The sequence below is a fragment of the Oncorhynchus mykiss genome, chromosome 1 (genome assembly GCF_013265735.2).
Source record: "Oncorhynchus mykiss isolate Arlee chromosome 1, USDA_OmykA_1.1, whole genome shotgun sequence".
Taxonomy (NCBI): domain Eukaryota; kingdom Metazoa; phylum Chordata; class Actinopteri; order Salmoniformes; family Salmonidae; genus Oncorhynchus; species Oncorhynchus mykiss.
The window spans coordinates 48,439,918-48,511,543 of NC_048565.1; the positions used below are offsets into that span (position 1 = coordinate 48,439,918).

Sequence of the window (71,626 nt, forward strand, 5' to 3'; positions counted from 1 at the left end):
AAATACTGTTGCGAAATGACAACACATGTAACAGTGTAAACCATATACAAGACCGGATGAGTGAAAGAGTTGATTTCCGAAAGTGGCCATTTCACTAAATGGGCCGCAACTCACTGTGTAGTTTCCTTCCTGGGCCAGATAGACCGTGCACAATTCAATATGTTGGAAAGTAAGCAAAATATTGTATTAAATAAACAGTCACCCAAATTGAAATATCATTGATATTTGAGGAAAAATAACATTGACATCTTGTTTTTGCCAAAACGGTGAAAGGAAGTGTTACACGACAGTGCATGAGTAAAAGTTACACATTACACTCCAATACTGAGTACATCATTAAAGGCTTTATTTTTAAATTTTTATTCAGGGAGATGTTTGAGCTTTCTTCTTCACATTTTCAATTTGAAAAGGGTATTATTGTGACAGAGCATTAAGACAAAACATTTTACAGCACTTTTGTCATTTACTACCAAATTGATATCTGGCTTGATCTTGATAAAAGTAATTGTTTGTTTTTAAAACATAAATCAATCAAACAAACAATTAATACTTGTGTCCGTGATTCAGGAAAAGGTTATAGCTGAAATAAAAACAGCATATTATTACTTTACAAATTAAACTCACCTTGCCAGTCTTTACAAAAAAAACCTTAGCAAGGAGGAATGACTTATTTAAATGAAAGACAATATGGTACAAGAAATTACAAAAATAATAACTTTAAATCCTTTTTACATTATTTTCTCTTCATATAAGGGCTTTGATAAGCTTGCTTCAGTTAACAAATTATCCAATAACTGAATCCAAAATACTCATTCTGGTATGTGGACATCGCAAAGTCTCTGTGTGAATGATATTGTTCACTATGATATGAAAGTGACCTTGCAGCCGTTTTGAAGGGGTTCTCTGTAATGTCCATTGTGACCATTAGAGAAGACCTCCTGTCTCTGTGTGGGTCTGGGGGACTGAGGAGAATCAAGAGTCCCAAACTCCCGCCCTTCTAATCTGGGAAGTTCGCTTTCTGTGTTGAATCCCAGGATCTCAATTATTGAATGAGGCAAATCCTGAAAGGAAAGAAAATAAAGAAATATGTAGATTATATACAACCAAGACGTAACCAATATGTAAATCTGGACCTGCATAGTTTATTTCAATTGACTCTTATGGACTTTCAATTGAATGTACAAATTACATCCTTGACCATACCTTACAACTTCTGATCTGCATACAAATAGCCTCTGATTTGTGAAGGATTTCTTCAATGTCCAGTTTCATTGAGAGTTCATTGATGTGCTGGATTAACATACAAAACAATGACATTTAAAACTAATTCACCTGGAAAACACTACCAACAACCATTCTTGAATGTTTTTCAACTGACAAATCAGTCCATCTGCAAATGACTGCTGTTACCTTGAGTATCTCATTGAAGCCAAAGTTTTCCTCCATTATTTTCCGTTTCTCTGAGTCTAGGATGGCACAGCACACCAGCAAATGGAAGTTTTGGCAAGGCAAGCCAGTCCACATGACCTAAGCAGAACCAGGAAGTCTTATTAACAAGACCTATCAGAATACGAAGACAAATCATGAACTCAAAAAGAAAAAGTGATAAAATCATCAACTTGAATCATTAATCAAATCTCATAGGCGAAAGGCTGACATTGATTTCCCCCTAAATGATGAGACACTTACGCTAACCGGTCAATGGTTTATGGAGAGAACAGAACTCACCTCCCACATACGAAGAACATCTGGATAACTGAGCTCCCTCTTGAAGCGGATCAGTAACCACCGGAAACAGAAATACATGTAACCTGAATCCTGCGACTCTGGAGGAACCAAAACACACAAGGAGAATTCAGAGGAAACCAAGGATGAAAGGAACATTGTTGAACTTGAATTTACAGTGCCTTCAGAAAGTATTCACACATTTTTCACATTTTGTGTTACAGCCTGAATTTAAAATGGAATAAATTTAGATTTTTTTTGACACAGGCCTAAACAATGTCAAAGTGGAATTATGTTCATCAACATTTTTACAAATTCATTAAAAGTGAAAAGCTGAAATGTTTTGAGTCAATAAGTATTCAACCCCTTTTTTTATGGCAAGCCTAAATAAGTTCAGAAGTAAAAATGTGCTTAACAAGTCACATAAGTTGCGTAGACTCACTGTACAATAATGTTTAACATAATTCTGAATGACTACCTCATCTCTGTACCCCACACAAAATGATCTGTAAGGTCCCTCAGTTGAGCAGTGGATTTCAAACACAGATGAAACCACAAAGACCAGGGAGGTTTTCTAATTCCTTGCAAAGAAGGCCACCTATTGGTAGATGGGTACATTTGTAAAATAAAAGCAGACATTGAATATCCCTTTGAACACCCAGTCACTACAAAGATACAGGTGTCCTTCCTAGCTCAGTTGCCGGTTAGGAAGGAAACCACTCAGGGATTTCACCATGAGGCCAATGGTGACTTTAAAATAGTTACAGAGTTTAATGGTTGTGATAGGAGAAAACTGAGGATGGATCAACAACATTGTAGTTACTCCACAATACTAACCTAATTGACAGAGTGAAAAGGAAGCCTGTACAGAATACAAATACTCCAAAACATGCATCCTGTTCAGCGCCAAAAATGGACTTTTTGATCCATCAGCCACTGTGGCAGGTAGATTACAAAATCTATCATCCACGCAGAATTTTACCAGCCAAAATATTCTCACTAAAATAAAAAAAAAACAGATCAGCATGCTTTGTATAATGTTTCTAAAACAACACATGTATTACTCGTAAGCAGTAATACATGTTTAATTAAATTATTTTGTGACCCAAGTCTTTTAAGCAAAATATCACAGATGAGACACATTTTCTCCTGCCCCTTTAAGGGTGGGATGTTGCCGTGGTAACATGACTTTAGTCATGTTTGTGCCTGTGAGATTGAGTCGGAATTCTCTTCCATAGCAGTTGAAACTCAAACATTGAAAACAACCTAGCTTGTGAACAAAACAAAATAAATAGCCGAGAAACAAGGAAAAAGTCTAACTTCAGTAGACTTTAGTTTCAAGTTAATTAGACCAACTTTTATGCCTGTGTGCAGCACTTCTAACAATTAATCTTTCACTCAGCTCTTCACGTGCGCACGGCCCCCAGCCAGGCAGCACGAGATGGGATAGGCTATATAGGAAATGTAGTTCTTTTGACTTTGTGTAAATATTTTTACAGCTATGAAACCAAAACAGCAGAAATACTTTGAAAACATCCACAGCAACATTTATTTGACTATACAATGTGCTCATACTTGACTATTTCTAGTCACAAATGCGAGTGAAATACTCACACTGTGGAGTCCTGACCACCCACCAACGTGGCTGGTGAAATAGACATCTTACCCATCAATGCCAAAATCGACCCGCAGGTGACAGGTGTTAATTTTAGACCCTGATCCTGTTTGCAACAAAGCACTAAAGTAATACTTTGGGGTAAATCCAATACAACACATTACTAAGTACCACTCTCCACATTTTCAAGCATAGTGGTGGCTGCATCATGTTATGGGTATGCTTGTAATTGTCAAGTACTGGGGAGTTTCGGATAAAAAGAAAAAAAGAAAAAGGGAGCTAAGCACAAGCACAATCCTAGAGGAGAACCTGGTTCAGTCTGCTATCCATCAGACACTGGGAAACAAATTCAACTTTCAGCAGGACAACCTTTCACAAGGCCAAACCTACATTGGAGTTTCTTAACAAGAAGAGAGTGAATGTTCCTGAGTGGCCGAGTTACAGTTTTGACTTAAATCTACTTGAAAATCTATGCCGCCGAGACCTGAAAATGGTTGTCTAACAATGATCAACAACCAATTGGACAGAGCTTGAAGAATGTAAAAAAAATTAATGGGTAAATGTTGCACAATCCAGGTGTGGAAAGCTCTGACACTTACTCAGAAAGACTCACAGCTGTAATCACTGCCAAAGGTGCTTCTACAAAGTACTGACTCAGGGGTGTGAATAGTTACGTAAATTAGATTTCTGTATTTCATATTATATATCTTTATATTTTATTTGCCCCCTTTTTTGTGATTACGATCTTGTCTCATCTCTCCCAACATGCTCGGGAGAGGCGAAGGTCGAGTCATGCATCCTCTGAAACATGACCCGCAAAACCATGCATCTTATCACCTGCTCGCTTAACCCGGAAGCCAGCCGCACCAATGTGTCCAAGGAAACACCGTTCAACTGATGACCGAAGTCCTCCTGCTGGTGCCCGGCCCACCACAAGGAGTCGCAAGAGCCAAGTAAAGCCCCCCCAGCCAAACCTTCCCCTAACCTGCTGGGCCAATTATGTTCCACCCTATGGGACTCCCGGTCACGGCCAGTAATGACACAGCCTGGGATCGAGCCCAAGGCTGTAGCGATGCCGCAACACTGAGATGTAGTGAATCTATTTTGAATTCAGGCTGTAACAAATTGTGGAAAAAGGGGTATGAATACTTTCTGAAGGCACTGTATACGCAAGACTGCTGTATTGATTGATAATCTGTTTAACATGACATTTAATTTACTTCTCAGGACTTGCCTCAATCTTTACAGCTTAGTACGCAACTGATAATGATGGGGGAAAAAAGTATGCTTTTTCGAAGCTGAACATGAAGAGGTGAATGATAGAGGGACGGCAGGTGGTGTTGCGTACCAAGGTAGTTCCAGAAGGCCAGGTCCAGCAGCCTCAACAGAGTACTGAGCTGGATCAGTTGTGTCTTCATGCCCTGCATCTGCTCCTCAAAGTTCTGGTGCTGCACACGCGCAAAACACCACATACACACGGAGACAGACGCACAAGTTGGGTCATTAAAATAGCACACTCGGGCATATCAAAGTAAACAAGTGAAAACACACACAAAAACAGCACTAGACAGAACAATGCTACATTTCTTACCATATGATCCATGAAGGAGACAAAACACCAGAAGGCATCCACCTCATTCTCCATCACATAGAGGATCGGGGAGAGGAGGTCACTCATTCCCTGGACATACCCTGGAGACGAGTACAATTCCCATAACATGAATTAAAGGTGAACATTACAAATCCCACTGATATGCAGTTTTCAGCCGTGATTGCTGAATTAGCTATGTTACTACGGGTGAACAGCAACAATTTATTAATTATCATCATCAATAAGAAACTTCAATAGAATCTATGCCAATCAGCTATAAATGAGGATATCTCCTGTACGACTTGGCAATAATGCTATCACTTACCCAGATCAAAATCATACATGCAATACGTCATCAGGATGTCGTGGAGTAACACCAGGCCTGGGTTGTCTATGCCCTCATAAAACCTGTTGGTTCGGTCTGTTCTGTTCACATCCTTCTCTGAGAAGACAAGCACATTCATAGATGATAAATAAACAACCATATATAGCCTAGTTCAGAAAGGATACACCATACTAATGGAGGCATTTCAGATGCTTCTTCAAAGCGGAATTCTCAAATCATACTACAGTAAATCCAATGCAATAAGAGTTAAAACAAACATACGGCAATACATAAATCACCATTATTGTTAAAACAGGATTAACATGTAATCAGGGTTCTAAATTAACTATTTTCATTGGTAGCACATGTTCTCAGATCTTAAAGGATGACCAGAAAAAAAAAGTGTTCATTTTTTACTGTAAATGACTGTCCTAGCGTTCTTAACTTCATTGGTGTAGGGGGCAGCATTTTAACTTTTGGATGAAAAGCGTGCCCAGAGTAAACTGCCTGTTACTCAGTCCCAGATGCAAATATATGCATATTATTAGTACTATTGGATAGAAAACACTCTGAAGTTTCTAAAACTGTTTGAATGATGTCTGAGTATAACAGAACTCATATGGCAGGCAAAGACCTGAGAAAAAAATCCAACAAGGAAGTGGGAAATCTGAGGTTTGTTGTTTTTCAACTCAGCCCCTATTGAAGATAGTGGGATATTGGTCATTTTGCACTTCCTAAGGCTTCCACTAGATGTCAACCATCTTCAGAAACTTGTTTGAGGCTTCTACTGTAAAGGAGGGGCTCATAAGGGCGGTTTGAGTCAGTGGTCTGGCAGAGTGCCACTAGCATATTATTAGTACTATTGGATAGAAAACTTCCATTGCTTTTCTACAGACAAAGGAATTCTCCGGTTGGGACATTAGAAGATTTCTGATAAAAACATCCTAAAGATTGATTCTATACTTTGTTTGATATTTTTCTACGACCAGTAATATAACTTTTTTGAATTTTTATCCGGCCTTTCCGCTGGACTTGCACGCGTGTTTAGATTTGTTTACCACACCCTAACAAAAGGAGGTATATGGACATAAATGATCAACTATCGAACAAATCAAACATTTATTGTGGAACTGGGATTCCTGGGAATGCATTCTGATGAAGATCAAAAGGTAGGTGAATATTTATAATGCCATTTCTGACTATTGCTGATTACACAATATCTTTTTGGCTGCTTTGGTCTCTGAGCGCTGTACTCAGATTATTGCATGGTGTGCTTTTTCCATAAAGTTTTATTGAAATCTGACACAGCGGTTGCATTAAGGAGAAGTTTATCTAAAGTTCCATGTATAACAGTTGTATCTATTATCAATGTTTATTATGTGCATTTCTGTAAATTGATGTGGCTCTCTGCATAATCACTGCATGTTTTGGAACTACTGAACATAACACGCCAATGTAAAATGCGATTTTTGGATATAAATATGCACTTTATCGAACAAAACATACCATGAAGTCCTATGAGTGTCAACTGATGAAGATCAAAGGTTAGTGATTAATTTTCTCTATTTGTGCTTTTTGTGACTCTGCTCTTTGGCTGGAAAAATGGCTGTGTTTTTCTGTGACTTGGTGGTGACCTAACAATCGTTTGTGGAGCTTTCGCTGTAAAGCCTTTTTGAAATCAGACACTGTGGCTGGATTAACGAGAATTGTATCTTTAAAATGGTGCCTAATACTTGTGTGTTTGAGAAATTTGATTTAAGAGATTTGTTTGAATTTGGCGCCCTGCAATTTCACTGGCTGTTGGCAAGGGGTTCAGCTATTGTCATCAGTTGTTACCTTGATGATGTAGAATGCATCACTAGAGAGTGGGCAAGACATAATGAAACAACTTTTAAAAATTGTATTCAAAGTGAAACTGCAAACATATCAAGGCATCATGCTGTGAAGATGTTTCTCAGCAGCAGGGACAGGGAGAACAGTCAGGATTGAAGGAAGATGAACAGAGCAAAGTACAAAGAGATCCTTTATGAAAACTTGCTCCAGAGCGCTCAGGACCTGACTGGGGTGAAGGTTCACCTTCCAACAGGACAACAACCCTAAGCACACAGCCAAGACAAAGGCTTTGGCACAAGTCTCTGAATGTCCTCTGCCCAGCCAGAGCCCGGACTTGAACCCGATCTAACATCTCTGGAGAGACTTGAAAATAGCTATGTAGCGACGCTCACCATCCAACCCGACAGAGCTTGAGAGGATCTGCAGAGAAGAATGGGAGAAACACCCCAAAACCAGGTGTGCCAAGCTTCTAGCGTCATACCCAAAAAGACTCAAAGCTGAAATTGCTGCAAAAGGTGCTTCAACAAAGTACTGAGTTAAGGGTCTGAATACTTGTGTAAATGTGATATTCCGGAATTTGCTAAAATGTATAAAAACCTGTTTTTGCTTTGTTGTTATGTTATTGTGTAAATTGATGAGGGGGGAAAAAAGTTTAATCTATTTTAAAATAAGCCTGTAATTTAACAAAATGTGGGAAAAAGTCAAGGGGTCTGAATGCTTTTCGACTGCACTGTATGTGATTCGTTTTGGACAAACAAATGTAATATACAAAACAGAAAACGTATTGTATTCAAAAATGCAACAGGTAGGTGATCAACAACCTTCATTGTATTTAAGTGCAACTGCAAACTAAACTGTTATCCATTACAGTATTCAGCTAACAGATAGCTTTTTAAAAATTATGTAGGTAATATTGTTTTAACAAGGCAACATGCTGACTATGAACTTATACTTGGATATTTAAATAAATGTTTAGTCTCCTCTCACAATATCTAGTCAATTTCTTTGCTCTAGAATCTAGCTAATAAAATCAACTTGCTGTTAAGGTTTAGGGTAGGAACTCCGGATAGCTTCTGCAATGGTGCCAATAATGATTGCGCAGGACACTGTTTCCATATGTCAGGTTGATTTGTAATCCATTATTTTTCTGGGTACGAAGCATGGTCTGGATTTGGTAAAAACATGGTAGTAGACGTAGTGATGTTGCTCCTGCCATGATGCCCTTATCCCGGGCAATTGATGTGCTTTTGGCTTGTTTTTTTCAGGCTGGTGGACCCAGGAGCAAAATAAGTCTTCCCTGCTGCTATTACTCCACACTTTCGACAGTACTCAGAACATTTTGCTGCTAGTTTTCTCCATAAAATCACTTGAAATCGTGAAGAAACCCCTCAAACATGAACACTGAACAAAAAATATAAATGCAACCTGAGTCAAGATCACTTTGAGTCAAAATGCAAGCTGGGATCCATCGCTCAGATTTTTTATTTTTTACTTAACTATACAAAATATAAGCCTACGCAACATTAACTAATTAAAAACCATTCTGTAGCAATGAGGTTTGTGCAGTAGGCTACAAGCCCAATACATCATCACTGCATATTGGCATTGCTTATATTGCCGTGCCAATGTAGCTCTTCAGATCATTTGAAATTATATTTAACATTTAGGTTTCTGATCCCACTGGTAACAGATACTTTGCTGTATTACTTGTGAGGCACAGCTAAGTGAGCATAATATTTTTTACTTTATTTTTTTTTATTGGACCGATGTCCTGCATCTGATGGTCAGTCTGGGGGGAGGGAGGGAGCAGCAGTGAGGCTTTCCCTCATCCGACTAACCGTGATTCACCCTCCGCTGAGAAAAAAGTACAGTCTTCCAGCTTATGGAGAAACTCAAGTCACCCTGCATTATTTCTGCCTCATGCACTAATTAATGTTGTTACTCCTATGACCTGAGAAAGTGAGATATTATGAAAAAAAGACGAGCCGCTAATAATAACAACTCAAACTTATCAGAACACTTTGCTATATTCATTCATTGCAGCTGCAGTGCTGGTTGCTAATATGGCTTGTGAAGGTGTTGAACAAAGTGTTGACAGTTGTGAATTACCACTTAAACATGAACTTGCACATAAAAACGGAAGCTTTTTTCTGTAGTTGTTGAGACTAGTTATGGTTTTAAAAGTTTCGCAATCTCACAGTATCAACTTCGCTGTGTGTTCGATGCTTCTTCTTACAGCCTATAGCTCAAGGAAACGGTTCTCCCTTCAGAAACATGAAATTGTTCAAAATGGGAGGGGGGAGAAGAAAAAAAAGCCTTCCCAGCGCTAGTTCTGCTGAAACACGTGTACATCCCACCAACAGCGAAAACATGTATAGGAACAAGGCTTAATCGTTGTTGTGTTGAAAAAAATAATAATTTTACAGTCAAAAGTTTGGACACCTACTCATTCAATGTTTTTTCACAATCTACATCGAATTGCTGCAAAGAAACCACTACTAAAGGACACCAATAATAAGAGACTTGCTTGGGCCAAGAAACACCAGAAATGGATATTAGACCAGAGGAAATCTCTCCTTTGGTTTGACTAATCCAAATTTGAGATATTTGGTTCCAACCGGTGTCTTTGTGAGACGCAGAGTGGGTGAACGGATGATCTCCGCATGCCTGGTTCCCACCGTGAAGCGAGGAGGTGGTGTGATGGTGCTTAGCTAATGACACTGTGATTTATTTCAAATTCAAGGCACATTTAACCAGCATGGCTACCACAGCATTCCGCAGCAATATGCCATACCATCTGGTTCTCTGCTTAGTGGGAGTATCATTTGTATTTCAACAGGACAATGACCCAACACACCTCCAGGCTGTGTAAGGGCTATTTGACCAAGAAGGAGTGCAAAATCAGATCTAGCCTCCACAATCATCCGACCCAAACCCAATTGAGATGGTTTGGACCGCAGAGTGAAGGAAAAGCAGCCAACAGGTGCTCAGCAAATGTGGGAACTCCTTCAAGACGGTTGGCAAATCATTCCAGGTGAAGCTGGTTGAGAGAATGCCAAGAGTGTGCAAAGCTGTCAAGGCAAAGGTTGACTACTTTGAAGAATATATCTTGAATTGTTTAAACACTTTTTTGGTTACTACATGATTCCATATGTGTTATTTCAGTGTTGATGTCTACAGTATTATTCTACAATGTAGAAAATATTTTAAAAAATCTATAAAAACCCAGAATGAGTTGGTGTATCGAAACCTTTGACTGGTACTGTAAATGTTTGGTGATGGACAAGATTGACCAGTGGATTGGTTGGTGACCACTTACATAAAGTGTTGGTTCAATGTTTCATGAGCTGAAATAAATATACCTAAAAGCGCTCTCCCCAATTTTGTGCACAAATTTGTTTACATCCCTGTTAGTGAGCATTTCTCTTTTTCTAAGACAATCCATCCACCTGACAAGTGTGGCATATGAAAAAGCTGATTAAACAGCATGATCATTACACAAGTTCACCTTGTGCTGGGGACAATAAAAGGCCACAAAAATGTGCAGTTGTGTTACAACACAATGCCACAGATGTCACAAGTTGAGGGAGTGTGCAATTGGCATGCTGACTTCAGGAATGTCCACCTCAGCTGTTAACAGAAAATTGAATGTTCATTTCTCTACCATAAGCCGCTTCGTGTTGTTTTATATAATTTTGCAGTAAGTCCAACCCGGCATCAACTGCAAACCATGTGCAACCACACCAGCACAGGACTTCCACATCCGGCTTCTTCACCTGCGGGATCGTCTGAGACCAGTCACCCAGACAGCTGATGAAACTGTTGGTTTGCACAACCGAAAAGTTATTCACAAACTGTCAGAAAGCATCTGTGTGCTCTTCACGGATAGCCACTTGTGCTCTTCACGGATTAATCCCGGTTTCAACAGTAGCGGGCAGATGGCAGACAGCGTGTATGGCGTCGTGTGGGCGAGCGGTTTGCTGATGTCAAACAGAGTGCCCCAAGGAGGCGGTGGGGTTTTGGTATGGGCAGGCATAAGCTACGGACAACGAACACAATTGCATTTTATCGATGGCAATTTGAATGCACAGAGATACCGTGGCGAGATCCTGAGGCCCATTGTTGTACCATTAATCTGCCGACATCACCTCATGCTTCTGCATGATAATGCAGAGCCCCATGTCACAAGGATCTGTACACAATTCCTGGATGCTGAAAATGTCCCAGTTCTTCCATTGCCTGCATACTCATCCAGCATTGTTGCACAGCCATTGAAGAGTGCGACAACATTCCACAGGCCACAATCAATATCCTGATCAACTCTATGCTAAGGAGATTTGTCGCACGGCATGAGGCAAATGGTGGTCACACCAGATAGTGACTGGTTTTCTGGTCAGATTCATATCTGTATTCCCAGTCATGTGAATTCCATAGATTAGGGCCTAATGAATTTATTTAAATTGACTGATTTCCTTACATGAACTGTAACAACTTGAAATGGTTGCATTTAGATTTTTGTTCAGTGTGGATCTTTTTCAGAGGTCGATCGGTAGCAGCATCTCTTATAGCATCTTCTTCCGGTTGGTAATTTTCATTCGTTTTTTGTTAGAGAAAGCTTAAAATTCCACTGCGTTTCATTGTTGTTGCAAAGCTTGCTAGCCAATGCCATTATTTAGCTGACAAAAGGGGCGGCACAGTTTTGGAGGGAAAGTTTGCGTAAAAAAGGATTGGTTGTGCCTGGCTTGTGATTGGTTTAATTAGCTAAGTTTTAAGAATTTGTAGCATTATGATTGGTCATGATTTGTAAACAATGTATCAGCCTGTCTTGTTTGAGCAGTGAAGAGAATTGTGGCGAAATATTGTTATGAATTGAGTTTTTTTTATTAGATAATTATTTTGTGGTACAGTGCTACCAAAATAAAAGTACTGGTCACACAGCAAAAATGTTTAGTCAAGTGCAACCAATTTGGTAATGTGTGTACTGTTGTCTCCAGCTGGAACAGCCTGATAAGACAGCAGGGTGAATGGGATCGACATTTACCTATCAGGCTCCTGAAGTCTCTTAACCTGGAGTTCTTCCTCTCCTGCTCCTCACTCACCGACTTCCACTGGAGCTTCATCCTGAAGTACTCATCCCTTATTCACCAGGGAGAAAACAAAAAGGAAACACCTCACTCGGACACTTGACTCATATTTCACTCACATAGCCTATGCTGGTTAACAAAGGAAAATGTCAACAAAGGCTGATCATCACTGTAAGACCACATTGGCCACTTTGATTAGTGGTGATAATACATTTGTTATAATAAAACAGCCGTTTCAAATATGTCTGTCTATCTTGGTAAAGCACACATACGTTTTCCTCCTCTGTAGGCCTTTCCTCTCCTCGTAGGTGCTGTCCCAGGGGTAATACCCCAGCAGAAACTTCCAGGCCTCTTTCCTCACCGCATGGCACAAGCCCTGCAGGATCAGGACATAATTTAGAATAATTAAAAAAAAATTTAACCCAGAAATGATAGTTACCACAAACTAATATAGAGGGCCAGTTTCCCAGACACAGATGATATGAAGCCTAGTCCGGGACTAAAAAGCATGTCAGTTCAATAGAGATTCTCCATTGAAAGGTCATTTTAGTCCAGAACTAGGCTTAATCTCTGTCGGGGAAACCAGCCCAGAGAGTTTTACTGGAGAAGGTGCTTTACCAGGTCCTCTTAATCTCCCCATAAATTCAACATACCCCTTTGAATATTATTTTCTTGAGGTGAGGGACATTTTTCATCCTTCCTCCCTTCTCCTGGTGCTCAGCCCAGTCCTCTGCAGACAGTGGCTGCCTCCTCGTCACCTCTGGCCTTGCTCCCAGGTCGATCTGAGACAAACAAATCCCTAAACAATAAGATCAGGCACTCTTCTGCACTGTAAGGATGTTCAAAGAGAAACTCCAGTTGAAGACAGACAGAACCGATACCACTGCTAAATAATCCATTCATAGGCACTAGACCAGGGTTGGCCAATCCTCCTCCTGAAGAGTTACTGGGTGCCCAGACTTGATTTAACTCTGCTCTAACTAGGCTGGACAATAGAACGAGTCAAAATTCACCCAAGGCTGAAAAAATAACATTGGCTGGAGTGACAAACATAGGCCAGAAAGAACACTAGCGCAATGCCATAGCAAATGAATTGAAAGGAACTGTCACTGAGCCCCTTCTATTGAGTGACAAACATTTTAACCTTTTTATTTTACCACTACAATCTGTTTTTAGGACAAAACTGAAAAATAACAACTCGTAGGAAGTAAACATCCGCTCATCGATCGTGTCAAGTGTGCTTATGTCTTTTTCCACATTTTGTTACACTACCGCCTTATTCTAAAATATATGATTGATGAGGGAACAAAACTATCCACACACAATACCCCATAATGACAAAGAAAAAACAGGTTTACACAAATTTTTGGTAATTTAATTAAAAATTCTCATTTAATTGAGCTAAAAATAAAAACATGTAATATCACATTTACATAAGTATTCAGACCCTTTACTCAGTACTCAGTACTGAAGCACCTTTGGCAGCGATTACAGCATCGAGTCTCCTTGAGTATAACGCTAAAACCTTGGCACACCTGGTTTTGGGGAGTTTATCCCATTCTTCTCTGCAGATCCTCTCAATCTCTGTCAGGTTGGATGGGGAGCATTGCTGCACAGCTATTTTCAGGTCTCTCCAGAGATGTTCGATCGAGTTCAAGTCCGGGCCACTCAAGGACATTCAGCGACTTGTGCCAAAGCCACTCCTGCTTTGTCTTGGCTGTGTGTTTAGGGTTGTTGTCCTGTTAGAAGGTAAAACTTCACCGCAGTCTGAGGTCCTGAGCAGGTTTTCATTAAGGATCTCTGTACTTTGCTCCGTTCAGCTTTCCCTCGATCCTGACAAGTCTCCCAGTCCCTGTCGCTGAAAAATATCCTCACAGCATGATGCTGCCACCACCATGCTTCACCGTAGACAAGTTGGTGACATCGTGCTAAATAGAACTAATAGGAGCTGGCAGGGAGAAAAATGCCCTAAAATAAAGGACAGTTTATTCACGACAACTTAAAAAAACTACAGCAAGCAGCTGGGATATATGGTAATATTATGAAACTGGGCTCCATAGCAGATGCAATGAACTAGTTATCTGAAAAGGGGCATTTTGTCCCAGCCTAGTCTAACACACCTCACAACATGATGCTGCCACCACCATGCTTTACCGTAGGCAAGTTGGTGACATCGTGCTAAATAGAACTAATAGGAGCTGGCAGGGAGAAAAATGCCTTAAAATAAAGGACTGTTTATTCACGACAACTTAAAAACTACAGCAAGCAGCTGGGATATATGGTAATATTATGAAACTGGGCTCCATAGCAGATGCAATGAACTAGTTATCAGAAAAGGGGCATTTTGTCCCAGCCTAGTCTAACACACCTCACAACAACAGCCCTACTGTACTACATCTGGAACAAAGCCTGCACACTCAGTAGCTGTCCATGTTGGACGGTTGGCCTGTTTCTTCCCTTTCGGACCCACACAGCATCTTGGGGTGCCAGGGCTCATGGCCAGAGGTGCTGTTATGTCACACTCTCCATCCACTCACCCTGGTGATGACCTCGAAGCCCGGCTCCTCCTGCTGGTTGATCTCCAGGCCAGGGATGACCTCTCCCAGTCCCAGGATGTCCAGGTCAGCCATCTCCTCCGGGGGACGCTGCTGCTGCTCCAGCTCTGGGCCACGGAACGCATCGAAGATGTAGTTGGTGACCTTGGAGAAGCCCCCCAGGGTCGTCACGTACGGATCATTCTTGAGCTTCTGTAAGGGAAAACATGTCTTGACGGCAAAAATATGCTTTTATTCCTCCCTTGTAGATGTACGTGCTAGTTTCACTTCATGGTAAGCACTGCAGTCATTCTGGTTAACCAGGCTAGGTAAGTGCCGTATGTTTGACTATGACAACCATTTGTACTATAGTCGCCTCTTACAGTAACAAGGCCGTAGTTGTTGTCATCCAGAAGGTTCTCGAAGGACTGAGACAGAGCTCTGTTGGGAGTGCTGACCAGCAGGCAGGTCTCATCATCCGGGGCCCTGAAAACATACGAGGAAATAATGTATATCCATTCTCGACATCAACCTAAAGTTAGTTAAAGATCTGGAACCTACGAGTGAGCATGCATTTTAGACAAAGGTGTTCATATCAAGGCTGTATGAGGGGAAGAGACGCAACAAGACAATAATAAGGCATAATCCTCAGAAACATTAAAGTGTGCTCTATCCTTCATGCAAAGCAGGTAAAGCACCCTGATAGCCTCAATATCCAAACTCATTCATATTTTTTAAAGGGTTAACAGTTAGTCACAAAAATACAATATTTATTGGAAGATATGGTACAGGGTGAGATATCATTCATTGCCAATTCTCTGTTCTAACCAGATGACTGGCTGAAAATGGACGGCCGACACTTAAAGGTGGGTGTGTACTATGCAGAAATCGCTCCGCCATTTCCTGGTTGCAAAAATTTGAATAATTCACCTGATTTCAGTTTGTGACAAAACAATGTATAGTGTAGATAATCATTTTACCATCTAAATCTCTGTTTAATATATTTTGCATAAGCAAAAATATTGTATTTTCAGCTGGTGTACAAAATTGAAAGTAAAAGACGCAAAAACAGAACTTAAGAATGGGAAGCATAGAAATAGCACATACAGAGCAGAGCTACCAACTTGCTTTCAGTCAGGACAGATATATAACTATCATTTGTGTGAATTTTATTGGGTTGCCTAAAAAGTTACATATTGCAGCTTTAATTGAAAATAGTCATTTTGAAAGGCCTTGATAAGAATTTCAACAGCTATATGCGCTGACAGAAAGAGGAGCACAGTGCCTCTATAGGGGGAATTATATGATGTGATATTTGGCTCAAACAGAAAGCTCGGCTCTATCATGGAGGAGAAACTGCCCACTAACCAGTCAAACAGAAGAGGGGACAAGGAGAGGAAAACCAAGCGTTTGCTATATCAAATCTAATTTTATTTGTCACATGCACCGAATACAGTAGGTGTAGACCTTAGTGAAACGCTTAATTACAAGCCCTTAACCAACAAAGCAGTTAAGAATATACCTATATATAAAAAATAGAATTAAAATAAAAGTAACAAATAATTAAAAAGCAGCAGTAAAATAACAATAGCGAGGCTATATACAGGGGGTACCGGTACAGAGTCAATGTGTGGGGGCACCGGTTAGTAGACTTTATGCAAATCACTAGCACATTAGAAAAAGCCAAGTGTTTCAGGTGGTGAAAACCTCTTCTATTGAGCCAAAACATAGAAGATGGGTAGTTAAGGAATTCCATCTACCAATTAATTCCAGTGGTATACAACAAAGCATACTAGATCTACTCAGGCTTTTATAAATCTAGTCAGTTTCAGTTAGCTTCACATTCCAGGTCAGACGTTATCCGTACTATAACAGTGGATACTGCTCAGACAGTATCCGCCTGCTGCTAACTCTAGCAGGCTTGTAACGGTGGGTGCATGTCACACATGGCTAGTCGAAACACCAAAATCTTCTGTGAGACAATGCTGAAATATCAAAACAAATTTTATTTGTCACATGCGGTGAATACAACAGGTGTAGAACTTATTGTGAAATGGTTACTTACAAGCCCTTAACCAACAATGCAGTCCAAGAAATAGAGTTAAGAAAAAATACTAAATAAAATAACAAGGCTATATACAGGGTGTAAGAGTACCGAGTCAATCAGCGGGGGTAAAGGTTAGCAGACCTTTCATTTGTCGATGTAGGTAGGGGCTAAAGATAAACAGCAAGTAGCAGCAGTGTAAAAACAAAGTCAATGTAAATAGTCCTTGGGGGCCATTTGATTAATTGTTCAGCAGTCTTATGGCTTGGGGTAGAAGTTGTTAAGGAGCCTTTTGGACTTGGCACTCCGGTACAGCTTGCTGTGCGGTAGCAGAGAGAAGAGTCTATGACTGGAGTATTTGACAATTTTTTGGGCCTTCCTCTGACACCGCCTGGTATAGAGTTCCAGGATGGAAGGAAGCTTAGCTCCAGTGATGTACTGGGCCGTACACAGTAACCTCGGTAGCGCCTTCCGGTCAGATGCTGAGCAGTTGCCATACCAGGCGGTGATGCAACCGGTCAGGATGCTCTCAATGATGCAGCTGTAAAACTTGAGGATCTGGGGACCCATGCCAAATCTTTTCAGTCTCCTGAGGGGGAAAATATGTTGTTGTGCCCTCTTCACAACTGTCTTGGTGTGTTTGGACCATGATAGTTTGTTGGGGATGTGGACACTAAGGAACTTGAAACTCTCGACCCGCTCCACTACAGCGCCGTCAATGTTAAGGGGGGGCCTGTTTGACCCTCCTTTCCTGTAGTCCACAATCAGCTCCTTTGTCTTGCTCACATTGAGGGAGGTTGTTGTCCTGGCACCACAATGCCAGGTCCTGACCTCCTCCCTATAGGCTGTCTCATCGTTGTCAGTGATCAGGCCTACCACTTGTGTCATCAGCAAACTTGATGGTGTTGGAGTCGTGCTTGGCCACGCAGTCGTGGGTGAAAAGCTAATAAAGGAGGGGACTAAGCACACACCCCTGAGGGGCCCCAGTGTTGAGGATCAGCGTAACAGATTTTTTGTTGCATACCCTTACCACCTGGGGACAGCCTTTCAGGAAGTCTAGGATCCAGTTGCAGAGGGAGGTGTTCAGTCCCAGGGTCCTTATCTTAGTGATGAGCTTTGTGGGCACTATGGTGTTGAACACTGAGCTGTTGTCAATGAACAGGAATCTCACATAGGTGTTCCTTTTGTCCAGGTGGGAAAGGGCAGTGTGGAGTGGGTAAGTCAGTGGCACATTTCCATTTGTGACAAAATCAAAATAAGAGAAACTTATCTTGCAAAATTCAGCAGGCAATGGTGGGAAATAGGCTTTTAGAAGTGCAGTCTTTATAACTTATCTTTAATGCCATCTTTGGAGTACTTATCAATGCACAATCACCTTTTGCCCCCACTCCTATCGCCCCTTCTATCTGTGGAACAGCTTGTTGCATTGTGGCCATAGACATAATCCATAGAAGGTTTTTGGAACCTCTAAATCTGTCAATTTGATTGTTAAACTCATGGATACACTAGCCATGGCTGCCAGTCTTGACTTGAATGGGAACTGCCATCTATGGATTATATATTGGTTGGTTGCGGCTGTCAGTTCTGTCGCAAATTACAAAATTACACACAAACATTCACTAATAAATTATTTAAATCAGTCGTCTTTCTCAAATGAAGGGGATGATAACACCCTCCCTCTCACAAAGACTGTATCTGAATTCATTGGTCCTCATCTCCTGGCTCAGAGAGTTCATTCAGGACAAATGGAGTTAGCCTGCCCCAGAGCAGGTTAGTTCAGAAGAATTTGTTGCCATAGAAATGTACCTACCAATTTGACATTAGATCAAATTGTCACAAGACCAGAGAGTGAAGGACAGTGCATTTTGCGACCACACATCAACCACTTTGAATCTGAGAGGTGGTGGTCAGCATTTTGAAACTATATAACCAAACTTAATAGTTTAAGACATGGACATTTTATGAAGCATGTCTTACCTTGTTTTAAAGAAGCTTAACCTAGACAAAATACCACCATAGAAATGTTGAGGGAATTTTAAACACTTCATATTCCATTGAAAGCAGCATTTCTCTTATGTTCTATTGGTTTTCAAATCAACATTATTTTATTGTCCAGTAGCCAAAGGCACAATCGTGGTCATATCCGTAAGCCATGCTAGTTCATGCATCTTTATATCTCCCCTAACTAATATTTTAATCTCGGGCACCAATCGCGCATGCGGTGTGCTTTTGAGAATGGTGTTATCCCGTTAAATGCATTATGGAACATCGCGTATAGCCTAAAGCCATGTGTGCATTGCTAAACTAAAAATATGAAGAAATCAAATCTTTATCAACATCTTAAGCTAAAAAGTCAAATCTGTTGCATCAGCCTCGTTGCTTTAAAAAAATGTTTGATGTGTAGTGATTTAATTAATTTTGGATCTGTCGTCCCAGAGGACGGGACGCTGTTTAATTTTGAGCCCTGGAGGGAAATATTTTATACAGACAAAAAAGTTTTTGGTTGTAATTGTAACGTTTCAACAGATTTTACAGGTTACTAAGGGTTTGCCCACCTTCCGCCACGAAAGCTTAAAGGAGCTGTGTCTTATTTTGAGAATGGCTTCTTTGCCTATTCAAGCCAAAGGGCAGAGTGCAGCCTACATTTGTGTCTGATTCTCTATGATAAAAAAAGATAGTAATGCATTTTATTTTGTCAGGTGGTTTCTTGCATCATACAGTGATGTAAAAATGGTGTTAGACCTTTTTATTTTTGGACAAGTGATTTGAGCTTTCGGACAAGTAAAACTTTTTTTTTCTTAACTGTACTACTTGTCCGAAAGACAAGAGCCAAAAAAAAGTTAATGTCAAGCTGTATACACTCAGTGTTTTTAATTTTGAGTCGTTGTCCACTGTTGCACCATTCACTGGCCTTTGGAAGAACATACAGTAGTAATCATCAAAATAATCATCCTGTGATTCAAATGGGCTCAGAGGATCCCTCTGCTGGTGATTCACCACACTGTACTCACTACAGTCACATTACCAGGCCTACATAACATCGTCAGAGGTTGTTTGGCGTCCACGATTGCACTTAGAAACTAAAATGTAATCATGCAATAACCATGGTATCGAATGGAATCAGAATATATTAATGTCTGATCCTGGTTCCTTTAAGTTTTTTACTAGCCACTTTTTCCTGAAAACTTCTGCTGGCTCTTTGGTTTCTACTGTAAAGCACTTGACCACTGCAGATGTGAAAAGGGCTTCATAAATCAATTGGATTGATTGATCAATCGTTAAATAACAACTTTTTTCCCAGAACCAGTTGGACAAGTTTAGCAGACCAGAATGCTGAAGCACTCACTCAGTGATCAACGCATATCTCCTCAAGCAGTCCAGGAAGTCTTCACTACCCCCTTGGTGGAAGTGGAGAACTGGCAGGGAGGTGGGGGGCTCCTTCAGTCTGAACATCAGGCGGGACGAGCCCTCCTCCTTCACTGTGATAGACCTCAGGTCCCACACACTGAAGGTGAAGGCCCACTTGCTTTTCTCATGCGTGTGGTTCAATGCACCTGGAAGAAAGCAAAGAAATTAATCCAATTTCATTCTGACCGCAAAATACAATTCAAACTATGTTCAGTCCTTAATAAACCATAGTGGAGATTTACAAAAGGAAAGCCCAAACCGTGGCAAGAGATTCTCATTTCAAACCCACTTCACACAATTTAGTAAACTTCTGCTGTAAGTGAACTTGTGTGTTAATGGAACCCATCTGAACAAAGCTCATGTTACATATTTTGGTATCACCCGGCATCGGGTGAGTTACAACAAATCCACCCAATTGTCTACCCACCCTCTCCGTTGGAGCAGGGTTTCCTCTTAGGAAAGGAGACTGCGTTGATCATGTCCCAATCAGTCTCGTAGCTCTGCTGCTGCTCTACCACCGCCTGCTGAGGAGTCGACCTCTCCTCCCCGGGACACTGGGCCCACTCCATCACCGAGCTGGAATCCTGGGGGAATGGAATGGATTCACCTCGTAAATAACATGATGAAACCAGGTCTTTACACATCATCATCATCATTCAAATTCTAAAAGCTTAAAACAGATGTGTGAATGGTGTTGCTAAATACTTGAATTAGCTGAATCATATAGAATGTTTATGGAATGTTGGTTCATGGAAGAGTTATTGGAAGGCGGCTGTTTGAAGAGACTATCCCGATCTGCCACGGTTAACAATTTTGACAAATACACACAAATCTTCAGTAAAGTTCTGTCTGATAATATCCTTAGTTAAATGCATTACCGGTTTTCTTTTCAATTTACATAGTGATATAATGCACAAAGTTACTGAACAATTGGTTGGCATTTTGGTGAATTAAACATTACAAAAGAAATGTCAAACCTTGCCAGCACACAACATGTTGGAAGGATCAACAGTGTCCTCCAAAGGTTTGTATTCCACGATAGTTTCACCATCCTGGTAATCATTAAAAACACAATAAGCATACAGACAAGGTCCTGGAATTCAATAACTGAAATGCAGTCAACAACAACTCATGAACAGATATCAACCTTATCAATGAGCCGTAGGAATCCAGAAACAAGGAGATCTGGCTCTTCGCCGTCTTCGTTCGAGTGTATGAAAACACCTTCATGTTCAAATAAAACCTGAAGAAAAACACAATACAGCAGGAAAATCAGCTATGGTACCAATGGGTGAATTTATTTTACATTCTACCTAATAATCTCTCTCAATACACTAGCCAACAACAGTATTTAGCTGTATAGTAACGTTAAATCCATGAGTACTGGCCACAAAAAAGAGAGACCACCAGACAGCTAGCTAGGGAATCCAGAGAATTTAACTAACTGGTCAGCTAGCGGGTGAGCAAGTGAGGTAGCAACTAGACCTGCAACGAGCTAACGTTAGATGCTAACTGAGAAGTCACTTGGCCGATGTATGGTTGTTTTTTCAAACTACCAGAGGAAACTGATAGTATCAGGTAGTTATTTACAACACACACACACAGGTTCATGAAATTCAACTACCGAGATGTACTTATATGCGTTCGTGGCATTGTTGTGAGCTGGAAGATAGTTAGCTGGCTCCCTAGCTAGTTTAGCAAGGAAAAACAGCTGATGGACACCACCACAAAGTGGATCAGCTCAAGCGTTTGTATCAATAGAATCTCCTTCCCCACGGTTATATTCACATTTAGTGATAGATGCATCTAATTACGGAAAAAAACGGAGAATAAAGGCGCAAAGACGATATTCCAAAAGTTGTGCATTTTCAGTACCTTGGGAGGAGTATCAGCCGCCATATCGCCTGCTTGCACTCAAGACGACGTTGCACAGTGCAGCTCACGTGCCTGACAGCTTCAACAACAGTGACAAGTCATCTTCCGCATTTCCGGGCAGCGCAGGCGCAGTTAGCTCAGGCGTTACCACGCAGACGTGTAGCTGCTGATGGTTAATTGCAGCAACTGTGGTCCTGTGAAATTGGCGTTTTTTCACAAGCAGTCTTTTAATGTGCTGGGCTTTGTGGTACAAACACAACTTTTTCACCTCATAAATGTTTTATATGGAATAATGGGGCGATACCAAAACATTGTCCTAGTCAGCTAAGTAGTTAGTATTAGTGGGAATATGTTAACACAGAGAGCATTAATTGAAAGAAACAGCTATACCTAGTGGGATAAAATCTTTACTACAGAATAAAGCATGTTCTGGAAAATCTCCTATTGTAAGCGATATCCCGGTGAATGGCATAGGTTTACTAGATAAGAAATTCAATAATCGGTTATTAAGGGATATTTTCTACGGAAATTCTATTCCTTCTGCTATATTCTGTTGGCCTTCATCGTTTGATGGTAACATCGTTTGATGGCTCACCACTCAACATACATTTATGGTGACCATAAATGTAAGATTATCCATAGAATCTACCTGTATAATAGCTTGATTTCTAAATAATGTATATACTCGATGTTGCCAGTGAATGCAGTTTTTGTGAACTACAAACTGAATCTGAACACTTATTTTGCAATTGTTTACATAACGAGGTGTTCTGGACTGATGTGAAACGATATTTTGGTAGCAAAATGCATACAAGTTTGACATATTATTTCACTACACTGATTACACAATTGAACGTCATTATGTCATAAATCTCTTTATTTTGTGGGAAAACTGTTCATTCACAAATAAAAATCTATGAAGAAAAGGCCCTTTAAAAAAAACCACGATTTGGACAATTATTTAGAATCATTAAAACGTATGCAAAACAAAATGTCTCAAAAATTCTATTCGCTACATTTCTGTATTTAATTTGATATAATGTGGATTTGTTTTTATTTATTTTTCCTCTTTGTTATTTCTTTGTGGAATCCCTTTGGTTGTTCTGTCTTTTTTTGTTTTGCGTGTTATGTGGCGGGAACAGGAACCGGAAGTAGGACAGACGGAGGTTGAGGTGGCGGAAGCAGAAGTGTTGTTTGAAGCTGAAAGCGCGTAAAGTACTGTCAGTGAGAAATATGAGTGGACAACAGTGAAGTCCAAGAAAGGAACAAAAAGGGCTCAAATTGTTGTGGGAAATTAGCCTGATGAATCACTGGTTGTTGGAGTACGTTTTCTGGATCAGATATTTATTTAGGAAACCCTTTTGATATCACAAGGGTGCTGAAGAAGGCTCTGGGAAAAGCGGATGCAGTCTAAGTAACCAGGAGTGGTATGATGTTGATATTGCGTGTGTCTAAAGAGCAAAAGGAACGTGCATTGTGGCTAACAACATTAATGATGCATGAAGTGGACAACTTTGATTTTCGGAGCAGGGCACCGGTAAAAGGTGCTGGCATCCCATTGGACATTGATAATCAATATCTTAGGCAAAAAAATGCAAGAGTAGTTAATACATGTCGCTTGACCGATATGGAGAATGGGATAAAGGAGCAATGATTTTATTGTTGTATTATATTAAGTTAAAATAAGTGTTCATTCAGTATTGTTGTAATTGTCATTATTACAAATAAATAAATAAATAAAAATCAGCCGATTAATCGGTATCGGCTTTTTTTGGTCCTCCAATAATCGGTATCGGCGTTGAAAAATCATAATCGGTCGACCTCTAGTTTCTTTGCAGCAATTCGACCATGAAGGCCTGATTCACACAGTCTCCTCTGAACAGTTGGTATTGAGATGTGTCTGTTCCTTGAGCTCTATGAAGCATTTATTACAGCTGCAATTTCTGAGGCTGGTAACTCTAATGAACTTATCCCCTGCAGCAGAGGTAACGCAGGGTCCTCCTTTCCTTTGGTGGTCCTCATGAGAGCCAGTTTCATCATAGCGCTTGATGGTTTTTCGACTGCACTTGAAGAAACTTTCAAAGTTCTTGAAGTATTCTGCATTGACTGACCTTCATGTCTTAAAGTAATAATGGACTATTGTTTCTCTTTGCTTATATGAGCTGTTCTTGCCATAATATGGCTATCTTCTGTATACCACCCCTACCTTGTTACAAGACAACTGATTGGCTCAAACGCATAAGAATGAAATAAATTCCACAAATTAACTTTGAACAAGGCATACCTGTTAATTGAAATGCATTCCAGGTGACTACCTCACGAAGCTGGTTGAGAGAAAGCCAAGCGTGTGTAAAGCTGTCATTAAGGCAAAGAGTGGCTACTTTGAAGAATCTCAAATATAAAATATATTTTGATTTGTTTAAAACTTTTTTTGGCTATATACATGATTCCATGTGTTATTTAATAGTTTTGATTATTATTATTCTACAATATTATTCTACAGTGGGTGTGTCCAAACTTTTGACTGGTAATGTATATTTTTACACGTCAAATAACTATTATAGAATGTTCTGTGTGCTGAATTTGCACGTGCAAGCCATGCGCCACCACTACTATCAGTAGCACTGTCAAAGCTGTACAAAAAAAGTTTGCAAACAAGCACGCACCGGCCACGAACGACGTGTTTACAATACCGCGTTGGTGAAAATATACCAAAATTATTAGCGTGAGGCACATGGGCTACTAACAGTTTATTACACAACATACTCTTAGTATTACTTTCTTAGCTACAGTATACATATCTCCCTTGCATATTACATAATTTATGCAGCAGCATACAATACATTTTTTGACTCACCTTGTGAAGTCTTCGTGGGCAAATTTTGTCATTAAAGTAAGGCATTACCTGGATTTATGGTGGGAAAACACACAGCCACTCCATTGAATAGCAGGCTAACGTTAGTGGTGGCTTTGCAATGTTTGCAGTTAGCCACTGATTCCTTACAAACCACTCATTGTTGAATTTGCGATTTCCAACATGTTGTGTAATCTTTATGTCCAATGGCCGATGAGCACCGACACGCTTTATCTATAATTTCTCTTCATTATTTCTCTTCATATGACATGGATTAAAAATGAGTAGATTGTAGAAAATCCAGTAGATTGTCGACTTGATTCATGATAATGACTGCTTGCTAAGCATGATCAGTCCAATCAAAGCTACTGTACATATAATTTGATTTGACGTCATTTTATCTGTGACCAATGATCTTGGGACTTCTTGGAAGGGCACTTCTAATATAACTGTATGGCAGGACCCGAAAGGCTGAAATTTTGTGTCTACCCTTTTTTTTTTTTTTTTTTTAAATATGGATCAACAATTTACATTCTAACATCCTACAAAACAGAACGCAGGTGTTAACGAGAAAATACTGGAACAAACCTATATTTTTTTTAAATAAACAATTCTAGTGCAGATATAATCACTGAAAAAATCTTATTGTAATGATTTAGGAAAATGTTTTTATTGTTATTGTTCACTAGGGTTAATGTTTTAATAAAATAGTTCAATTCAATCCAAAAAAAATCTCTTAAACTTTTTGGATTTGGTGAACATTTTATCAAAGTAATTTGCATGTTTTACAAAGATATACTGTAAATAGTTCTGTGTTACTAAACCTTAATACTTCCAAAGGATTCAGTATCAACAGAAGTGTATGACAGGGATGCCCAATTTCGCCATTTTTATTCATGTTGATTGTGGAACTTCTATCTCTAGATATTCTGAATAATGCAAATTTGTATGGCTTAACCATTTTAAACAAAGAAATCTAAATTTCCCAACTGGATGATGATACTACTCTTTTCTTAAGAGACAAAGACCAGGTCGCCCATGCCCTTAATGCTATAACTGCATTTTCGATTACATTAGGATTAAAACTGAATGTTTCTAAATGTGAAATCTTATGTTTATTTGACTCTGATGATAAAGAAATATAATATATTCCTGTAAAGGACTGTGTTAAATACATCTGTCAAAAAAACACTTAAACACCATTTGAATTTCTCTCCTAAAATTAAAAAACCCCTAAATATATTCAATAATTGGCTAGAAAGAGATCTTTCTATACTTGGGAGAGTACTTCTGTCCAAGGCAGAGGGACTGTCTCGTTTTGTGTACCCCTCATTATCGTTATGTGTAAATCCTGCTACTTGTAAAGAGATCAATAAGACCTTTCTTGACTTCATCTAGAAAAATAAGTCTCACAAACTAAAAAAGTCATTCCTTTCTAACAAAAGAGTTGTCTGTCTACCCTTACCAAGGACTTAAACTTGGCGATGACGTAGTATCCCCATGAGTGACAGAACACTGAGCCAATCACGGTGCAATACTCCTATTTTCTGCTGGCTCACCCTACCATCACAGAAAGCACTGAGCTAGGCTGAAACACCTGCATTTTGGAGCTGTTTTACTCAAGAAAGCAAAAATGAGACAATGTTTGTGTGAGGCTTTAACCCAATGACATATATATATTTATTTACATTGTTTGCACACTGATATGTGACACGTATTAATGCAAAAATAACATGCAAAACAGACAAGCCCAAATATTTTCATTTATATATATATATATTTATCATTTTTTTGTTTTTGTTTATTTTTAGCTAAAAATGTGGGGCTTTAAACAGGTGGGGCTCTGCCCCACTTTCCCTGAATGATGGGTTGCCACTGAGTCTACTATTAAATGGGGATGGCATGGCCGTCAAGAATACTGGGACACAGTGCTCTTCGCCCCGGCTTGACAAGCACTACTGTCCCCGGCAACAGCGTGGAAAGTAGCTACCTAGCCAATATCAAGGTGACCATCACAGTAAGCACACGCATACAACGCATGAAGCAACAATACACCCATCATCAATACAAAAAAATAAAAATAAAGAATAGGCAGTTTTATAACTGAAAATGTACAACTATTTGGCTTGAAAACAGAAGTCCAAACGCTCCCGCTACGGTAGTTGTACGGGAAGGGGAAAAAACAGCTAAATTAAAACCGTCTAACCAAAAGCAGAGCGCTATCGACACACCTTTCGGTTACACTCTCACTACCTTTATTTTGACACAACCACTCGCCCATACTCTGGTTACTATTTGGGGCGGCAAGTAGCCAAGTCGTTAGATTGTTGGCCTAGTAACCGAAAAGTTTCAAGATCGAATCCCCGAGCTGACAAGGTAAAAAATCTGTCGTTCTGCCCCTGGACACTGTTCCTAGGCTGTCATTGAAAATAAGAATTTGTTCTTAACTGACTTTCCTAGAAAAATACAAATATTGGGATGCTTCTCAATTCCCCAAGGAGGGACCATCTGCAAAGTGCATGTTTTTTTTCTTGATTTAGGAAGAGAGGCAGGTGCATTCATTGCCAAAAGCCACAGACTATCCATTATTTTCACCAGATACTGTTCCTAACAATGAAAATAAATGTATTAAAAGATGGAAGGCAGTCGGGAGGAGGCAAGAGAGGACAAATCAAATATGGGCGTGAACAAAAGGAACAACAGTTATCACTAGTTACCACAGCCACAAAGTCCAAATGGACGAAATCATAAAAATTCATGAAAACAAAAATTAACTTGAGGGTTTTAATTTAGGTTAACGCATAAGATTAGCACTGTGGTTACGGTTAGGTTTAAAATAAAACAAATTTAAGAAGAGAAATTGTAGAAATAGAAGTGGTTTATGACTTTGATGCAACTAGTTATGGCTAGGGACAACTCCGATATAAAGTGTTTTTTCTCAAAGTTGTCCACTTACAAAAGTTGGGGGTCATTTAGAAATGTCCTTATTTTCAATGAAAACATACATGAAATCAGTTGCAAAATGAATCGGAAATATAGTCAAGACGTTGACAAGATTATTAAAAAATGATTTTGAATGAAATAATAATTGTGTCCGTCAAACTTTGCTTTTGTCAAAGAATCCTCCATTTGCAGCAATTACAGCCTTGCAGACCTTTGGCATTCTAGTTGTCAATTTGTCAAGGTAATCTGAAGAGTTTTCACCCCATGCTTCCCGAAGCACTCCCACAAGTTGGATTGGCTTGATGGGCACTTCCTACATAACATACGGTCAAGCTGCTCCCACAACAGTTTAGGGTTGAGATCCGGTGACTGTGCTGGCCACTCCATTCTCGACAGAATACCAGCTGACTGCTTCTTCCCTAAATAGTTATTGCATAGCTGGAGCTGTGCTTTGGGTCATTGTCCTGTTGTAGGAGGAAATTGGCTCCAATTAAGCGCAGTCCACAGGGTATGGCATGGCATTGCAAAATGGAGGGATAGCCTTCCTTCTTCAAGATCCCTTTTACCCTGTACAAATCTCCCACTTTACCACCACCAAAGCACCCCCAGGCCATCACATTGCCTCCACCATGCTTGACAAATGGCATCAAGCACTCCAGCATCTTTTCATTTTTTCTGCATCTCATGAATGCTCTTCTTTGTGATCTAAACACCTCAAACTTAGATGTGTCTGTCCATAACACTTTTTTTTCCAATCTTCATCTGTCCATTGTCTGTGTTCTTTTGCCCATCTTAATCTTTTATTTTCATTGGCCAGTCTGAGATATGGCTTTTTCTTTGAACTCTGCCTAGAATTCCAGCATCCCAGTGTCGCCTCTTCACGTTTGATGTTGAGACTGCTGTTTTGCGGGTACTACACTGTTCAAAAAATAAAGGGAACACTAAAATAACACATCCTAGATCTGAATGAATGAAATATTCTTATTAAATACTTTTTTCTTTACATAGTTGAATGTGCTGACAACAAAATCACACAAAAACTATCAATGGAAATCAAATTTATCAATCCATGGAGGTCTGGATTTGGAGTCACACTCAAAGTTAAAGTGGAAAACCACACTACAGGCTGATCCAACTTTGATGTAATGTCCTCCTCCGACAAGTCAAAATGAGGCTCAGTAGTGTGTGTGGCCTCCACGTGCCTGTATGACCTCCCTACAATGCCTGGGCATGCTCCTGATGAGGTGGCGGATGGTCTCCTGAGAGATCTCCTCCCAGACCTGGACTAAAGCATCTGCCAACTCCTGGACAGTCTGTGGTGCAACGCCACAGACTGTTGGTGGATGAAACGAGACATGATGCCCCAGATGTGCTCAATTGGATTCAGGTCTGGGGAACGGGCGGGCCAGTCCATAGCATCAATGCTATCCTCTTGCAGGCACTGCTGACACACTCCAGCCACATGAGGTCTAGCATTGTCTTGCATTAGGAGGAACCCAGGGCCAACCGCACCAGCATATGGTCTCACAAGGGGTCTGAGGATCTCACCTCGGTACCTAATGGCAGTCAGGCTACCTCTGGCGAGCACATGGAGGGCTGTGCGGCCCACCAAAGAAATGCCACCCCACACCATGACTGACCCACCGCCAAACCAGTCATGATGGAGGATGTTGCAGGCAGCAGAACGTTCTCCACGACGTCTCCAGACTCTGTCACGTCTGTCACATGTGCTCAGTGTGAACCTGCTTTCATCTGTGAAGAGCACAGGGCGCCAGTGGCAAATTTGCCAATCTTGGTGTTCTCTGGCAAACGCCAAACGTCCTGCACGGTGTTGGGCTGTGAGCACAACCCCACCTGTGGACGTCGGGCCCTCATACCACCCTCATGGAGTCTGTTTCTGACCGTTTGAGCAGACACATGCACATTTGTGGCCTGCTGGAGGTCATTTTGCAGGGCTCTGGCAGTGCTCCTCCTGCTCCTCCTTGCACAAAGGCGGAGGTAGCGGTCCTGCTGCTGGGTTGTTGCCCTCCTACGGCTTCCTCCATGTCTCCTGATGTACTGGCCTGTCTCCTGGTAGCGCCTCCATGCTCTGGACACTACACTGACAGACACAGCAAACCTTCTTGCCATAGCTCGCATTGATGTGCCATCCTGGATGAGCTGCACTACCTGAGCCACTTGTGTGGGTTGTAGACTCCGTCTCATGCTACCACTAGAGTGAAAGCACCGCCAGCATTCAAAAGTGATCAAAACGTCAGCCAGGAAGCATAGGAACTGAGAAGTGGTCTGTGGTCACCACCTGCAGAACCACTCCTTTACGCACTACCAGCTGTAGCGCCTTATGGTCAGATGCCAGGCAGTTACTATACCAGGCAGTTGCTATACCAGGCGGTAATGCAACTGTTTTGGATTCTCTCGATGGTGCAGCTGTAGAACTTTTGAGGATATGGGTTCCCATGCCAAATCTTTTCAGTCTCCTGAGGGGGAAAATGTGTTGTCGTGCCCTCTTCACAACTGTTTTGGTGTGTTTGGACCATGATAGTTTTTTGGTGATGTGGACACCAAGGAACTTGAAACTCTGGACCTGCTCCACTTCTGCGCCGTCAATGTTAATGGGGGCCTGTTCAGCCCTCCTTTTCCTGTAGTCCAAGATCAGCCCCTTGGTCTTGCTCACACTGAGAGAGTGGTTGTTGTCCTGGCACCACGCTGCCAGGTCTCTGAACTCCTCCCTATAGACCGCCTCATCGTTTTCGGTGATCAGGCCTACCATAGTTGTGTCGTGAGCAAACTTAATGATGGTGTTGGAGTCGTGCTTGGCCACGCAGTCGTGGGTGAGCAGGGAGTACAGGAGGGGACTAAGCACACATCCCTGAGGGGCCCCGGTGTTGAAGATCAGCGTGGCAGATGTGCTAATGTGTTGTTGTCCACCCTTACCACCTGGGGGCGGCCCATCAGGAAGTACAAGATCCAGTTGCAAAGGGAGGTTTTCAGTCTCAAGGTCCTTAGCTTAGTGATGAGTTTTGTGGGCACTTCAGTGCCCACTGTCGTCAATGAACAGCATTGTCACATAGGTGTTCCTTTTGTCCAGGTGGGAAAGGGCAGTGTGGAGTGCGATTGAGATTGCGTCATCTGTGGATCTGTTCGGGCGGTATGCAAATTGGAGTGGGGCTAAGGTTTCTGGCATGATGGTGTTGATGTGAGCCATGACCAGCCTTTCAAAGCACTCCATGGCTACCTACATGAGTGCTACGGGCGGTAATCATTTAGTCAGGTTACCTTTGCTTTCTTGGGCACAGGGACTATGGTGGTCTGTTTGAAACATGCAGGTATTACAAACTCGTCAAGGAAGAGTTTGAAAATGTCAGTGAAGTCACTTGGCAGTAGTTGGTCCACTCATGCTTTGAATACACGTCCTGGTAATCTGTTTGGCCCAGCGGCTTTGTGAATATGACCTGTTTAAAGGTCTTGCTCACAGAGGCTACGGAGAGCGTGATCACACAGTCGTCCGGAACAGTTGGTGCTCTCATGTGTTGCTTGCCTTAATGCAAGCATATGTCTGGTAGTCTGTAATAGTCTTCAAGACCTGCCACATCCGACGAGTGTCAGAGCCGGTGTGGTAGGATTAAAGCTTAGTGCTGTATTGATGCTTTGCCTGTTTGATGGTTTGTCTGAGAGCATAGCAAGATTTCTTATTAGTGTTCGGATTAGTGTCCCACTCTTGAAAGCGGCAGCAGATGTTGTCTGTAATCCATGGCTTCTGGTTGGGAAATGTACAGTGGGGAGAACAAGTATTTGATACACTGCCGATTTTTTAGGTTTTCCTACTTACAAAGCATGTAGAGGTCTGTAATTTTGATCATAGGTACACTTCAAATGTGAGAGACGGAAACTAAAACAGAAATCCAGAAAATCACATTGTATGATTTTTAAGTAATTAATTTGCATTTTATTACACGACATACGTATTTGATACATCAGAAAAGCAGAACTTAATATTTGGTACAGAAACCTTTGTTTGCAATTACAAAGATCATACGTTTCCTGTAGTTCTTGACCAGGTTTGCACACACTGCAGCAGGGATTTTGGCCCACTCCTCCATACAGACCTTCTCCAGATCCTTCAGGTTTCGGGGCTGTCGCTGGGCAATATGGACTTTCAGCTCCCTCCAAAGATTTTCTATTAGGTTCAGGTCTGGAGACTGGCTAGGCCACTCCAGGACATTGAGATGCTTCTTACGGAGCCACTCCTTAGTTGCCCTGGCTGTGTGTTTCGGGTCGTTGTCATGCTGGAAGACCCAGCCACGACCCATCTTCAATGCTCTTACTGAGGGAAGGAGGTTGTTGGCCAAAATCTCACGATACATGGCCCCATCCATCCTCCCCACAATACGGTGCAGTCGTCCTGTCCCCTTTGCAGAAAAGCATCCCCAAAGAATGATGTTTCCACCTCCATGCTTCACGGTTGGGAAGGTGTTCTTGTGGTTGTACTCATCCTTCTTCTTCCTCCAAACACGGCGAGTGTCATGTATTGTCATGTTGTGTCTTTCTGTCCTTTCCTTTCACCCTGTCTCCCTTTGCTGGTCGTATTAGGTTACCTTTTCTCCCCCGCTTTCCCCCAGCTGTTCCTTGTCTCCTCCTGACTACCTCGTCACCCCGTTTCCCACCTGTTCCCTTTTTCCCTCTGATTAGTCCCCTATATCTCTCTCTGTTTTTGTTCCTGTCCTTGTCGGATTCTTGTTTGTTGTGTTTCATGCCTGAGCCAGACTATCGTCATGTTTGCTGTAACCTTGTCCTGTCCTGTCGGAATCTGCCGGTCTATCTGAGCCTACCTATGTTTGGTTATTAAAGAAGCTCTGTTTAAGTTAGTTCGCTTTTGGGTCCTCATTCACTCACCGTAACAGAAGAATCCGACCAGGAATGGACCCAGCGACTTCGGATCCTCTCCACTCAGCCGTCGAGATCCAGGGAGCGATGCTAGGCAGACACGAGCAGGAATTGTCTGCTGCTCGACATGCCGTTGAGACCCTGGCCACCCAAGTCTCCAACCTCACAGAACAGGTTCACCATCTCCGCCTCGATCCACCGGCCACTTCCAGGGCTTTCGAATCTCCGGAGCCCAGAATCAATAACCCGCCGTGTTACTCTGGGGAGCCCACTGAATGCCGCTCGTTCTTCACCCAGTGTGATATTGTGTTTTCTCTCCAGCCCAACACTTACGCCAGGAGCACTGCTCGTGTCGCCTACGTCATATCTCTCCTTACTGGACGGGCTCGTGAGTGGGGCACGGCAATCTGGGAGGCAAGGGCTGAGTGTACTAACCAGTATCAGGACTTTAAGGAGGAGATGATACGGGTTTTTGATCGATCTGTTTTTGGGGAGGAGGCTTCCAGGGCCCTGGCTTCCCTATGTCAAGGCAATCGATCCATAACAGACTACTCTATTGAGTTTCGCACTCTTGCTGCCTCCAGTGGCTGGAACGAGCCGGCTTTGCTCGCTCGTCTTCTGGAGGGTCTCCGCGCAGAGGTAAAGGATGAGATTCTCTCCCGGGAGGTTCCTTCCAGCGTGGATTCCTTGATTGAACTCGCTATTCGCATTGAGCGACGGGTTGATCTTCGTCACCGAGCTCGTGGAAAGGAGCTCGCGTTCTCCGTTGCCCCCCTCTCCGCATCACTACCATCTTCCTCTGCCGGCTCGGGAGCTGAGCCTATGCAGCTGGGAGGTATCCGCATCTCGACTAAGGAGAGGGAACGGAGAATCACCAACCGCCTCTGTCTCTATTGCGGTTCTGCTGGTCATTTTGTCACTTCATGTCCAGTAAAAGCCAGAGCTCATCAGTAAGCGGAGGGCTACTGGTGAGCGCTACTACTCCTGTCTCTCCTTCAAGATCCTGCACTACCTTGTCGGTCCATCTACGCTGGACCGGTTCGTCAGCTTCCTGCAGTGCCTTAATAGACTCTGGGGCGGAGGGCTGTTTTATGGACGAGACCTGGGCTCGGGAACATGACATTCCTCTCAGACAGTTAAGGGAGTCCACGGCCTTGTTCGCCCTGGATGGTAGTCCCCTCCCCAGGATTCAGCGTGAGACGCTACCTTTAACCCTCACTGTTTCTGGTAATCATAGCGAAACCATTTCTTTTTTGATTTTTCGTTCACCTTTTACACCTGTTGTTTTGGGCCATCCCTGGCTAGTTTGTCATAATCCTTCCATTAATTGGTCTAGTAATTCTATCCTCTCCTGGAACGTCTCTTGTCATGTGAAATGTTTAATGTCTGCTATCCCTCCTGTTTCCTCTGTCTCTTCTTCACAGGAGGAGCCTGGTGATTTGACAGGGGTGCCGGAGGAATATCACGATCTGCGCACGGTGTTCAGTCGGTCCAGGGCCACCTCTCTTCCTCCACACCGGTCGTATGATTGTAGTATTGATCTCCTTCCGGGAACCACTCCCCCCCGGGGTAGACTATACTCTCTGTCGGCTCCCGAACGTAAGGCTCTCGAGGATTATTTGTCTGTAGCTCTTGACGCCGGTACCATAGTCCCCTCCTCCTCTCCCGCCGGAGCAGGGTTTTTTTTTTGTCAAGAAGAAGGACGGGTCTCTGCGCCCCTGCATAGATTATCGAGGGCTGAATGACATAACAGTTAAGAATCGTTATCCGCTTCCTCTTATGTCTTCAGCCTTCGAGATCCTGCAGGGAGCCAGGTTTTTCACTAAGTTGGACCTTCGTAACGCTTACCATCTCGTGCGCATCAGGGAGGGGGACGAGTGGAAGACGGCGTTTAACACTCCGTTAGGGCACTTTGAATACCGGGTTCTTCCTTTCGGCCTCGCTAACGCTCCAGCTGTCTTTCAGGCATTAGTCAATGATGTCCTGAGAGACATGCTGAACATCTTTGTTTTCGTTTACCTTGACGATATCCTGATTTTTTCACCGTCACTCCAGATTCATCTTCAGCACGTTCGACGTGTCCTCCAGCGCCTTTTAGAGAATTGTCTTTTTGTGAAGGCTGAGAAGTGCACTTTTCATGCCTCCTCCGTCACATTTCTCGGTTCTGTTATTTCCGCTGAAGGCATTAAGATGGATCCCGCTAAGGTCCAAGCTGTCATTGATTGGCCCGCCCCTAAGTCACGCGTCGAGCTGCAGCGCTTTCTCGGCTTCGCGAACTTCTATCGTCGTTTCATCCGTAATTTCGGTCAGGTGGCAGCTCCTCTCACAGCCCTTACTTCTGTCAAGACGTGCTTTAAGTGGTCCGTTTCCGCCCAGGGAGCTTTTGATCTCCTCAAGAATCGTTTTACATCCGCTCCTATCCTTGTTACACCCGACGTCTCTAGACAGTTCGTTGTCGAGGTTGACGCGTCAGAGGTGGGCGTGGGAGCCATTCTTTCTCAGCGCTCCCTCTCTGACGACAAGGTCCACCCATGCGCGTATTGTTCTCATCGCCTGTCCCCGTCGGAACGTAACTATGATGTGGGAAACCGCGAACTGCTCGCCATCCGGTTAGCCCTAGGCAAATGGCGACAGTGGTTGGAGGGGGCGACCGTTCCTTTTGTCGTTTGGACTGACCATAGGAACCTTGAGTACATCCGTTCTGCCAAACGACTTAATGCGCGTCAGGCGCGTTGGGCGCTGTTTTTCGCTCGTTTCGAGTTCGTGATTTCTTATCGTCCGGGCTCTAAGAACACCAAGCCTGATGCTTTATCTTGTCTCTTCAGTTCTTCAGTAGCCTCCACTGACCCCGAGGGGATTCTCCCTGAGGAGCGTGTTGTCGGGTTGACTGTCTGGGGAATTGAGAGGCAGGTAAAGCAAGCGCTCACTCACACTCCGTCGCCGCGCGCTTGTCCTAGGAACCTTCTTTTCGTTCCCGTTCCTACTCGTCTGGCCGTTCTTCAGTGGGCTCACTCTGCCAAGTTAGCCGGCCACCCTGGCGTTCGGGGTACGCTTGCTTCCATTCGCCAGCGTTTTTGGTGGCCCACCCGGGAGCATGACACGCGTCGTTTCGTGGCTGCTTGTTCGGTCTGCGCGCAGACTAAGTCCGGTAACTCCCCTCCTGCCGGCCGTCTCAGGCCGCTTCCCATTCCCTCTCGACCGTGGTCTCACATCGCCTTAGATTTTGTCACCGGACTGCCTTCGTCAGCGGGGAAGACTGTTATTCTTACGGTTGTCGATAGGTTCTCTAAGGCGGCTCATTTCATTCCCCTTGCTAAGCTTCCTTCTGCTAAAGAGACGGCACAAATCATCATCGAGAATGTTTTCAGAATTCATGGCCTTCCGTCAGACGTCATTTCGGACAGAGGTCCGCAATTCACGTCTCAATTTTGGAGGGAGTTTTGCCGTTTGATTGGGGCTTCCGTCAGTCTCTCTTCCGGCTTTCACCCCCAGTCTAACGGTCAAGCAGAACGGGCCAATCAGACTATTGGTCGCATCTTACGCAGTCTTTCTTTTCGCAACCCTGCGTCTTGGTCAGAGCAGCTCCCCTGGGCAGAATACGCCCACAACTCGCTTCCTTCGTCTGCAACCGGGCTATCTCCTTTTCAGAGTAGCCTCGGGTACCAGCCTCCGCTGTTCTCATCTCAGTTCGCCGAGTCCAGCGTCCCCTCCGCTCAGGCTTTTGTCCAACGTTGCGAGCGCACCTGGAAGAGGGTCAGGTCTGCACTTTGCCGTTATAGGACGCAGACTGTGAGGGCTGCTAATAAGCGTAGAACTAAGAGTCCTAGATATTGTCGCGGTCAGAGAGTTTGGCTCTCCACTCAGAACCTTCCCCTTAAGACGGCTTCTCGCAAGTTGACCCCGCGGTTCATTGGTCCGTTCCGCATTTCTCGGGTCATTAATCCTGTCGCAGTTCGACTTCTTCTTCCGCGATACCTTCGTCGCGTCCACCCGGTCTTCCATGTCTCCTGTATTAAGCCCGTTCTTCGCGCCCCCGCTCGTCTTCCCCCCCCCCCCCCATCCTTGTCGAGGGCGCACCCATCTACAGGGTCCGCAGGATTTTGGACATGCGTCCTCGGGGCCGTGGTCACCAGTACCTCGTTGATTGGGAGGGGTACGGTCCTGAGGAGAGGAGTTGGGTTCCCTCTCGGGACGTGCTGGACCGTGCGCTGATCGAGGATTTCCTCCGTTGCCGCCAGGTTTCCTCCTCGAGTGCGCCAGGAGGCGCTCGGTGAGTGGGGGGGTACTGTCATGTATTGTCATGTTGTGTCTTTCTGTCCTTTCCTTTCACCCTGTCTCCCTCTGCTGGTCGTATTAGGTTACCTTTTCTCCCCCGCTTTCCCCCAGCTGTTCCTTGTCTCCTCCTGACTACCTCGTCACCCCGTTTCCCACCTGTTCCCTTTTTCCCTCTGATTAGTCCCCTATATCTCTCTCTGTTTTTGTTCCTGTCCTTGTCGGATTCTTGTTTGTTGTGTTTCATGCCTGAGCCAGACTATCGTCATGTTTGCTGTAACCTTGTCCTGTCCTGTCGGAATCTGCCGGTCTATCTGAGCCTACCTATGTTTGGTTATTAAAGAAGCTCTGTTTAAGTTAGTTCGCTTTTGGGTCCTCATTCACTCACCGTAACAGCGAGTGGAGTTTAGACCAAAAAGATCAATTTTTTGTCTCATCAGACCACATGACCTTCTCCCCTCCTCCTCTGGATCATCCAGATGGTCATTGGAAAACTTCAGACGGGCCTGGACATGCGCTGGCCTGAGCAGGGGGACCTTGCGTGCACTGCAGGGTTTTAATTCATGACCGTATAGTGTGTTACTAATGGTTTTCTTTGAGACTGTGGTCCCAGCTTTCTTCAGGTCATTGACCAGGTCCTGCCGTGTAGTTCTGGGCTGAACCCTCACCTTCCTCATGACCATTGATGCCCCACGAGGTGAGATCTTGCATGGAGCCCCAGACCAAGGGTGATTGACCGTCATCTTGAACTTCTTCCATTTTCAAATAATTGCGCCAACAGTTGTTGCCTTCTCACTTGTAGCCCATCCCAGCCTTGTGCAGGTCTACAATTTTATCCCTGATGTCCTTACACAGCTCTCTGGTCTTGGCCATTGTGGAGAGGTTGGAGTCCGTTTGATTGAGTGTGTGGACAGTTGTCTTTTATACAGCTAACGAGTTCAAACAGGTGCAGTTAATACAGGTAATGAGTGGAGAACAGGCGGGATTCTTAAAGAAAAACTAAGAGGTCTGTGAGAGCCGGAATTCTTACTGGTTGGTAGGTGATCAAATACTTAGGTCATGCAATAAAATGCAAATTAATTACTTAAAAATCATACAATGTGATTTTCTGGATTTTTGTTTTAGATTCCGTCTCTCACAGTTTAAGTGTACCTATGATAAAAAATTACAGACCTCTACATGCTTGGTAAGTAGGAAAACCTGCAAAATCGGCAGTGTATCAAATACTTGTTCTCCCCACTGTACATCAGGTCACTGTGGGGACGACCTCGTTGATGCACTTATTGTCGGTGACTGTGGTGGTATACCGACTTGGTGCGTCGTTGACTCCTCAATGCCATCGGATGAATCCCTGAACATATTCCAGTCTGTGCTAGCAAAACAGTCCTGTAGCGTAGCATTTGCATCATCTGACCAGTTCTGTATTGAGCGAGTCACTGGTAGTTCCTGCTTTAGTTTTTGCTTGTAAGCAGGAATCAGGAGGATAGAATTATGGTCAGATTTGCCAAATGGAGGGCGAGGTAGAGCTTTGTATGCATCTCTGTCTGTGGAGTAAAGGTGGTCTAGAGTTGTTTTTCTCTGGTTGCACATTTGACATGCTGGTAGAAATGAGGTCAAATGGATTTAAGCATGTCTGCAGTAAAGTCCCCGGCCACTTGGAACGCCACTTCTGGATGAGCATTTTCTTGTTTGCTTATGGCCTTATACATCTTGTTGAGTGTGGTCTTAGTGCCAGCATCAGTTTGTGGTGGTAAATAGATGGCTACGAATAATATAGATGTGAACTCTCTTGGTAGATGGTGTGGTATACAGCTTATCATGAGGTATTCTACCTCAGGCGAGCAAGACCTCAAGACTTTAATATTAGACATCGCACACCAGAAAATAGACACACACCCCCGGCCCTCGTCTTACCAGACATAGCTGCTCTGTCCTGCCGATGCACGGAGGAGCCAGCCAACTGTCACACCCTGGTCAAAGTATTTTGTGTTTATCTTTATTTATTTGGTCAGGCCAGGGTGTGGCATGGGTTTTTGTATGTGGTGTGTATGTATGGGGATTGTAGCTAGTGGGGTGTTCTAGCTAAGTCTATGGCTGTCTGATGTGGTTCTCGATCAGAGGCAGGTGTTTATCGTTGTCTCTGATTGGGAACCATATTTAGGCAGCCATATTCTTTGAGTTTGTCGTGGGTGATTGTCCTTAGTGTCATTGTTCTTTGTTAGGTTACACAAGTATAGGCTGTTTCGGTTTTCGTTAAGTTTATTGTTTTGATAGTGTTTGTGGTTAGTGTGTTACTTCATTAAACATGGATTGCAATAGACACGCCGCATTTTGGTCCGACTCTCCTTCTCATCAAGAAAACCGTTACAGAATCACCCACCACAAAGGGACCAAGCAGCGTGTCAACAGGCAAGAACAGCCCAAAGTGGAGTACAGTATGGACTATACTTCTTGGGAGGAGATAGACAGGTGGGCGGTCGACCCAGGGAGAGTGCCGGAGCCCGCCTGGGATTCGATGGAGCAGTGCGCGGAAGGATATAGGAGAATGGAGTTTGCGAAGCAAGCAAGGCGGCGCGGACGGAGGCCCCATAGTCAGCCCCAAAAATTTCTTGGGGGGGGGCTCAGGGAGAGTGTGGCAGAGTCAGGAGCCAGACCTGAGCCAACTCTCCCTGTTTATCGTGAGGAGCCAAGGAGGAGACCAGAACCAGAGCCGGTGTTGGAGGTGAGCGAAACAGAGACTGTGAAGGAGTTAATGGCGAAATTGGAGGAGAGAGAAATGAGGGAGTTGCTGTGTTGGTGTTTTAAACATGGAATTCGCCCGACGGAGCGTGTCGGGGATTTGATGGCACCTGGGTCAGCGCTCCATACTCGTCCTGAGGTGCGTGTTAGTCGGCTGGTGAAGATGGTGCCAGTCTCACGTACCAGGCCTCCTGTGCACCTCCCTAGCCTTGCACGTCCTGTGCCAGCACCGCTCTCAAGATCTCCAGTACGCCTTCACGGTCTAACCCATCCTGTGCCACCTCCACACCCCAGCCCTCCGGTAGCAGCTCCCCGCACCAGGCTTCCTGTGCGTGTCCTCGGCCCAGTACCACCAGTGCCAGCACCACGCATCAGGCCTACAGTGCGCCTCGCCTGTCCAGCGCTGTCGGAGCCCTCCTCCTCTCCAGCGCTGTCGGAGTCTTCCGCCTGTTTAGCGCTGTTAGAGCCTTCCTTCTCTACAGCGCTGCCGGAGTCTCCCGCCTGTTCAGAACGGCCAGTTAGCATAGAGCTGCCAGTTAGCATAGAGCTGCCAGTTAGCATAGAGCTGCCAGTTAGCATAGAGCTGCCAGTTAGCATAGAGCTGCCAGTCTGCAAGGAGCTGCCAGTCTGCAAGGAGCTGCCAGTCTGCAAGGAGCTGCCAGTCTGCAAGGAGCTGCCAGTCTGCATGGAGCTGCCAGTCTGCAAGGAGCCGCCAGAGCTGCCTGTCTGCAGGATGCCGCCAGAGCTGCCAGTCTGCAAGGAGCCGCCAGAGCTGCCAGTCTGCAAGGAGCCGCCAGAGCTGCCAGTTAGCATGGAGCAGCCAGGGCCGCCAGTCAGCATGGAGCAGCCAGGGCCGCCAGTCAGCATGGAGCAGCCAGGGCCGCCAGTCAGCATGGAGCAGCCAGGGCCGCCAGTCAGCATGGAGCAGCCAGTCAGCATGGAGCAGCCAGATCTGCCAGTCGACCAGACTCTTCCAGATCTGCATGGAGCAGCCAGTCAGCATGGAGCAGCCAGAGCAGCCAGTCAGCATGGAGCAGCCAGAGCTGCCAGTCAGCATGGAGCAGCCAGGGCCGCCAGTCAGCATGAAGCAGCCAGGGCCGCCAGTCAGCATGAAGCAGCCAGGCCCGCCAGTCAGCATGGAGCAGCCAGGGCCGCCAGTCAGCATGGAGCAGCCAGTCAGCATAGAGCAGCCAGTCAGCATGGAGCAGCCAGAGCTGCCAGTCAGCATGGAGCAGCCAGTCAGCATGGAGCAGCCAGATCTGCCAGTCGACCAGACTCTTCCAGATCTGCCAGTCAGCCAGGATCTGCCAGTCAGCCAGGATCTGCCGAAACCACCAGCCAGCCTGGATCTGGTAGATTCATCAACCTGCCTGAGCTTCCTCTCACTCCTGAGCTTCCTCTCACTCCTGAGCTTCCCCTCAGTCCCGAGCTGCCTCAGTCCCGAGCTGCCCCTCAGTCCCGATCTGCTCCTCAGTCCAGTGGGGTTCTGGGTGAGGACTACTGGGTGAGGACTACTAGGCCATGGTCGGCGGCGAGGGTGGACTATCCAGGGACGCGAGGAGAAGGGACTAAGACATTGATTGAGTGGGGTCCATTTCTTGTTTTTAAAGGATGATAGAAGTGCTACACCTGGTGGAGAGAGATTGTAAGACAGAAATAGTTGCTTTATGCGTGCGTTACGACATGACACGTCAAGATGTAACGGAGGGTCAGTTTTTTCAACTTTTCTCCAATACTATAGAGCCATTACCATGTCGATCAACGCTTGAATAGAAACCTTGTTCACACCCCCGACTTTGACGTCAACCATTAGTTTTCTTTGTAGCCTCGTTTGAATGTTGCGGTTGCGCACATTTGTACGGAATGGGGTGAGTTTACGTTAGACATCTTATGACTTCGGGTGTGTTCGTAAAGTCAGACTGTTCAGAGAGCACACTGTCTGCTCTGGCCGAGGAGCAGGGTTGATCCGAGTGTTCTGACCTCACAACGGCATTCAAGCACCCAAGCTAACTGGCTAAAGTTGGCTAGCTTGTTAGCTACTAACTACTAGACATAAATGAGTGAACAAGTCACTTGGTTAGGCTTTTTTCATGTTATCCAGAGGGTTGGTGACTAACTGCGCTGCAGGCAACAATTTTATTTAAAAAAAAATTCTACGGTTACTGACGTCTGCCATATTCAACGGGTGTTGAGCGTTCGTAAATTCAACTATTATTCTTAGCTCTGGCACATATGGTTTGTTATGCTGATTACATCTACTAATTTTGACTCATTTTGATTTGTTCATTTTTGGTTTTCTCTTGATAGAACACTAACATTGTATTTTTTTTAAATGTTCTACCCACAGGGTAGTTCCTCCTATGCAAATGTACGTGTAGGGTTTACATTTATAGCTTGTTTCCCAATCGTAATCAACTGTTTTACCAGTCCACTAATTCAAAAAAATAAAAGTAAAAAAAATTCTAACCTGCAGGAATATTTTCTTACTTCTATCTCAGGATTGCGCCCTGGGATCACATAACTCATAAGAGCCACTTCTCTGCTTCAACAGAGAACCACAACCACAGCCCCTGTCTCTGACCAGGATACTTCTGCTTCAACAGAGAACCACAACCACAGCCCCTGTCTCTGACCAGGATACTTCTGCTTCAACAGAGAACCACAACCACAGCCCCTGTCTCTGACCAGGATACTTCTGCTTCAACAAAAAGATCCCAATCGGAGATGTCCCTGCTTCAACAGGGTCACCCTGCTCCAACAGAGAATTTGCCCTAGAATTTCCCCTTCCCCGGGAACAATCAGTAAGCTGAGTTAGCCATTCCATCCTCATCACCAAATTGTGGTATAAATTCTATAGGAAGAGAGACTGCAGATTCTTTCAAACAACAACTTTATTATAAGATTTGCAAAAATGATGCAGACAACAGTCACTCAAATAGTTCAATGTTGAAAGGCCAACGAACAGAGCTGTCTCTCTCCTTTTATAGGAAGTACATCCTCTAATCTATATGACAGTTATCAGATGTGCAGAACAGGCCCTGTGAACAGTTGTATCGCCACCATTCTCTGTTCCTCCCTGCAATTCCCACATAGCTAAATTCCTGCCGATCGTAAACACAGGAGGTCACATACTGCAGTCGCACCCAAGCAGCTCATAAATCTTTTAGCTCAGATTTATGACTAAGTCACACAAGACAAGTTTGTATCAGTAAAAAATACTAGCATATAACAATGGACAATTATTTAAGTAAAAAACAGTAAAGTATGTCTAATTAAACAGTATAGTATGTAATAAATATTAATTTCTTCCACATAGTTCATAAATACTTTGCTTCAATGACACACTTAGTTATCTACCCACCTCGTTTCTTTCTTTTAGCATGTGCACATAGTAAGTACACCATCATGCTTTCGGGATACATGTCAGATTCCACATTGATTATTTTAGTTGTGGACAGATACTACATCACCACACTCCCTCTCTTGGTCCTCTTGTGATGTTTTTGTTTGTTTTTGCGGCTGTTCGGGCACACCATTTTTTCTCAAGGCAAGCTGAAGTCTATAGCTAAAAGGCGGCAATAGTACTGTTTGTCCATTTTGAGACACAGTAGACAGTATACACCTCCTCAAACTAGGCTGAATTAATCTAAGATACCTCAATAAATATTTTATTAATTTCACATCTAACTACAGTAAGATGTTTGGTTCAGTATTTCTCAATGAAAAAAATGTGCATGAAAATCAGTCGTCTCTCGTTGAATGACAACAAAGACTTTATTGAAGAATCCCTACTGTTGACCAATCACCGAAGAAGGGGTGTATTTCGGCTTGCCTCCAGAAAAGATATAGCGTGCTTGAATGGCCAAAGAAACCCTAACGGAAGTCCAAAACTAACAAAAACATCACAAAATGTTGTCATAATATATGCACAAACTCGTCCAAACTGTTTCTTCAGGGAAGCATACTGCCTGCTTGCAGGGCTCTCTCAACACACACACCCCCTCCCAAGGCCAACCACTCCCTCAGCAACAGCCTGCCTCACTGCCTGATAGTAAGCAGCAGCAGTTCACAGTGAAATATATACAAGATAAATGACATGGGGCCATGGCATGAGTGGTGGTGTCCCATCCTGAAGTAGGACTAAATAGATTTAAATACTGGAGTATTGTATATATATTATTACTAATATTGTTATTTAAAAAAATATATAATTGTAAGTGTTTTGCTAGATGGTAGGGTATTTGTTTTATTTATTTACTCTTTCAAGCATAGAATAAGGGAGTTATACTCCAGTCTAGTAGGTGGCGGTAATGCAACATTTATTGGATGCCAACCGCGGTTAAACCTCATCGAAGAAGAAGAAGTCCGCATACGTGCCTTTGGAGCTCCACCCAAGCGAGGCATTTGACGTGTTGCATAGCGTCACAAATTTACATCGGCCCCCCCTCAACTTCTGCGGTGGAACTTCCCCAGGCTTCAAGCAGAAGAAGGGAGAGAAACAGCGTAGTTAGCGTTAGATTCTTTAACGTTGGCGTAACAACACAATCATACATCCAAGTTTGTAATTGCAAACATATGTTGTACGTTTAAGTACTAGTCTAACTAAGGTAATACCTCATTACTCTACAACATGGATTCAAAGTCAAGCAATCGGACGGACGAAGGGGAGCTGGAAGACGGGGAGATCTGCGATGATGACACCGACGAAAAGGTGCTTATACAGCAGGATACAATGAGGCCTAGTAGTACGAACAACTCATCACGAAATACACGGAAATCGAAACCATCGGCGCGAAGTTTACCACCTCTTATGGGTAGCCAGCCTACAGATTTTCGACTCTTAATGCCATACAACCGCGGACCTCATTCGCACAGTCCCTTCCCCCCGAACCACAGACCGCAAAGCGGTCCCGATCGGCCGCCGCCACTGGGGCCTCACTGTGACCAGAGCCCACGTTCCAGCTTCTGGGAACGAAGTCACACAGCCCTGGGTCGATTTAGGCACCGGTGGAAACCAGAAGATGACGGTCGCGGGGATTGGGGACGAGGAGGCTGGGGAGACGGATGTGGTGGAGGGAGAGAGACTGGTTGGGTTCCCCCCGGTCGTTATGGGCCCGGAGAGAATCACAGTAACAAGAAAGAATCTCCCTCGAGAAACAAACGTATCCTTTGGTATTCATCTCATGGCATCTGTATGATTGTAAAGTGTGTGATGCCATGTTGCTGAAGGTAAAACCCTAACAAATGTAACCACACATTGTAACATATTTCTCTGTTTGGCTGTTGTACTAGCCTTGATTGTAGTTACCATATCGCCTCTAGCTAACAATATATCTGCCATTTTGTAACAGTTGATTTTACACAGTATTCCCCTCCCTGCCATCAATGCTCAATTGATTGGTAGCATTTTGAGTTAGAAACAAAACACTTTGTGCTGTTAACCTGGAAATGGATTTTGGATCTAAATACATGTTGCTATTAGTGTCAGTCTTTGTGTGTCGTAATCAAACTCATGAGTTGTGCATTTCCTTCACTTCATGAATTCAGAGAAGGTAATGATGGGGAGGAATCAGGTAAGAAACAAGCAGATGATGCACCACAACGCTGCCAAAACCGAGAATGGTGTCAACGAGAGCTTTGAGGATCTGCTCACCAAGTACAAACAGATTCAGCTGGAGCTGGAATGTATTAGAAAAGAAGAGAACATGGTTCTGAAGCCCGAAGAAGACCTGCCGGCTCTGAACGAGCCTGAGGTTTCTGCCAGTACTCCCCAGAACGGGCCGTTACCCGACACTAACAGTATTCCCGATGACAGCGCGGCGGAGGAGAAGAAGGTATTTCAGGCATTCAACCTCAAACCTCTACGACAGAAACTCCTCACTCCGGCAGAGATTGATGCGCTCAAAACTAAAACGGAAAAGAAAGATCCAGAGAAAGAGGACGGTGACACGGAGAGCGAAAGAGGTCCAGTTGAACCAGTTGCTACCCCGTTTGCTATTCCCAAAGGTGTGTACCAAAGCCACGCTGCAACACAAGTCTGCAGCGATGGCGACAGTGGTGGTAACAAACTAAGGAAACATTGTGAAGCAGACTTGATCATAATCAATGATGTATTGTTTTTCTCAGCCACAATGTTAAGACCCTGTTTGTGTTGTCTACTGACTATTTAGGAGAAGAGGAGAACAAGGCAGGGGAGAAGGACACGACAGCCTGTGTGTGCTGCCGCAGCAAATCTGAGGACCCGAAGGAAGAGGGGGAGACGAAGTATTCGAAAGTCGGTTGTGTGTGCTGCAGCGAATCATCAGAGGACTCCACTCCATCCCCTGTCAAGGTTGGCATCTGTTCAAATTAGGGCCGTCAAAGTTAAACGTGTCACGCGTTATTAACATGCTATCGGCGCACATTTCTACACCTCACATAAACCTTTTTAAGCGTGCGTGTTTTCGCACGGGCCTTTTTTTTTAGGCCCGAACACCACACGAAACGCGATGCTTGGGCCTTTACGTCGCTGAAGACCATGTGCCTCTAGCCCAAATCGCGTAAAGTTATGCCCAGTATTACCAGAGCTATGTTGTTGTTTTTTCTGCCTCTGTTTGTTTGCGAATGTGAACGTTGTTTAGCTAGTTAGTCATGTTACCTAGCTAGCGACCTGATAACTTTGACCACTGGTTAGTCTATGCACACATTTGGGTGGCACAGGAAAAATTGAAAAGGAATAGGCTACTCAAAGAGATTCTTCAAGAGTGGGGTGTGTGGGAGTATGTGAGAGTGGGGGGTGGGAGAGTGTAGGCCCATGTGTGTAAAGTTATCTGAACACTACAGATGGTTACAGTGTTTTCATAACATTGTTGGACAAGATTTAAAGCTCTTTGTTCTTTGTATCTGTAGAGACAGTTTTTTTTTTCTTCCCTATAGTCCCACTCATTTAGTATGCCTGAAGCTTTTGTACGTGGCGTTTTGTTAGGATCCCTATTCGCTGTTGAAAAGCAGCAGCTGCTCTTCCTGGGGTCCACACGCAACAAATTAAACATGAAATCATACAGAACATTAATAGACAAGAACACCTCAAGGAGAGAGCTACATATCTAGGTCGAATAGGGGAGAGGGGTTGGTCCGTGAGGTGTTGCTTTATGGGGTTTTAAAAAAAAACAAACAGGTTTGCTCTTTATTTGAGCAATATGAGATGGAACAGTGTGCCATGCAATAATGTCTCTATGTAATACGGTACGCTTTCTTGAATTTGTTCTGGATTTGGGGACTGTGTGTGTTGCACGCAAGTGTTATACGTAAACATTGATAAGAGGGAGTAGGCCTAATTAAACGTTGTGAGCATTAGCAGCTAGCTGCATATTACGGTGAGTTTTGTGTTTATGGTGAAAGGACTATTCAAACATTCTGATGTAGATCATTTTGTGTTTCCATCCCTTACAATCAAAACATAGTATGTCTAACTCAATATACTGATTCTTAAATGGAAAGATCTTTCTTTAGGGCAAACTTTGATCAAATTCTAAAGTTGTGATTTTTTTTGTCATTAACTCAATTCACTATTTTAATGGTTTGGCAGCCCTAGTTAAAATGGTTTATGTCAAGGCATTAGGCTTTATCTAGTTTAAAGTGGTTTAGTCACAAATATTGACTTGAGGTGTGGAAATGTCCATTGACACAATGCACACTTGCGAACGTTGAGTTGTATTGTTGTCTAGTTAGGATCCAGGTCATCTGGCACTTAGGCCATTCCAATTTAAAATCCCATTATAATTACCTCCCCCCTGCAGCCTAAAGTGAAGGGGAGCAATGAAGACGAGGAGCTGTCTGAGCTGCAGCTGCGTCTCTTGGCCTTGCAGTCAGCCAGCAGGAAGTGGCACCAGAAAGAACAGCAGGTAATGAATGCGAGCAAGGAAAAGATCACCAACGCCAAGCCTTCCCAGGAGAAGATCCCCAACGCCAAGCCTTCCCAGGAGAAGATCACCAACGCCAAGCCTTCCCAGGAGAAGACATCCAGCTCTACATCCAGTGCATCCAACCCAGCTGAAAGAGGCAGAGTCACCACCAGGTCTGCCTCCTCTGCTGCCTCGGAGAAGGCCAAAGCTCTGGCCAACAAGCCCCATGAGAAGGCCAAGGCTGGGGCTAAGCCTCCAGTGGAGAAGAGCAAAGCTCCGGTCAAGGGCTATCCAGGGAGGAAGATGGTCAGCCCAGGTGAGGAGGGCCTTTCTGCTTAGTCAGATACAAACTGTCCTCAATGTTGGCACCAAACGTTCCATGAAACTGACATTCTAGTCTTGGAACATTTGGTACCAAAATGGAGTTCATTAGATTTCTAAAGCTCAAACTTGAGTTTACAAAACTGCTTATGTATTGCTTAGGCTTTTCCCCCCAAAATGTCCCCCCTTTTGATTCCTGTACCCCAGGCTCGGTGGCCAAGCAGGCGTTCCGGAAGCAGCAGTTGAGGACCTGGAAGCTCCAACAGCAGAGAGACCAGGACGAGCTGCGGAGACAGGAAGAGGAGGAACGCCGCAGGAGGGAGGAAGAGATCCGCAAGATCCGGGATCTGTCCAATCAGGACGAGCAGTACAACCGCTTCATGAAGCTGGTTGGGGGCTCCAAGCCGCCACTGGCGCGCAATCCGAGCAAGGTAAGAGGGAGAGAGCGAGAGTTCTTGTCCAGAAACCCATCCTAGACCCTAGCCCAGGGGCGTAGAACTCACTTTGACCCACGGGCTGCATTCGGTCTTCAACGAGGTCCAGAGGGCCGCACTTAAAGTGTATTATATTTCCTTGCTGTCAAAATATAAATCCTCTATCCATCGCTTTGAATTGTTTCCTGGCTATCTAGCTTTCGTTTTGATGACTGTTAGCAATCAGGACAGAGTAAAGAGACTATAAATGTTGGTTCATTATCATTTTTACCGTTTCAATTTGGTTTTAGTCATTTTAATGTTTAAAAACGTTTATTTAATTTTTTACTCAAACCACTCGCAGTCCAGAATGCCCTCGCCCCTACTCCCTAGGCACATCAAGTAGCTTCGAAAGGATTGGATATGAGTATGTAATATGGAGGTGGCTCTACCTTGCCATCTGATATACTTGGTACATTTTTCACCATATTGCTTATAGCTATCCAATCGTTACAGATTGTGGTTATGTGGTTATGAGGCAGGGGCCAGTGATGGGGATCTGTGTCAGAAATTTTCATTTTCCCAGATAAGAGAAAGACTGAGAAAATGTTGGAAGTTAAAATGTCTATTTGTCCCCCTCAGTCCAGAGACAGCGACCACACTAGGAAGTCTTCTGGTAAACAGGGATTGGACACCTCAGGGAACCTTTACCAGTATGACAACTACGATGAGGTTGCCATGGATACTGACAGTGAGACCAATTCTCCGGGTGAGCGATCAGCTCACCTGCGAATGCACTCACAGCACGTTTCAACCTTTCTGAAGGTGTTATATAGAACCCATCCTACATCGTGGATAGATTGTATGTTGGGACATGGTCATCAATCCATGCCGCTTTTGTGATGTTTGACAGTCTTATTTCTGTCAGAATCTGATTGGCTAAAATTCTGTTCTTGTCTCTTTCCAGCATCTTCTCCAGTACATGATCCATTCGAGGTCCAAGGATGTTTCACTCACATGCCCATGCCTTTCCCCATGGACTCCCCTCAATACAGAATTGTACGTTCCACTCTAAACTCTAAACCATGCTGCTCTTACAAGTGAAACTAAACAGCTTCCTCTTTCTTTCCAGGATTTGGGTCAGCCGCGTTTCCTGTCCGTCATTCCGTCCGCGCCCCCTCCACCCTTACCCCCAATGCCCCCACCCCCAGATGAGCTAGAGCCGCCCCCCAAGCCGCCGTTCGCGGATGAGGAAGAGGAGGAGGAGATGCTGCTCAGAGAGACCTGCCTCATGTCCATGGCCAACAAGAAGGTGGTACTTCCTGCGGTACAACACTAGATGGCGCCACAGGAGCGTAAAGTGACATGCCTGTGTTATTTGTGTTGTTTTAGGAGTAGGTCATACTCTACAAAGTGAATTCAGCTCAACAGAAGGATGCATATTTTTCACTCTGTTAATTTCCAGGTGTTGAACAATGCTAATTTATCTCGTTACCCTGCTATATGAGATGGGCAACTCAATCATGATATTTTCCAATACTACAGCAAATAATTGTCTTTGAACAGGGCTTGGTGAGTCTGGCTTTAACAATGTCTTCCTCCCCCTTAGGAGATTACCCTTGACAGCGGCCCCCCCTCTCCCTCCCCCCTGGTCAGTCTGGTTCAGCCGGTGCCCATGAGCAACCGGAGTGTGGTCAGCCTCAACACAGCACCCCAACCACGAAACAAGAAGTACAGCCGCGGGCATCACCACCCCAGGCTCCCACTGGTGGTAAGGATAATAACACAATGGGGATAATATACTACAGGCTAATACATAGTTGTTACTGAATTAACCAGTTAACATGTTCATTTCCTGTTGGCTTTCCAACCAAACCTAAACATTTGAAGGAAATCCAGCGTTGGGTCAGTAACCGAAAGGTCGCCAGTTCGACTCCCCGAGGTGACTAGGGGGGAATTCTGTTGATGTGCCTTTGAGCAAGGCACTTAACCCTAATCGCTCCTGTAAGTCTCTCTGAATAATAGCATCTGCTGAATGACTAAAATGTACATTTCTTAAAACCCACAATGCCCTGAATAGCATCCTTTCTTTGACACTTTCAACCACAATATTCCGGATGGCATTCATCCTGTTCACCTACATTTATAAACACAGCCATGGAAGTATGTTGAAGCAACAAGTCAGTAGATTCGCAAATTAGTTTATTCTCTGATCATCTTGCACGTGCTGAAAATATTCATATTTTTGTTAATGTGCTATATTTTTGTTCAAGAACTACATATTCTGCTTCTTTTTTTTTTTTGCAGCTAAGTTGTGTAAAACAGGACTTTGGAAGCCACAGGTATCTTTGTCCTCAGTAATGCCATGTGATGTTTTCTTATTTATTTATTTATTTTTATTTTTTAATTTTACCCCTTTTTCTCCCCAATTTCGTAGTATCCAATTGTGTAGTGGCTACTATCTTGTCTCATCGCTACAACTCCCGTACGGGCTCGGGAGAGACGAAGGTTGAAAGCCATGCGTCCTCCGATACACAACCAACCAAGCCGCTGCTTCTTTAACACAGCGCACATCCAACCCGGAAGCCAGCCGCACCAATGCGCCGGAGGAAACACCGTGCACCTGGCCACCTTGGCTAGCGTACACTGCGCCCAGCCCGCCACAGGAGTCGCTGGTGCGCGATGAGACAAGGACACCCCTACCGACCAAGCCCTCCCTAACCCGGGCGACGCTAGGCCAATTGTGCGTCGCCCCACGGACCTCCCGGTCGCGGCCGGTTACGACAGAGCCTGGGCGCGAACCCAGGACTCTGATGGCACAGCTGGCGCTGCAGTACAGCGCCCTTAACCACTGCGCCACCCTGTGATGTTTTCTAAGACTAATGGCTTAGAACTCGCGCTGTTGACTGCTATAGGAAACACTCGTGGGTCCCTTCAGCAGGACATGTGTTCCCAATGACGCCCGGCCTCACTTGTGTTCCCAGAGCCCGTGAACAATAAGTTGAACAATAAGCTGAACAATAAGCTCATCTTCGACTGCATCCCAGGGCTCGTATTCACTGAGCGTCAAGAGTAGGACGGCTGACATAGGATCAGTTTTGCATTTCAGATCGTAATAAATAAGACAAGGGGGATCTGATCGTAAATTGACACTCCCGCTTTGCGATGAATCGATTTGGAGCCGTGAAGTCCGCGCCCGTTCCTCACCATGACCCATTTTTTAAATTCATACTTGTTATTGTTCCCCCCCCAGCTCCCGCGGCACAAGGCGGTGGTAGTCCAGCTCAACGGTTCAGACGACAGTGACTCGGACATGGAGACCTGCGGCAGCTCTACACGGACACAGTTTGTCTTTGGAGGCCTGGAGTTCATGATTAAGGAGGCCCGCAGGTCTGCAGAGGTATGTGTGTGTGGCCCAACAGTTTAGCCTCCAGGACCTCCCCCCAATGTATATGTGAATGGCAGAATTCTAATTTGAGATGCTTGATAAGTGTGCTAATTGTATATGATCTGAGGGGGACGGTAAGTTGATGCTTTTTTTTTCTTTTTTTTCTCTCGCTCTCTCTTTGAACGTCTAGGCAGCAAAAGCCAAACCGACGTCAGGGTCTGAGGAGAACGAACCAGTCAGAACTCCGGAGGCTCTATCCGATGCCAAGAAGGCTGAGTATCGTCTGCTGAAAGGAGAAATAGCCAGGTATGGTTTTCCCAGAAGGTGGCCTGACATAGTGACATTGCGCCTGGGTTGAAAAACTATCGATGGATACAACCATTCATTAACACGCCTAGCTATATTAAAGGCACCGAGGTGAGGAAGGATATTCCTTTAGAATGTGAATGGTGACACGCTATGGACTGCAAATGGTCCTTTCATTCATTATACCCGTGGTCTTGGAATTCCTTCCGAGCCAACCTAAAACACGACCTGGTGTCTCTGGAGGAGTTCAAAGGACAAATAGATGAACAGGTTGTTGCGACGTGTCGTTGCCACTAGTTTGCGTTGCCTTATGTAAGGAAGCATGTTTTACGTCACACACATTCCTGCGCGCGCACACACGCTGTTTGTTTGCTGTTGTATTTGTGCTGTTGCCAGCGTCTTCTGTCTGTGTTGTCCGTTTTTATCTTAGTATGTGTTTTTTTTATTTTATCTTGGCCCCCGTCCTCACAGGAAGCCTTTTGCCAGGCTGTCATTGTAAATAACATTAATAATAATTGACTAGCCTGGTTCAAATCAAGGTTAAAAATTAAAAACACTGACAAAAATTGTCTCACTGTTTTATTTGTTTTCTGACTGCAGTAGGGAGAAACAGAAGGTTCTGATGGACCACAGTCCCCGAGCTGTGTCCTCTCCTGCAGGCTCCGATCCCGATGTGGACTTTGCTGCCAAGGCAGCGGCCAAGCTACAGCTGACCGAGGCAGAGACCAACCTGACCAAACACAGGTGAGGCCCCCCAAAACACATTGGTATTTTCAGTAGTTGCCTCACATTAGGAAATTACTCTGACTTATGGTTTCTCCCCTCTCCCTCCTCCCAGAAACCTGCTCCTGAAGGACGACGGCATCCTGAGGCAGCTCTTGCAGCAGGAGCAGAAGAAGAAGGAGGCGTTGAAGGCAGCTGAGGCCAAGGTGGCCAAGCTCAAAGAACAGCTCCTGGCCTCGGAGAAGATTGTCAGTGCCAACAAGACCCTCCTCAACAGGCTCCAGGAACAGGTGTGTCAGTTAGGGAGGAACCCAGGGGAAGTGAAACTGAAAGGGAATGAAGTTTTAAGTAAACTCCTAGCTGAGAGCAATGAGTCGGATGGCTGAAGGTTTTAGTCAGTGGAAGGTGAACAGTGGAGTAGGAATTGTTTCTACTGGGAATGTTGGGAAGATGCCAAGCTACAAAGGAATGTCTCTGAAGGATACGGCGCATTTCATTCAATTCTTCTTTGCGTGTATATAGCAGGTGTGGTCATGCCTTCTCGTTGGCGGGCTACTGGGTGTGCTGTCTTTCACTCTCAACACACCTGATTCAGCTAATTAAGGTTCTGATGCGTTATCATACTGGTTGTGTTATGTTTTAGCTCTCATCTGTCATTTAGACGGAGTTGACCAAAATAAGGGACACCTTCCTAATATTGAGTTGCACCCCCTTTTTGCCCTCAGAACAGTCTTAATTCGTTGAGGCGTGGACTCTACAAGGTGTCGAAAGCGTTCCACAGGGATTCTGGCCCATGTCGACTCCAATGCTTCCTACAGTTGTGTCAAGTTGGCTGGATGTCCTTTGGGGTGGTGGACCATTCTTGATACACACGGGAAACTGTTGAGTGTGAAAAACCCAGCAGCGTTGCAGTTCTTGACACACTCGAATCGGTGCGTGTCAAGAACCGGTGTGTCTCACCTACCGTACTCCGTTCAAAGGCACTTAAAAATCTTGCCCATTCACCCTCTGAATGGCACACACACACACAATCCGTGTCTCAATTGTGTCAAGGCTTTCAAAATCCTTCTCATCTACACTAATTTGAAGTGGATTTTAACAAGTGACATCAATAAGGGATGATAGCTTTCACCTGGATTCACCTGGCCAGTCTGTCACGGAACGAGCAGGTGCTCTTAATGTTTTGTTTCCACCCTTTAACGTCTGTCGCGTATGTTCCCGCCCTATAGGTTCATCGTGTTCAGCTCCGCGTGTCAGTGAAGAAGAGCCACAGCTTGAAGCTGCAGAAAGAGATGGTCCAAGCCCAGGCCGCTGCAGGCAGAGAGCCAGGGGGTCAGAAACGACGCACGGACGTCAGCCACCCCTCGGTGAGCATCACAACGTACCCACCCACACTACTATTCCGGAGCCCTTACTTGTTGTTTGATAAATCATAGAAATGTGTTCAAGGCCTTGTCCAGTGGGGCAGAACATCGTGAATTGCTTTGAAGTGGAACATGTGTGTTGTTGGACTTGTAACACCATTTTGTTTCGAAAGTCTTCTCCCATTTTCCTTTCAACTGCACACGACCCATCCATAAGTTTAGGCCCGTGTTCTCTAAACGGTCTCTCTGCCCTGCCTCCATTCTACAGCCTGCGAAGCGTCTGCGGGTGGAAGTCTCTGTCGCCCCCCGCGGGACTGAGCGCCACTTCGCCGACCTCCTGGCCCAGAAGCAGCGTCTGCAGCTGCTCGAGTCGGAGTACGCCCTAAAGATCCAGAAGCTGAAGGAGGCCCAGGCCCTCCACAACCGAGGAGCCGTCCCCGAACCCCCGCCACCCCAGGCCACCTCCACCCCAATCCCCAGGGCTCGCCAGCCCAGTGCCCCTCCCACCAGCCCCTTCCCTTTGCCCCAGCCATCCCTACATGACCTCACCCAGGATAAACTCACCCTGGTCAGCAGTGAGGATATCACTGAGACTGAAGACGGCGACATGGAACCCGCCACTGCAGCAGTGCCCTCCGCCTCCACCCAGAGTGTTCGCAGGCGCTCTTTCAGAGAGACGGGCGCCTTCACCAAGCCTAAACTGGAGCCCGGTGGGACTGGACTGGTCAAGGATTGTCCAGCCAAGTCAGCCAAGGTGAAGGCCCCTGGGCCTGGGGAGCTGTTCTTAGGGCTGGAGGTGGAAGCCCTGCAGACGATGGACAAGCAGCAGGCCAACCTAGGAGAGCTGCTGCTCGGGGAACTACGGGCGCTAGGTGGCACTGTGGGGAAACCTCCAGCTGGGAAGGTAAAGCATAATATAACTGGAACCTACTCGCGCTGACTTCAAATGACCTTTTGTTTTGATTTTAAATGCTACTTAGTTTTTTACTGTACAGTCTCTGGACTTGCATACAACACACACGTCCTGTCCGGAACTGTGTTCCGTTCATTCTCCATGGTAAGACTGACATGTTTTAATGTTCAGGTGATAGAGGTGGATGTAGACATAATGGCTGCCCAGTCAAGCCGTGCTGAGCTGAAGCCTGTCCCGTTCGGACAATATCGCAGCCCTCTCCTGGTCTTCAAGTCTTACAGGTAGGTGGCTACTTCACTGCTAGGCATATCTCCCAATTACACATTACTAGTGCTAAGAATGACCGCATCCTGCTTTCAATAAGAACTTTTTCCTCCTCTTGTTTTTTTTGCCTTCAGGTTCAGTCCGTACTTTCGGACCAAGGAGAAGTTATCACTCAGCTCTGTGTCTTACAGCAACGTTGTGGTGCCCAAAAAGTGTTTCTGCCGCTTCGACCTCACAGGCACATGCAATGACGATGACTGCAAGTGGTAAGTCGGTCTTCTTAGTGTGTGTGTGTAAACATGCATGTGAGTCTGTATTCATTTCTGTTTCATTGTAATCACCCCGACTCATTTGGGTGATCTGATGTTGGGTTTTTTTTCTTGGTCTGTTTTCTAGGCAGCATATGAGAAATTGCACTTTCGGTGGAAACCAGCTTTTCCATGATATCCTGTCGTACAACCTGGCCTTGATTGGCTGCTCGGAGAGCAGTACTACTGATGACATCAGTGTTGCCACAGGTAACCGAACCACACTGCATCTGGCAATATTAAAATGCCATTGTGTTTAGAATTTATGGATTTGGCGATTTTTAAATAATGAAAGTTATAAAATAAAATCTTGAACCTCTTACTCCGTGATAAATACATGTTTGAGGCTTTCACTGACAATGTTAGTTGTGCCAATGTTGCTTGTGTCCCTATTTTCAGAAAAGTATTTAAAAAAGCTCTTTGGGACAAACAAGGATCGCATGGGAATGGACCAGAAGGCCGTTCTACTGTTGAGCAAAGTGAATGAAAGCAAAAGACATGGTGAGTTATCCTTCCTTTTGTTACATCTCCTCTTCACTCAACAATATCTTTCGAGTTTAAGGAACCTACCCCACCATAGAAGCATTCTGACTCTAGTCTAACTCGTGTTGTGTCTAGTCCCTCCCTTCACCACGTGTAAAGATCTCCGGAGGTGGAGGCCTCAGCCCGCTCGCCAGGCCAGCCCAAGCGCTGGGGACGACAGCGGGGACGAGTGTGCAGACGCCAACCTTGGTCCGGTCAAATACGGTGAGTCTCGGTCAGTAGGTTCATCTCCCAACAACAAACCACAACAGACGAGCAGAATTACAACTAATCTGAAGCACGGTGTAAATGGAGGCGGCACGAACACAGCAATTGCTCCGCTTCAATTGCGCAGAACACAACCGTTTGAGTGTTGATCCCGGAGAGTTTTACCTTTATCCTTTTGCTGTTTGTCATTTTATTTTTTTACATTTTATCCTTGTCATAGACGGTTTTTCCAAGAGGAGTTTGTCTGCTGCCATGGATGTGTGTGTGACCCCAGACGACAAGCGTTACTTCATTAGTGAGACTGACGACATATCTAACCTGGAGACCAGTGTCCTGGAGAGCCCCCGCGACGCACAGCTGTGGATCAAACTGGCCTTCAAATACCTCAGCCAGAAAGAGACGTAAGTGAACCCTCTCGTGTGTCTGTGTATGTATGACCCTCGACTCAAGTCATACTCAAATCTGGATCTGGGGTGTTAAATAGTTGTTGTTTTCTTGGGTGATGTATGTGTATCAGATTGGATATGTATTATACAGTACCAGTCCAAATGTTTGGACACACCTACTCATTCAAGTGTTTTTCTTTATTTTTACTGTGTAGAATAATAGTGAAGCTCTAAAAAAGAAAAACGATGAAATGACACATATGGAATCATGTAGTAACCAAAAAGTGTTTAAACTAATCAAAATATATTTTATATTTAAGATTCTTCAAATTAGCCACCCTTTGCCTTGACAGCTTTTCACACACTTGGCATTCTCTCAACCAGCTTCATGAGGTAGTCAACTGCAATGGATTTCAATTAACAGGTCTGCCTTGTTAAAAGTTCATTTGTGAAGGAAAAGCAGCCAACAAGTGCTCAGCATATGTGGGAACTCCTTCATGACTGTTGGAAAAGCATTCCAGGTGAAGCTGGTTGAGAGAATGCCAAGCGTGTGAAAAGCTGTAATCGAGGCAAAGGGTGGCTACTTTTGAAGTATCTCAAATGTAAAATATATTTAGATTTCTTTTAACACTTTTTTTTGGTTACTACATGATTCCATATGTGTTATTTCCTAGTTTTCAGTAAAGAAACTCTTGAATGAGTAGATGTGTCCGAACTTTTGGCTGGTACTGTATGTTTTGTAATGTAACGTGATATGATATAAGTATTGTATTATGTTGCTTCCCTGTAGCTCCGTGGTGGAGTGCCTGGATGCTGCGCTGAACACGCTGTCTCGTGCCCTGGAGGACAACCGGGACAACCCCGAGATTTGGTGCCACTACCTGTCTCTGTTCTCCCGCCGCGGGAAGAGGGACGAGGTGCAGGAGATGTGTGAGATGGCTGTTGAGCACGCCCCCGACTACCAAGTCTGGTGGAGTGTAAGTCCTCAGTCGATCTTCAAGGCATTCCTAGTCGATCACCAAGCATTTCTGTAGAAAAGCCAACGATAAAAGCATGAAGGCGGTAGGTGCACTTGATTCAGAAGCTCTGCGCACCGGGTAGGCAAAGTGTTGGCATTTTGAACAATCTAATTTGTCTGAAAAGTCCGACTACCCGGCAGACCTGGAGGTCTGTGGCTCAATCGAGTGCGCCTACTGCGCTGGCCAATCAGATGGTTCAAATCGATGCACCTACCTACAGCTTCCACAACCCCGGCCACAGCAAAGTTTAACACTAGCCTACGTGAGATTTCATTACTTTTAAAACCATGACCAGGGTCAAAGAATACAACAAGGAGCTGCTGTTAAAAAAAATATGTACCCTTTCTTTATTTAACTAGGCAAGTCAGTTACCAAGTTCTTATTTTACAATGACGACCTAACCCGGACAATGCTGGGCCAATTCTGAGCCGCCCTATGGGACTCCCGATCACGGCCCGGTTGTGATACAGCCTGGGATCAAACCAGGTTCTGTAATGACCCCTCTAGCACTGAGATGCAGCGCTTTAGATCGCTGCACCACTTTTCAGTACTGTCAACACTGTTTTTAGTCAACACTATTACCGAACATAACGTGCTTCTAACGACTTCCACTGCAGCCGCAATGAATGAGTAGCCAAGTGTATCGATAGTCCAGCCTTTAAATAAAATTTGAAAAATCATTCTTAGCAGCTCGTCTATTTTAATATTGCGGAGTAGGCCTATTTCACTTTCTCTGGTCATAGGAACAACATTAATTTGTGCACGAGACAGACGCAGTCCGACTCGAGTTTTGCCATCAGGTGGAAGACAGGTCCCCTCTTTGGTCTGTTTCACAGGAGGAAAGGAAGGAGAGAGCAGGGACCGTGAGAGAGCGGGACCCTCTGCTATTTTCCCTCCCTCCGCTGAGACTAATGCCGTGTTTAAAACAACTGGGAACTCTGAAAATAATGAGATTCCGATTGGGGGAAAATCGTTTTGAATGGTCATCCAACTCGGGCATGTTTCTAGAGCTCTGACTTTCCAACCTGAAGATCACCGATGTCAGGATTTGACCTTGTTTTTTTTTTCCAGAGTTCCCAGTTGTCTTGAAAGCACCATGACCATCATATCCAGTCAAATAAAAAAAACTAGTTATTTCAATTTACGCTCCGCTGTGCCTTGCAAGTGCTACACCAACTGATCTATTTAGTTATCAAAGCTTGAGTTCTGAAATATAAACTGGTCTGAGAAGAATAATATTGGCAGGCCAGGCATGTAGCCAATATGCTGTTATAGTGTATTAGGCCTAAACTAACCCCCCCCTCCACAGTACTTAACCATGGAGAGCTCGTTTGAGGGGAAGGACTATGTGTGTGGTCGTCTGCTGCAGTACCTACTAGACTGTTCTTGGGCCAGTGGTTTCTCCGAGAGGCTCTCCTTCCAGTTGCTGGAGTCTCTACTCTACAGGGTCCAACTCAGCGTGTTCACCGGCCGGCTACAGAATGCCCTGGCCATCCTACAGGTAAGCAGCTGCGAAGAAATAACCCGAGAGCGCCAACAATCTAGCTGCACACATCAATTCTCAGGGCAATTCCAAGTCGTATGGCATCTTTTTTTTCCACCATCAGGCCAAACCTATTTAATACCTCTTGGATTAGCTACTGCTGCACAAAATGCACAAGATGCTCAAGGGCAAACAATCACCTCTCTGGCGTCCCTGTTCATTCCAGAATGCCTTGAAGTCGGTCACTGAGCAGTGCATTGCTGACCACCTGACCGCGAGTGACCGCTGCCTAGTCTGGCTGTCCTTCATCCACCTGACAGAGTTTGACCGCCTGCCGGCTAGCTTGTATGACCCGGCCAACTCCAACCCTTCCCGGGTGGTAAGCACAGAGTCCTTCGCCCTCCCCTGGAGAAAGCCGCTCGACGTCCGCACCGAGCCTGACACGCTTATCGCTGTGTTCGAAGGTGAGCCTTCACCATCGCCACGGTTCAACGACTCGCATGGAAACTGTCTGTGCTTTTTACAGGTCTCCTACTTAGCTTTTTCACCCAGTCTATAAATGTTCACTTTGTCCACCGTTACTCATGGTACATGTAGTTTGCTCGCAAGCATAAAAATGTTACACTTCCAGTTCGACTATTTCCCACTCAGTTACTTATTACATTTTTCTACAATTACTGCCACATTGATGTAAATGTTGTTTACAGCTGAGAGCGGCATTGATTTCATTCTTGTTTTTTCAACGCTAGATGCAGTACGTCAGTGCACAGACCAGACTCTGCCTCCCAGTGAGAGAACTCTGGTCTGTCTGCCTCTATACACAAACCTCATCGCCTGCTACAGCCTGCTGGGAAAGTAAGCTCAACACTAACATTTTGCTAGCTAGGGGGGAAGAGTGTGTGTGGCCCCCAATAAAATCTGTCTATACCGCTGGGCGGTATACCATATTTTACTATATACAGGTATTGATGCACAGACCGGTATGGGTTTATACTTTACCTTCTATAATGGTATTTCAGTGTTTGGTTTGATAAATGTGATACGCAACTTCCGACACGTGTAATGGTTTTGTTTTTGCAAACTGAGCAAAAATATAAACGCGACAATTTCAACGAGTTACAGTTCATATAAGGATGTCAGTTATATCAGTCAATTTAAAGAAAGGAACTAGCCCCTAATCTATGGATTCCACATGACTGGGCAGGGACGCAGTGATGGGTGTGTCTGGGAGGGCACAGGCCCACCCACTAGGGAGCCAGGCCCAGCCAATCAGAATGAGTTAATTACAAACAGAAATACTCATCAGTTTCATCAGCTATCTGGTTGTTTAGGTCCTGGGCTGCCTTTATGGTAGCGAAATTAACATTCAATTGTCTAACAACAGTTCTGGTAGACATTCCTGCCGTCAGCATGCCAATTGCACGCTCCCTCGAAACTTCAGACATCTGTGGCATTGTGACAAAACTGCACATTTTAGAGTGGCCTTTTGTCCCCAGCACAAGGTGCACCTGTGTAATGATTGCGCCGTGTAATCGGCTTCTTGATATGCCACACCTGTCAGGTGGATTATCTTGGCAAAGGAGAAATGCTTACTAAAATGGATTTATATACATTTGTGCACAAAAGGAGAGAAATAAGCTTTTTGTGCTTATGGAACATTTCTGGGACCTTTTTATTCCAGCTCATGAAACATGGGACCAACACTTCACATGTTGCGTTATATTTTTGTTCAGTGTAGTTTATGCGTTTGCTACTTGGGTCGTCTCTCTCCTTCTGCATGCCACTTCCCCATGTCAGTCAAGAAGAGTAGAATTGCTCGAGCACTTGGTTTAAGTTGAAAAGTATAAAACGATCAGAATGGAGAGAGCCCCATTTGAAATCACTTATAATGTACACTAGATGACAAAGTATGTGGACACCTGCTCATCGAACATCTTATTCCAAAATCATGGGAATTAATATGGAGTTGGTCCCCACTTTGCTGCTATAACAACCTCTACTCTTCTGGGAAGGCTTTCCACTAGATGTTGGAACATTGCTGCGGGGACTTAATTCCATTCAGTCACAAGAATTAGTGAGGTCAGGCACTGATGTTAGTCGATTTAAGCCTGACTTTCAGTAGGGTTTTAATTTTAATTTGACTATTTTCTACATTGTAGAATAATTGTGAAGACAAACTATGAAATAACACATGGAATCATGCAGTAACCAAAAAAGTGTTTTCTATTAGAATTTCTTCCATGCTTCACAGCTTTGCACACTCCTGGCATTCTCTCAACCAGCTTCACCTGGAATGCTTTTCTAACAGTCTTGAAGGAGTTCTCCCATATGCTGAGCACTTGTTGGCGGCTTTTCCTTCACTCTGCGGTCCAACTAATCCCAAACCATCTCAATTGGGTTGAGGTTGAGTGATTGTGGAGGCTAGGTCATCTGATGCAGCACGCCATCACTCTCCTTGGTCATATATCCCTCACACCACCTGGAGGTGTGTTGGATCATTGTCCTGTTGAAACACAAATGATTGTCCCACTAAGCGCAAACTAGATGGGGTGGCGTATCGCTGCAGAATGCTGTGGTAGCCATACTGGTTACGTGTGCCTTGAATTCTAAATACATAGGCAACAGTGTCACCGGCAAAGTACCCCCACACCATCACACCACCTCCATGCTTCATGGTGGGAACCACACATGCAGAAATAATGTGTTCACCTATTCTGCGTCTCACAAAGACACGGCGGTTGGATCCAAAAATCCCAAATTTGGACTCAACAGACCAAAAGGACAGATTGCCACCGATCTAATGTCCATTGCTTGTGTTTATTGGCCTAAGCAAGTCTCTTCTTTTTATTGGATTCCTTTAGTAGTGGTTTCTTTGCGGCAATTCGACCATGAAGACCAGATTTCATGCAGTATACTATGAACAGTTGATATTGATGTGTCTAACTCTAAAGCATTTATTTGGGCTGCAATTTGAGCCTGAGCCTGGTAACAATAATGAACTTAACCTCTGCAGCATAGGTCATTCTAGGTCTTCCTTTCCTGTGGTGGTCCTCATTATAGCCAGTTTCATAGCGCTTGATGGTTTTTGCGACTGCACTTGAAGAAACTTTCAAAGTTCTTAATTTTTCTGATTAACTGACCTTCATATCTTAATGTAATGATGGACTGTTGTTTTTCTTTGCTTATTTGAGCTGTTCTTGCCATAATGAACTTAGCCCTATTTGGTAAAAGACCATCTTCTGTATACCACCCCTACCTTGTCACAACAACTGATTGGCTCAAACGCATAAGAATAAACAATTCCACAGATGAACTTTTACCAAGGCACACCTGTTTATTTGAAATGCATTCCAGGTCCACCTCATAAAGCTGGTTGAGAGAATGCCAAGAGTGTGCAAAGCTGTCAAGGCAATGGGTGGCTACTTTGAAGAATTTCAAATATATAAAATGTATTTTGATTTGTTGAGCACTTTTTTATTTGTTCGTTGCTACATGTTTCCATATGTGTTATTTCATAGTTTTAATGTCTTCACTATTATTCTACAATGTAGAAAATAGTAAAACTAAAGAAAAACACTTGAATGACTAGGTCTCCAAACTTTCGACTGGTACTGTAGATAGTGTTTGCTACCCTAGGTTCATGAACTACTCATAAATATTTAACTTTTATTAAAAATAACATAACATTTTGTCAAATAAGTTATTAAAATATCATGACATTTTGGTCTTATCGCCCAGCCTTACTTTTGTGTTTGGACAAGAAAGGTCTTAATGTGTGTGCGTGCGTATGTGGTTTGGTGGCTGTGTGTGTGTGTGTGTCATTAAACGTTCTACTAATATCTACTTGCTAGTCTTAACTTAAAACTGACTTGCACCCCGTAGGTACGATGCGGGCCTGGATCTGTGTGAGTCCTTGTTGGCGCTGTGCCCGCAGTCCTGTGTCCTGTTAGATGCCCTGTCAGGGCTCTACGTGGGGAAGGGGGACTGTGAGCAGGGTGTCTGCGTATGGCTACGGGCTCTGTCCCAGTGTCCATACAATGCAGAGGTCTTCTACCACACTTGCAAGTTCTTTATGGCACAGGTCAGTCTGTCTGTTTTGTGGGTTGGGTGGCACTCCTGGTCATTTCAAATGTTATATATCCCTTTAGAGTCGATTAAGAAGGGCATTATCAATTTACATGTATGACATCATTTTTGTGTTTTTTTGTACTAAGATTCTTCATGACCTAGCTAACCTTACAGTGCCTTCAGAAAGTGTTGATACCCCTTGACGTATTCCATATTTTGTTACAGACTGTATTCAAAATGGATTAAATATAACACATTCTTACCCATCTATACACAGTAGCCCATATTGACAAAGTGAAAACATGTTTTTAGGAAATGTTGCAAATGTATTTAAATTTCAATACAGAAATATCTCATTTACATACGTTTTCACACCCCCGAGTCAATACATGTTAGAATCAACTTTGGCAGCTTTCTGGGTAAGTCTCTAAAAGCTTTTCACACCTGGATTGTACAATGTTTGCATTTTGTTCTTTTTGAAATTCTTCAAGCTCTCTCATGTTGGTTGAACATTGCTAGACAGCCATTTTCAAGTCTTGCCATATATTTTCCAGACAGTTTAAGTCAAAGTTAACAAGGCCATTCCGGAACATTCAATTGCGTCTTGGTAAGCAACTCAAGTATATTTTCGGCCTTCGATTATTATTCTGCTGAAAGATGAATTCTTCTCCCTTTGTCTGTTGAAAAGCAGACTGAACCAAGTTCTCCACTAGGACTTGCTTGCGCTTAGCTCTATTGTTTCTTTTTATCCCCCCAAAACTCCCTAGTCCTTGCTGATGACAAGCATGCCCATAACATGATGCTGCCACAACCTTGCTTGAAAATATGAAGTGGTATTCAGTGATGTTGAATTTGCCCCAAACATAATGCTTTTTATTCAGGACATAATTCAATTCTGTTACGTTTTTATTGCAGTTTTACTTTAGTGCCTTACTGCAAACAGGATGCATGTTTTGACATATTTTTATTATTTTCACTTTGTCATGTTAGTGGAGTAACTACAATGTTGTTGGTCAATCCACATCCATTAAACTCTGTAACTGTTTTAAAGTCACCTGTGAAATCCCTGATTGGTTTCCTTCCTCTCCGACAACTTAGTTAAAGGATGCCTGTATCTTTGTAGTGACTGGGTGTATTGATACACAATCCAAAGTGTACGGTAATTAATAACTTCACCATGCACCAAGGGATATTAGATGTCTTAAAAATAAAAAACATCAATAGGTGCCCTTTGCAAGGCATTGGAAAACCTCCTTTTGTGGTTAAATCTGTGTTTGAAATTCACTGCTCTACTGAGGGACCTTAAAGATAATTGTATGTGTGTGGTTCAGAGATGAGGTAGTCCTTCAAAAAAGCATGTTCAACACTATTATTGCGCACAGTGAGTCCATGCAACTTATGTGGCTGGTTAAGCATTTTTCTCTTCTCCTGAATTTGTTTAGCCTTGTCAACGAAGGGGTTGAATACTTGAATCAAGACATTTCAGCTTTTCATTTTGAATTCATTTGTAAAAATGTCTAAACATAATTCCACTTTGACATTATGGGTATTGTGTGTAGGTTAGTGGCAAAATCTCAATTGAATCCATTTTAAATCCAGGCTGTTACACAATAAAATGTGGAAAAAGTCAAGGGTGTGAATACTTTCTGAATGCACTGTATGTGTCTCTGAACAGGAGAAGTCAAGTTGCATCACTCCTCTGTTCCGGGAGTTTGTCCTGTCCTTCTGTGATGGGGAGAGAAGTGAACAGAAACCTGTGGATGTGCTACGGTAGGACATTTCCTCCCAGAACTTAAGCAGGAATGAGTGTCCTAACTCTTAACTTTTAAAAAACCAAGTTGCTTCCTTTTTCGTATATGGTTAAATGTTCAATGAATTAATGCAATCTCCATTTCTTTTCAAGGTCCATCCTTGGTATTCCAACAGAGGACATCCTAAGAGGCCCAGTTATCAAAAAGCAACTTCAAGAGCAGCTTAGTCACCAAAAGCCTTACCTGAACCTCGTCCACTGGTAAGTGTGCTGTGCTGTGATAAGCCGAGCTGACCCTGCCCTACACATAAGCCCAGTTCTTAGTCATATATGGCAGTTCAATGCACCATCGTTAACTTTTACCGGTAACAGTTTATAATAAGGTTACCTTTTCATAATGGTTTTTAAAATTGGGTTATTCATTCATTCATCAATACAATAAAACATGACAGTTGGGCTTCCTGATAAGTCATTTCATACAGTCCGAGACGGTGTTTTCTGGTGTCTTGTCTTGCAGTCTGTGGCAGTGGGTGCACGGTAGTGTTGGGGAGGCGAAGGATGCTTTCGAGAGAGCCCTGGGAGCCGTAATGCAGCTAAATGTCCTTCAAAAGCTATGGATGGAGTGAGTCAAGTCTTACAATGTCTTACAGCAACTCGTCCCATGGGATGAAGGGGCCACATCTGATGAGAGTCGAGCCAGATCTAATGCTCCTTTATAGCGATGATAAACAGACACATACAATAAAAGGGTTCTCAATTGGGAGCACAGGCTTTCATCTGGATGACTTTGCATCCAATCAGAAGGCCTGACCAACTAACCAACCACAGCGTGGTTGGCGGCTATCCTCCACTCAGCTTCTGACAGGGGCTGCCTTAGCATTGGCAAACGTCCAGGTGGGGGTGGGCCCAGAGACCTAACCTAACTAACCTTTTTACTGTTCTCTCCAGTTATCTCCTTTTTACCAGCAGTAAGCTAGCTGGGAGCCCCTCCAATGGCAGAGAGCTCCGGATGTTATCAGACCTGGTCCAGCGTTGCCTAGTAACTGTCCCTTCCAGGCTGGAGGTTCCGTTCAGCTCGGCCCAGTACTGGAGCTGCTTCAGATTTCACAACAAGGTAATGGAACCGCAACTGGACTTGTCTTCACTCTGACGAGTGATCAGATGAGACCCAGTGACAACAAAAACAATCCAGAGAGCCAGTGTTGATCAGAAAGGGTCTATGAAGTTGAATCCTTTTGTTAGCATTTGTGGTATTTGAAATGTGCAATTGCAATCTTCTCCACACTCAGGTTATGTTCCACTACTTGCGCTGTCTGCCCCAGTCCCAGCACCCCCATATCCTGGAGAGACTAAAGTACACCATGCCCACCAACGCTGAACTGGCCCTGAGGTACCCAAAGCACCTGACACCACCTCACGACACTACCAGCCTAAACCTGTTGTAAAACTAGTCCCGTTTGCTTTGACACGGACAGAGGATGATAGAAGTTGGAATATATTCAAGTTGGAACTGTTTTAGAGCCTTGTTATTGTTGTTTAATCTCTGTTAGTTACTGGTTGTGGAATCTACAGTGCCTTGCGAAAGTATTCGGCCCCCTTGAACTTTGCGACCTTTTGCCACATTTCAGGCTTCAAACATAAAGATATAAAACTATTTTTTTGTGAAGAATCAACAACAAGTGGGACACAATCATGAAGTGGAACAACATTTATTGGATATTTCAAACTTTTTTAACAAATCAAAAACTGAAAAATTGGGCGTGCAAAATTATTCAGCCCCCTTAAGTTAATACTTTGTAGTGCCACCTTTTTCCACCTTTTGGAAGACAAATCTCCGTCCCGGTCTTTTGCAGACTCCATCAGGTTTTCTTCCAGAATGGTCCTGTATTTGGCTCCATCCATCTTCCCATCAATTTTAACCATATTCCCTGTCCCTGCTGAAGAAAAGCAGGCCCAAACCATGATGCTGCCACCACCATGTTTGACAGTGGGTATGGTGTGTTCAGGGTGATGAGCTATGTTGCTTTTACGCCAAACATAACATTTTGCATTGTTGCCAAAAAGTTCAATTTTGGTTTCATCTGACCAGAGCACCTTCTTCCACATGTTTGGTGTGTCTCCCAGGTGGCTTGTGGCAAACTTTAAACAACACTTTATGGATATCTTTAAGAAATGTCTTCTTGCCACTCTTCCATAAAGGCCAGATTTGTGCAATATACGACTGATTGTTGTCCTATGGACAGAGTCTCCCACCTCAGCTGTAGATCTCTGCAGTTCATCCAGAGTGATCATGGGCCTCTTGGCTGCATCTCTGATCAGTCTTCTCCTTGTATGAGCTGAAAGTTTAGAGGGACGGCCAGGTCTTGGTAGATTTGCAGTGGTCTGATACTCCTTCCATTTCAATATTATCGCTTGCACAGTGCTCCTTGGGATGTTTTAAAGCTTGGGAAATCTTTTTGTATCCAAATCTGGCTTTAAACTTCTTCACAACAGTATCTCAGACCTGCCTGGTGTGTTCCTTGTTCTTCATGATGCTCTCTGCGCTTTTAACGGACCTCTGAGACTATCACAGTGCAGGTGCATTTATACGGAGACTTGATTACACACAGGTGGATTGTATTTATCATCATTAGTAATTTAGGTCAACATTGGATCATTCAGAGATCCTCACTGAACTTCTGGAGAGAGTTTGCTGCACTGAAAGTAAAGGGGCTGAATAATTTTGCACGCCCAATTTTTCCGTTTTTGATTTGTTAAAAAAGTTTGAAATATCCAATAAATGTCGTTCCACTTCATGATTGTGTCCCACTTGTTGTTGATTATTCACAAAAAAATACAGTTTTATATCTTTATGTTTGAAGCCTGAAATGTGGCAAAAGGTCGCAAAGTTCAAGGGGTCTGAATACTTTCGCAAGGCACTGTATTATTATCTAGGTTAGTGTTATAACTGCGGCTCCGGTCTTATTTTGTTGTCTAGGCTGTACTCTCCAGACGATTAGGTTAGATTTTTGTTGTTGTTGTATAGGTTGCTGTATCAAGAGTGGCAGGACGGAAATATAGAACATCTGAAATTCCAGGCCAGAATGTTGAGCAGTAGCATTCCAAACTATCTGGCCAACTGGAAAATGTAAGTCGAAACTTTCTCCTGCGCTGTGAATTATTTATTATAAGGTGATTCTCTTTCTAGATGGTTTCTCACTGTTTTTTTCACATACATATTTTTTTCACATCTCACTGCCTTTTTCACATACAAACTGCCGCTTCTGTCCTGCTTCAATCGCAGCTTTGAAAAGCCGCTGCACTTGAATTGCGGGAATAGCTGACAGGCTTTTGTGCTGTGTTTCTCGGCAGAGCGATCGCTGTGGAGAGGGAACTCAAGGAGCGCTCCGAGGTGAGTTAGAGGGGGGGTAGGGGTGGGTGGGCAGGGTGCAATGAGCGAAGTGGGTAGGGGCAGTGAAACAAGGAAAGACTAGTTGGGCAAAAATAGAAGCGCGAAAGACTGGTCAAGGCTCTACGCTGACCTTTTTTAAAAGGAGCACTAAGTTGAAAAATTTAGGAGCACACAAATGTGGAACCACAATGAAAAACATTTGACGTAACATGCTGTTTTCTTTGTAGTAATGGTGCAAGCATGATGGTCATGAATCTGCACTCAGCGTATTCTCCATGGGCTGCGGTACAGTGAAATAATCATTGCAACAACTGGTGCTCTTCGCACAGCAAAATATTTCAGTGCATATGCGAGTAAAATGGATTCACTGTAGAGCCCTGCTGGTAAGGGAGTGGATGGGTGAAGGTTAAAGTTTAGGGAGAGGGATATGACACGGAGGGAGATGAGACAGTAAGTTAGCAGGGGGAGGTTTGGATGTACAGTATATCATGTATGTTGCTCTGTTAACATGTTAATGACTCTGCTGCTGTCCCAACCTCTTGTCAGTGTTTCTCTTTGCATATTTACCTTGACCCAGCTGTCCCATAATCTTCCCTTCACTTTGTTGTAATCTATTTCTTCCCTACAGGCTAGTGTCAGTGTTCGCCACAATGTAATGTATGACAGTTAAAAGGCTTACAACTGACGTTGGGGACAAAATGGAATGTTTGGATTTTGTTGCTCGGTAACAGTTTGGTCTATTAGAGACAAACTAAACTAGTTGCTAAAACCACTGACCTCATTCCACGCCCCTTCTCCTGTTTTGTCCTTGTCCTCCGCTAAACTGACATGTGGATCCTGCGTTTGGTATTTTTGTTTGTTTTTTGTAGGTCCGGCTTCTTTATCAGCAAGCCCTGCAAAAGCTTCCACTGTGTGCCACCCTATGGAAAGATGTAATTTCCCTCTCAGTTACTATCTCTCTGAAACACACACACACACACTTCTCAACAAAAAAAAAGTTAGTTTTTTGTTCCACCTGGGAGATAATGCACGCATGTTCACCTACCCCCCCCACCCCCACCCCCCCCCCTCCTCTCTCCCTTTCCAGCGCCTGCTGTTTGAAGCTGCGGAGGGAGGTAAAACTGATAAACTGAGGAAACTTGTTGACAAATGTCAAGAGGTGGGAGTGAGTCTAAGTGAGCCCCTAAATTTAGTCTGGAGCAAAATGGAGGGAGAGGATCACTGAGGATAACCACCCCCACCCCCTCAAAAAAAAAAAAAAAAAAAAAAAAGTTCAATCTAAGTCCAATCAGACCAGACCACTGCCTAGGTTAGCCAGAGAGAGGGGGGCAGACTCTAGAGGCAGACACTCCCGCAGTAGGACTGTCTCCAGCCGGGAGACGTCTGTGGGCAGGACGGTTGCTCGCTCATCACCGAAGCCAATGAATGAACTCCCTCCCTGTCCAAATTCTGGGCCACGCACTCAGGGTTATATCACCTTACATCATGTACGTAAGTATAGACCTGCTAATTAAGTGACACGTCTTTGTTTTTCCCTTTTTAATTTACATGTTCCTTTTTTCTCATGTCACTTAATTTTATTTTTGACCTTTTACCTTTACGTACGGGGTTGAAGACTTTTGACTGACTATGGCATCCTAACTGGGATGTTGATGTGCGTCTGTCTTGAGTGTTTTTAAAGGAGGTTTTCCCCAAATAGTGACGCTCGCTGCTGCCTTCTACAGTATGTAACTTTTTTTGTTCCAGTGTCTCCCAAGGGAATAGATCAAATTACCTGTTTGTTTCGCTATTTGTTTTAAGAAGTGATTTAAAACAAAAAACATTAACAATCGCATGAAAATTAAAGGGCTGGCCATGGTGACGTCAAAATGGCTGCCTGCAAAAGTATTTATTTGGCCCCTCATCATTGTCCCATGTATTTTTGAGACTGCTGAATGCTGTGATATCCTCTCTGCCAGACAGTCGATCAGCGGGGAAGACCCTTTAAACACATCACCAGGCGAGGATAGTCACAAACATCTAGTTTAAATGTTCTCATGTGCAATTTTGTTTTTGTCAAAAATATATTACAATGATCAGACTATTTGAGATAAGCCAAGGATGAGTGTTTCAACAGTTTTTGTATGTTGAATTTGAATGTTTATATTAAATTATTATCTAATGAAATTATGTCCTGTCTTTTATTTACTATGTCAACTTTTATTGGGTTTGGTCAGAGGTAGCTTGGGGTGGGGTGAAAACATAGTTGAGGTTTACATATACACTTAGGTTGGAGACATTAACTCGTTTTTCAACCACTCCACAAATTTCTTGTTAAGAAACTATAGTTTTGGCAAGTCGGTTGGGACATCTACTTTGTGCATGACACAAGTAATTTTTTCAACAATTGTTTAGACAGATTATTTCACTTATAATTCACTGTATCACAATTCCAGTGGGTCAGAAGTTTACATGCACTAAGTTGACTGCCTTTAAACAGATTGGAAAATTCCAGAATATGATGTCATGGCTTTAGAAGCTTCTGACATCATTTGAGTCAATTGGAGGTGTACCTGTGGGTGTATTCCAAGGCCTAGAGGCGAAAGAAAAGCACAGCTATTTAGGCGAGGTGCTGGCTAGCGGAGCAGAACACTTAAAATAAAGGAGAGCAGCATACTCTAGGAGCTCAGATGCTAAAATATTTATGTCCAATGTTTCGACAGAAGCTGTCTTCATCAGGGTACAATGACAAACACTGTGGGATGACTCATTTATATAGTGAAAAGACAGGTGTCTGTAATCATGGCCAGGTGTGGCCTGAAAAACAAATGGAGAATGTCGAGCAGGGGGTCATTCTGCACCACGGACAGTACACCCATGCTCTACGACAACTGCCGTCAACAGTAAGACACTGGCCTCCGAGAAGAAGACAGACAGGAAGTCAAAGACCCTGCAACCTGGTCCACCCTCACACCACGCACCATAATCAGAAAGGTGGTCAAAAGTAATGGCGTCCAGTACAGCCTGGGCGGCGCTAGAGAAGCCAGTGAGGTCGACCCATGTCAGGACAGCCGGTAAGTGCTGGGTAGAGGAGTAGTGGGTCGCTGAGAATGGGAGACTAGGACCAATGAGTTACAGGCAAAGGAGAGGATGACGATGATACACACACCTAGTCGTACCGGGCAGCTCCC

At 44.0% G+C, this 71,626-nt stretch overlaps 2 protein-coding genes across 3 annotated transcripts; one reads left to right on the forward strand and one right to left on the reverse strand.

The window, feature by feature from the left end:
* Positions 1–329: 329 nt before the first annotated feature.
* On the reverse strand, positions 330–23,738 carry LOC110524285 (TBC1 domain family member 15). Its single transcript, XM_021603794.2, has 17 exons — positions 22,035–23,738; positions 21,307–21,402; positions 21,137–21,211; positions 20,587–20,743; positions 20,098–20,305; positions 15,091–15,193; positions 14,711–14,920; positions 12,827–12,955; positions 12,446–12,549; positions 12,131–12,225; positions 5,257–5,373; positions 4,932–5,032; positions 4,689–4,788; positions 1,729–1,826; positions 1,411–1,527; positions 1,204–1,290; positions 330–1,061 (listed from the first exon to the last, which is right to left on the reverse strand). The coding sequence occupies exons 1-17, from the start codon at positions 22,056–22,058 to the stop codon at positions 861–863; spliced, it is 2,022 nt and encodes a 673-aa protein (XP_021459469.1). The 5' UTR covers positions 22,059–23,738; the 3' UTR covers positions 330–860.
* A 20,229-nt stretch (positions 23,739–43,967) lies between these two features.
* On the forward strand, positions 43,968–69,727 carry LOC110524291 (zinc finger C3H1 domain-containing protein). Of its 2 annotated transcripts, none has more exons than XM_036979164.1 (35): positions 43,968–44,888; positions 45,274–45,732; positions 45,897–46,057; positions 47,505–47,925; positions 48,138–48,361; positions 48,986–49,094; positions 49,311–49,402; positions 49,476–49,655; positions 49,953–50,114; positions 51,597–51,743; positions 51,922–52,037; positions 52,638–52,781; positions 52,876–53,050; positions 53,990–54,127; positions 54,393–55,028; positions 55,209–55,318; positions 55,436–55,567; positions 55,698–55,819; positions 56,009–56,110; positions 56,228–56,356; positions 56,580–56,760; positions 57,536–57,722; positions 59,074–59,265; positions 59,474–59,711; positions 59,997–60,102; positions 63,130–63,328; positions 64,991–65,085; positions 65,219–65,326; positions 65,583–65,687; positions 66,014–66,179; positions 66,355–66,455; positions 68,091–68,192; positions 68,417–68,456; positions 69,326–69,388; positions 69,544–69,727. In XM_036979164.1, the coding sequence occupies exons 1-35, from the start codon at positions 44,357–44,359 to the stop codon at positions 69,679–69,681; spliced, it is 6,312 nt and encodes a 2,103-aa protein (XP_036835059.1). In that variant the 5' UTR covers positions 43,968–44,356; the 3' UTR covers positions 69,682–69,727. The 2 variants fall into 2 exon arrangements, with proteins under 2 accessions (XP_036835059.1, XP_036835055.1); XM_036979160.1 differs by having other exon boundaries at positions 43,969–44,888; positions 48,986–49,112.
* The last annotated feature ends 1,899 nt before the right edge of the window (positions 69,728–71,626 follow it).

Bases quoted from the DNA above. Each gene is read 5' to 3' on its own strand.
- LOC110524285 (XM_021603794.2), bottom strand. From the start codon at position 22,058: ATGGCGGCTGATACTCCTCCCAAG. The intron at 20,306-20,586 runs GTGGGTAGACAA...GCTTTCTTCCAG, and splicing joins ACCCTGCTCCAACGGAGAGG to GTGCATTGAACCACACGCAT. The intron at 1,291-1,410 runs GTAACAGCAGTC...ATGTTAATCCAG, and splicing joins GCTTCAATGAGATACTCAAG to CACATCAATGAACTCTCAAT.
- LOC110524291 (XM_036979160.1), top strand. From the start codon at position 44,357: ATGGATTCAAAGTCAAGCAATCGGACGGACGAAGGGGAGCTGGAAGAC. The intron at 55,820-56,008 runs GTAACCGAACCA...CCCTATTTTCAG, and splicing joins TGACATCAGTGTTGCCACAG to AAAAGTATTTAAAAAAGCTC. The intron at 68,457-69,325 runs GTGAGTTAGAGG...TGTTTTTTGTAG, and splicing joins AACTCAAGGAGCGCTCCGAG to GTCCGGCTTCTTTATCAGCA.